At 33.8% G+C, this 72089-nt stretch overlaps 1 protein-coding gene across 1 annotated transcript; it reads left to right on the forward strand.

The window, feature by feature from the left end:
- Positions 1 to 10166: 10166 nt before the first annotated feature.
- Positions 10167 to 30292, forward strand: LOC134696241 (uncharacterized). Its single transcript, XM_063557924.1, has 11 exons — positions 10167 to 10975; positions 12735 to 12878; positions 14028 to 14210; positions 15174 to 15251; positions 19484 to 19552; positions 20034 to 20117; positions 24915 to 24998; positions 25208 to 25412; positions 26154 to 26240; positions 26861 to 26956; positions 29758 to 30292. The coding sequence occupies exons 1-11, from the start codon at positions 10206 to 10208 to the stop codon at positions 30064 to 30066; spliced, it is 2109 nt and encodes a 702-aa protein (XP_063413994.1). The 5' UTR covers positions 10167 to 10205; the 3' UTR covers positions 30067 to 30292.
- The last annotated feature ends 41797 nt before the right edge of the window (positions 30293 to 72089 follow it).

Consider the following 72089-nt stretch of genomic DNA (forward strand, 5'->3'; position numbering starts at 1 on the left):
TAAGTCAGTAAGTAAGTAATATTAAATAGTATAATAAAAGCATGTCAACTGAATAACTGTCAGAGAAAAGAAAAGAAAAGGCGGGGAGACAAATATATGGTGAGTTCCATATCTATGGCAGATGCTCTTTTTATTGTAAATATGACGTCAAACAAATCATAAATCTATCATGGAATATTTTCGTTTTTTCCACACTGATGGCAGGTTTTGATAATACGTAATTTTCTGTCACAAATGAATATCATCATGTTACGTACAAGCCGCCGATATCGATTATGTTTTTTTTTATATATATAGGAGGAAAATAAAAGGAAATATGTGGAATTTAATGCCTTTCTTTCATTTTGGTAAATGAACGTCTCCCAAGTCATGGACCCTCTTCCATTATATATTTGCATTTTTGGGAGCTGGAAGCTTCGGCCCTGGTTTGTTGCACGAGAATTTTCTTGTCATCGTGTATGATTCTCTGCAGAGGAGTCTGACAAAAAGCTAATGTCACTCTCTTTTTGTTTTCTTTGCCTTTTCAGGATCAGTCAGTGATGTCAGCTTGCTGTTGTGGCAAGTTTGTTAGAGCTCTAGGAGCTGATAATGATGTCATAATCGGAGTAATAAATGTGGGAGGAGGAGGATTTGCCATTGATTCGAGAGGATTATACTGTTAGTATGCACTTCAGTCAGCATTGGTGAAACTTGATAGATCCACTTGCAGTCAGTTGTTTCTGTAATGGTGGTCTGCTCTGAACCAAATATGATTGATTTTTAGTAGGTTGTAAGTGTGCATAAGAAGACACATAAGCCATTTGCTAGAGGTTTCTGTTCCTAAAACAAGGTTGTTGCTGGTAATTTGAATTGTCTCATCAGGGCAATGAGTCCTGACATAGGACTTCCGACTTTAGGTGAAGACCCACATTTGCATTTAATAGAGCTGGTGAGATTGATGGTTCGTGTGTACTAATAAAGGAAGAACCTAAGGCAAGGAGTTTGTTATGTACTTTTGGTATACTTGCGTTGTACTGAGGTCAGATTTTGGCTTAAATGAGGTGTTCATTGTAGGAATGTATACTTCTTTATTTCGCTTCTCAAATAATTCACTTACAACAGATGCCATGTTTAGAAAGTTCCCTGGTGTTCAAATGCAGTTTTAAATTGCACTATTTCTCCTCCCTCAGTTGCTGTCAACTCGTCTATCCGTCACACCACAGCATTGAATTTCTCATGGGTCTGACCGTGAAGCCACCAAGCGCTTATCACTAGGCTCGTGATCTATCCTCTGTTCAAACTGCTGAAGTTGCTGATATATTGCTCCCATCTGTTTATTTTTAATATCCATTTCCTCTTTCTGTTCAGCTTGCATCGTTATGAGACCAAAACATATTTTATCAATTCGCGCTTCGCTCTGTTTTATATTGCGGTCAATCTCAGCTTTGAGCATTAGAATTTCTATGTGCCAAACAATCTTGATGCAATTGTTGAAAAGTCATTTCCGAGTTGTCCTCTGTTAACGTGTATCCAGCTTTGGGTTTCTTTTATCGCCAAGTGATTTAGTTTGTGCCACTTTAATATTCTTGTCCTCAATTCCTGCAATCTCACTGATTTTTGGTTATATAATTCTCAAATCATAGTATAATATATTAAATTACAAAATATTGAAAACCAAGAAATGAGATAGACAATGAATAACATCGTGCCGCAGATAAATCTTAAATCACAGCTTTTATGTGTGACCTTAGACAAAATATATTGTAGCTTTTAGTAAAAGCTACTATTGCAACTTTTTGTGAAAGCTACTACTTTGTATATCAAATGACAAGCTAGGGAAAATCAAAAGGACAGAACTGGAACAGAATGGCACTATAATTTAAAATATTGATAAATTGCAGGTTAATTCTTAATTATGAATATTTGCATTTTTTCAAGGCGGTTATTTTGAAAATAGCCGTCATATTTAATTTCAAAGATAGATCAAAACATATTCTTGATAAGTTCACCAAGCATTCAAATATGTTGAATTTTGTGCTTTCAGCATCAAATCTACTGTGGTTTTGTGCAATACTAGAAAATATTTTAAAATGTATGGCGGCCATCTTGAAATTAACCGCTATATTGAGTTTTGAGGGTGGTTCCATAGCTAATATTGCTCATGACATCAAAATAAACCATCATGCAAAATTTGGTGCTGTCCTCATTATTTGAGCATTTTTTCACCGATCAGCCGGACTATAAAAAAGGAAGTCAATAAAGCCTCCGTCACACCTTACCGGATAGCACGAATGGACGCCTAACGGATAAAAAATAAAAGTTGTTCATTGACAAAATTGTTATCCGTTTGGAGTCCGTTGATGTACTGACCAAAAAAACGGACGTATAACGAATGCATAAGGTGTCAGACCACCAATTAAAAATCCCTCTCTGTTCAACCAAATTTTGCAAATTTTCACAGTTTTCTAAATATTTCACTTTAAGTTGAAATTCAAGGAAACCAGGTATATCCTAATTGTACATGTATCACCTTTTTATATATCAATTTTCAACCAATGTTAAATTTCTGATCTTGAAAACACAGCCTCACTGTCAGGTACTACCAAAATAACTTCCGGTTTTCTGGAAATCTTGAACTAATGAACTGTGTATGTGTATTCAAAATGTTTCTGTGTAACTGGTTTTGGTTTGTCCTTCAAAAGGCCGCCAAAGAGCAGTGTCTGACCTGAATAAGAGCTGCCTTGATTGTGAAGATGTGCCCTTACTGTTAGATCGATTTTGAATTGTAAGAAATCATGAACCTTGAGAAATCTGACATACCAATTATAATAGGCATTCTTGACGCGAATTTTTCAATTGGCATTTATCCGTTTCAGATCCGTTCATCGTCCGTTTTATCTGATATACGTCCGGTAAAAGTCTGTTTCTCGTTCGTTCAACATCCGTTTCATCCATTAAACGTCCGGTAGAAGTCCGTTTGTGAATTTATCTTCCAGACCTCCAACGGATGTATAACGGACACGTAACGGATACAAAACGGAAACGAAACGTACAAGTACCATAACAAACGGACGCCTACTGGACGTTCAGCGGACATTTCATCCGTTGGACGTCCGTTCAAAGTTTTGAACATGCTCAAATATGTCCAGCGGACAGAACGGACATCGACGGATAAAACGTACGATAAACGGCCATGCAACGGATATGGACGGACGTCTAACGGATAAGAACGGACGTCTAACGGACATGAACGGATTAAAAAAAGAGTTATCCGTTAGACATTCGTTCGTTCGAGCTATCCGTTAAGGTGTGACCGAGGCTTAATGGAACAGACATCGATCTGAATCCTACATATATATTTTTGACAACATATATTTCTTGCCAGTATGAAGTTACATGACTATAATCCAATATTTTCATTTTATAATACAATCTTGAAAGTAATACAAATTAAAAAACGAGACTACGAGCGCGCTTGTACATTTATAATGTTTACCGGTATAAAAATCTCAAGTTTGAGTATTCACAAAGATTATGGCGTATTTATCATTCCAAATGAAACTAACACATCCAGCTGCGCTGGTTGATATAACAAAAAAGATTCCATTGAGACAACTCTTCACACAAGACCAAATGAAACAGAAAATTAACAACTATAGGTCACTTTGTGGCCTTCAACAATGAGCAAAGCCCATACCTCAGTCAGCTATAAACAGCCCGGAGATGTTAGTCATGTAAAACAATCTACACGAGAAAAAACGGGGTTATCTATGTATAAAATATGAACAAAAAACATAGTAAACCCAGCAACTTAATAGAAAGATATAGAATTACATACTCCAGACCTTGGACAGGCGCAAACATACAGAATGAGGAGGAGTTTAACATGTGGGACAATGATGTACAGTACAACATTAGAACGAACTATAAAAATCAGTTAATATAAGGATTAACTCATCAGAATAATACAAACAAGAGGCTCTAAAGAGCCTGAATCGCTCACCTTAATTTTTTTGGTTAAATCTCTCATCAATGATTATTTTGGCTTTTCAATTTATTTAAATGTTCTTTGAATCGTCCTATTTTCTTCAAGAGCCAAAAAAATCATTTCTCCTATGTTCTATTTTAGCCATAGGAGCTATGTTTCTTGACCTACAAGGAAATGAAATATAAAATTTATACACGGTACTCTGAAACTCATTTAGCCGAAGTTTGGCTGAAATTGATACAGCAGTTTCAAAGGAGAAGATTTTTTAAAGTAAGTCAACATGATGAACAAATTGTGAAAAAAAGTCTTTAAAGGGCAATAACTCCTTAAGGGGTCAATTGACAATTTTGGTCAAATAGACTTATTTGTAGATCTTATTCAAGATAACAACCAAAAACTGCAAAATTTCTTTAAAATCATCAATTTAGGGGCATTATACATTGTACCTGAAAAACCAGTTACCCAATTCGGCTGAAAATTTCAAAACAGTTAGACCTTGACCTAATAAATACTTTAACTTCTTGTCTTATTTGCTCTAAATGCTGGAGATTTTGAGATATAAGCCAAAAACTGCATTTTACCCTGTGTTCTATCATTAGCCATGACGGCCATGTTTTTGACGAAATATAAAATAAAACACAAACTTTATTTTATACAACCTACTGATCATTCAGTTGAAGTTTGGTTGAATTTGGTTGAGTAGTTTTAGAGAAGAAGATTTTTTAAAGTTAGCAAATATGATTAACAAATTGTGAAAAATTGTCATTAAAGGACAATAACCTCTTAAGGGGTCAATTGAAAATTTTGGTCATGTTTAACTTATTTGTAGATCTTACTTTGTTGATCATTTTTGCTGTTTACAGTTTATCTTTATCTATATTAATATTCAAGATAATGACCAAAAACTGCAAAATTTCCTTAAAATTACCAATTAAGTGACAGCAACCCAACAATTGGTTGTTTGATTCATCTGAAAATTTCAGGGCTGAAAGATCTTGACCTAATGAACAATTTTACCCATGTCAGATTTGCTCAAATGCTTTCGTTTTTGAGATATAAGCCAAAAACTTCATTTTACCCCCATGTTCTATTTTTAGCCATGGCGGCCATGTTTTTTTTCACAAAATGGAAAATAAAACACAATCTTTATTCTAGATACCCTAAGGATCATTCAGCAAAAGTTTAGTTGTAATTGGTTCAGTATTTTCAGAGGAGAAGATCTTTGAAATAGTTTACGACGACGACGGACGGACGACGACGGACGACGACGGACGCCAAGTGATGGCAAAAGCTCACATTTCCTTTTCGGAAAGGTGAGCTAATAAAAATGCATCTAATAAAAAACATTTAACGTGTTCGTGTACTTGTAAATACCAACAACAAAACGGCAATACGTACAAATCTGATAGTTACTGTTCTTAGCTTGCAGTTACTGACAGCTAGTTCTAAGCCAATCACAACTCATTGAACATGATGTATATAAGAATCAATTTTCAATCATTACACATCCAACATCTCAAGAACTTAGTGTAAAAACGTCATTCATAGTCAGAGAAAAAAAACTAACGGTGTGCAATGACAACTTGAAGATGCAGGTATCGACAGATTGTAGATCCATTAATGTACATATTTAGATAACAAATATTCATTAGTTATCTTTTAATTTAGTGAGTATTACTGAACAAAACCATCCCTGCACAATTTGAACTACACATTTTCATTGATTCTATTTCGTAGGAAAAAAATATTTTCTCTTAACCATTGTAAGTATGAGTATGGAATATTGAGTATTTGCTTAAAGTCAGACATTGTTTGTTCCCACAACCCAGGTCTAAAATGTACTTTAAAAAGTCTACTTCAGAGAGTAATCTACTCACAACAGCTAGTCTTGAAGACAATTGGGCCTTTGCAAAGGAACTACGGATTGCTCGTGGAAGATCTTGAAAAGTTAGGATGAATTTAGATTTATTTTCTGTATTTAGAAAATCAAGTCAGCAAAAACGGAACCCTTTTGTTTTCATTTTTCTCTTTGTATTATAAAAGTTCATCTCGGCTGATGTTCATCACGAAATCAGGGCTACATAAGAAAAGCCAAGTATAGAGTAGTTACTCGTGCTAACAAAATAAATTCAGAAATTATTGGACTGGTGTGCTTAATATTGTTACACAATTTGACATAACAAATAAATTATATCTAATGAATCATGACAGTTTTTCGAAAATGAATTTCCAATCAATATATCGAGATACTTATTATTAACATTTCTTTTACGTTCGATGAACAATAGTGTGTTCCTTTCATGCGTACATTGCATACGTTAATACAATCGCATTTGTTCAGATCTTATCAGCTTTAGGAGAACGTAAGACATGGGTTTTTGTGTTAACGTATTCGACGTTTTCAAAAAAGAAGCACACCAATCATTTAGTTTGATAGTATGATTCAAAATAAGTTTTTTTCTAAATTTTTGAAGTTTAATCAGACATTCAATTTGAATATCATTATTTAAGTTTGTTGATATCATAATAATAAAAAAATAGATATATATATATATATTCTGCTGTAAGAGTTAGACACCCAGTCACATATTGAATCAGACAAATAGAAAAAGGTCTCCCTTATTATAAGTATACATAAAATAGAAAAAGGGCTCCCTTATTATAAGTATACATAAAATATAAAAAAGAAGATGTGTTGCGTACTTCTGGAAAACTTGCGTAGTACTGGCTTAGCTCAAATTTAGGCTTAGATGATTTGTCCGTTGCAGGTATTCAACTTCTTTATTTCGTTTGTACACTTGTTCATTTACAACAGATGCCAGTTGTTGGAAGGTTTCCTGTTGTTCAAATGCACTTTTAAATTGAAATGTGTCTCCTTCCTTAGTTGTCAGCTTGTCCATTCATCTAACCCCAACATTGAATATCTTATTGGTGTGACCATCAATTCTGCCAAGCAATTATTACTAGCCTTGTGGTCTATTCTGTCTTCAGACTGCTGAAGTTGCTGAGATATTGCTATCATCTGTCCGCTATGAATATTCATTGCCTCTTTCTGTTCAGCTTGAAACGAAATGAGACCAACACATATTCTATTATTTCGCGCTTCGCTCTGTTTTATATTGCGGTAAATCTCAGCTGTTCTTTGAGCATTAGATGTGTTCTGCTAAAAATTCTTGGAACAATTGTTAAATAGTAATGTCTTATCTGTCCTCTGTTAAAGCGTCTTCAGTTGTGGGTTTCTCCATATCCCTAAGTGATTTAGGTTCTACGATTTCAATGTTCTTGTTCTTGTCCTAAATTCCTGCTTTTGACTGATATGTGTTTAAATGATTCTCAATTCACAGTTTAATATCTCAAATTACAAAATATTGCGACCCTAAATAATAAGATGGGCACTGAATAATATCTTAATTCAGAAAAATCCCAAATAACAGCTTTTATGTGTGAAACAAGACAACAAATAGTGCAGCTTTTAATGAAGCTACTACTGCAGCTATTTATGAAAGCTAAAGCAAGACAAGCAAGGCAAAATCAAAAAGGACAGAACTGGGACAGAAACTAAATGACACTATGCATCAATAAAATGCTTATATTCAGGTCAATTTTCATTAATGAATATTTGCTTATTTTTCAAGGCGGCCATTTTGTATTTCAAAGATAGATCAAAACAAAATTTTGCTTTAATTAGTACACCAAGTCATTCAAATATGTTGATTTTTATGCTTCCAGCATCAAATCCACTGTGGTTTGTGCAATACTGGAAAATATTTTAGAACGTACGGCAGCCATCTTGAAAAAAGCCGCCATATTGAATTCCGAGGGTGGGTCCATAGCTTATATTGCTCAGTACACAAAAATATACCATCATGCAAAAATGGTGCTTTCCTCATTATGTCAGCAACTGTTTTACCGATCGGCCGAACTATATTGACAACACTATCCATTATTATTTTCGAAGTATTTATAGAGCATCATTACATATGTAAAATACTCCGGAAATGTCTTATTTTGATTTACAACATAAAATCGAACATAAATTGTTGTCAATGCAACAAACCGTCACGTTGTTATATGGAGCCCCTTTATAAAATAATATACATATTAAAATAATATACATATAAAATAATATACATATTAATATTACAAGTGTCTATTCATTTCACTTGGTCACCTATATGCTCTGTTTTATTTCAAAATAATTACATTAGATGCATGTTTCATTATAATACGTTATCATAATTATACTTGTATAAAATATTACTAAAACTTTACAGTTCAATAACATTTAAAAATATCAAAAGGCTATAAAAGGATTGCTTTGTTTATTAACAAGATTCCTAAGAATTTCCATAGCGGGCTGATAATATCAGATTATTACATGGCATTTTTCATATCGCATGAATTATCAGCCCTAGGTTCAATATCAGCCCAAGAGCCGCATGGCTCAAGGGCTGATATTGACCGAGGGCTGACAATACATGCGATATGAAAAATGACATGTTATGATCTTTTTATCATATGCTTCAACAATGGAGAAAAATCAGAGATACATATATTGATCCTTTTACTTGGTTCCCAAATAGAAGTTTAAAGAATGAAAAGTTCACGGATTTCGGACACCAAATTTGGTACATTCGGTATGAAATCTTTTTTATCATATGCCTGAACAGAGAAAAAAAACGTTTCAATATGGACGAAACGACAAAAAAATAATTTAAAGTATACATCATGTACATAATGGCACTTTTCGAAAAGTCAACTTTTTTAAGTAACTTTCTAAATTATGTTTGGAACTTTTAAAAAATGCATTTATTTTAATAGTTTGATTGTTTGGTGTTTTTTTTTCTTTTTTTTTTTCTCTTCATTATTTTACAAAATATACTTTCCAGTATCCAAATAATTGTTTTGTCCACTACTTTGTAATGTTTTTCAGTAAAATTGTAGCATTGAGGTGTATTTTCCGCAAATTTGCCGAGTATCACCGGAATGCCATGTGATAACGTTACGGAAAGGCATGTGATAACACTCGAAGCATGTGATCAACTTTTCATATCAGCCCGCTAAGCACCAATTCGAAAAATATGGAATTTACGTTAATCTAATGCTATTATCATACAGTAAAAATCATATGTTATTTAGTTTAAGTATATGATAAAGGTACCTTTATTGACTGCTTCCGGAATGTTATCACATGCCTTTCCGTTAATTTTCGTGACGTTTATCACATGCACCTTCGTGCATTTCCGGAAATTGGTTTGAAAACGACAACAGAACGCGGAAAACGGCAAGTAATGATCAGTGATAAGAATTTTCACAAAATGGTCGCGTTGCAAAAATGAATTAAGTTCAACATTTTTTGAAGACATAACTGAGGTGACAATATTATTGAAAAACAAGATAATTGTTGCGAGAATTCGAAGATAAAAAAACGCTTGATTTTTTTTGGTTGTCTGTAAATATTATCTTAAAGTGCAAAGGCAAACAAAATTAAATTTTAATAGTTCTTGTCTGTATTTCTTCTGCTGAAGTATATGATAAAAAGATAATTGTATGCCATTTTTCAAATCAGACCCTTTATCGGCCCTCGTTCATGATATTAGCCCTCGAGCCTGCGACTCCTGAGCTGATATCATAAGCTTGGGCCGATAAAGGGTCTGATATGAAAAATGCCATGTAATAATCTATACTTATTCTGATTGGCTAACTTCACATCACATGTTATTCCGTAAGCAATTACATCACTCAATAAAACTTAATAAATCATTAATGATGACACGAGGTCCCACAATAAAGTGCACAGGTGAATTAAACAAAAACGTGATCGAAATCGTGGTCTTATGATCTTAGCTAAAACATGAAATTATAAGTATTGGATGCTTCTTTTTGTAACTTTATAGGGTTGTAAAAGCGTTGACCGTGCGTACATTTTTAGAATACAAAATGTACTTCGGTCAACGCTTTTACACCCCAATGAATTTACAAAAAGAAGTATTCAATTCTTAATGAAATGTTATGGGAATTATATAATCTTTTTACAAATTCTGCATAAACTCCGAGTTTGGCAATCAGTATACAAGACAAAAAGTTCAATAAAAGTATTAAATGTACAGCGGCTTTAAAAACCAAAGGTGAGTTTTAAAGGTTTTAATTATTATCTCCCTTTTTTACCTGTGTAAACACCTTTGAAGTCAAACAAACAAGGAAGTCAATTGTCAACAGTTGTCAACGATAAAATAAAATGGACGAAACTTGTCGCGAGTGCTCACAACAACAATCAAGATCATATAACTTAACTTTTAAAACTTGTCTCAAATGTCATCAGTCGGTCTGTATAATGTGTCAGACCAAACACGAAAGAAGAAAGGATAATCATTCTTTTAGACATTCTCATTTTCAACGTTTACCATATTTCTGTTCGGAACACACAAGCGAATTACTGAACAAATATTGTATAAATTGCAGTAAGGCAGTATGTGGCTATTGTTACCGCAAGTATCACGAGAGTCATAAAATTAAAACATTTAATGAAGTTGCAAATGATCGTAGACGAGGCCTAAAAAAGGAAAAAGACAGTGTTTACCAAGAATTAAAAAAAGTAATTAAACAGACAGAAAAAGGACACGACATTTATAGGGATTTTGATTTGCAGTTGAAATGTATTTATTCAGAAGTTGAAAGTATCGTTGTTGGTATTAGACACAAACAAGCGGAAATACTAAATTATGCCAGTTATGGCAAACACACAGATATAGATGCATTTCTCAAAGAAATGTTTTCATTGATGGTTTGTGAAAGGATTGGTAATGAACGCTACAGAGTATTACATAAAATCGACAAAGAAAGGGATGATTATAAATTTATTTCATATTATCAGAAATATTCCTCATGGTTACAACAATGTGTTTCAATTCCAATAGAGGATTCCACAAAACTTCAGCCGTTGAAAATTCGATACAACAAACCATTTGACGAAGAAGTCAGACAACTTCTAATAAATATTGAAGTAGGGTATGTAATATTAAATTCTATTAGTTTAAAGAACACCAATATTAGATTCAATAAATTTCTAGACGTATTGAACGTGCACCCTCCCACCACCACCACCACCACCACTACTAATAACGGAAGATATGGAAACAAACAAACAAATATAGATTGCAATATCATTCGTATTGTAGGGTCTAGATGAGAACTCCTCTACATCTGTATTCTTTGATTTTCTGTGACATTTGTTTTCATCTTTCAACATAGCGTCCTGCATGAAAAACTCTCGTGAAAAGTTGTACTATTTGAGTAATATGTAGCTTCCTTGCTCTCTCCATGTATTGGGCCATTCCAGTTAATATCTGCTATAGGGGGATGGATGGTATTTTCTGAGGGGTGTAAAATTTATACATTTTAGGGGTGAAATTTTGGGATTTTCCATATGACACGTACACTTATACGCAAAAAGCTTCTGGGGGTCATTCAGCAGTAAATAATTGAAAATAATAACATCTAAGGGGTTACAAGAATGCCTATGTTAAATCTTAGTGGTGCTTTGGAATGTTAACAATTTCGTACCATGCACTATTTGGTATTGTATTTAAAATTCTGATGGGCACAATCCTTGTAGTAAAAATATCTAATAGGCCAATTTTCCCCATGAAAGCCCATCCACCCAATATGAACAGAAACTCTACTTCTGATAGGTCTTAACTTTCAGATCTGATAGGTAGTTTTTCATGTTTTTTTCCGATACGTATAAAAAAAAATCTCCCCATCCACCTACCACCTGTCAGAATTAAACTGGAATGGCCCATTGTTTATATCAGTTATCAGTGTTGTATATTGTACTACATGTACCTTTTTCACAGTTATTTCAAATTGTTTATACTTTTTTACTCTATGTTTTTCTTTATTTCTTTATAAGCTGTTACAGTAGTTATTTAACACGTTAGTTTTTTTGTTTTGTACATGGTTCATTTCTGTTAGCAGATAAATCCGTCGTCTTTACCGTTGCCCCATATTGTGTTTCATGTTAATACTTTTTAACAATATTGCAACTGTCTATTAACACTTAAATTTTCTTTGATATTTATTTTTTATTGGTATTGGTGTTGTTTATAGGTTTAGGCTTTTGTTATTATCCAAATGTTCTGTTGTCCAACTTTCGATATTTGTGTGTCTCATAATTTGAAATTTCAATCATAACGGACCGTTGGTTTTTTAAGAGATTCAGTTCTATGGTTTTGGCATTGGTTTCCAGTCAGTGAAATTGTGATAGATCTATTTTCAAGTAGTATTCGATTGATAATTCATTTTCGCCACGAATATGTACCCTTTACATTTCCTCTATATTTAACTGTATCACAAGCCAAAGCTGTATATATATATATGTGTTTACTGTGTACTTTTAATTTCTCCAAGACAATACGTTGAAATAAATAAGAATTTAGAGTACAGAAAGATAAAGTGTTGTCATCTGCAAACATGTAGTTATATAAGACATATATATAAGAATATAATATTAAAAAATAAAACTAGCATTTATGAATGATACGTTTAAACAACAATGGCCCTATTATAGAACACTGGGTTACGCCATTATGGATGTCCTTCATATAGAAATATTACGATCTCATATTTCGTAACTTGTTACCATTGTAGTTTTAAAAATATGTAAACAAGATGCAATGGCATATGCTTCGTTTGAATACAACAGGTTGGATAAAACTATATGCAAATATCTTTCTTTTTTATTATTTCAAAAATATTAATTTTGTAGACCCAAGTCTAAGTCTAAACAGAAGAATAGAACCAGTGGAAATAGCGAAGAGGAAAGAACAATGAAGTTATTAGCCGTTACTGAAAAAGACAAAATCATAGAAGATCTGCAGATAGAATTACAGATAAGAGGCCAGGAACTAAGGCACGATAATTATATATTTCGTCTTTCCGATCAAACATGGAGGACACTAGTGTTTATCGTTTTGACTTAGGTGAATTATCAAAATGTATACGTTTTCTCGGTTCAAAGGCGAATACATCATTAGGTTTTACCTCATGTCCGACTATTTGACCAAGGGTTTTCCTAAGTATTCTATTAAATAATACCAACACGTATATATTTAAGGAAAAAATATTAATAAAATTAAGTGCTTGAAACAAGAAAAAAAATCACTTTTTTTCATTTTTGTCTTAATTCGTAGCTAATGAATGTCCTTTTCACATGTTTACACATGTATATGTTCCAGACCGTATGAATATTTATTCCGGACCGTACGCGTACGGTCCGGACCGTATACGTATACTCGTATGGTGCGACCATACGCGTACGGTTGGACCGTATGAGTAAACGCGTATGGTCCAGTACGAGCTGACCATACATGTTATTGTTAATGGGTTAAATTTAAACAAATATTTATCACAATCTTTATTTTTATTTTTATAAATTGTTATTATTACAATTAGATTAATGAAATGAACAAATGAACACTTGAAATTAAATATTTGTTTAATTGTATATCTGAATCCTATTTGGTACTCTCGCCCAAGGTAACACTTGCTGCCACAAGTAATGTAATAGTTTTTACATTTACATGTTTGCAGTTCATTCATGTTCCTTTGCATTTGCAGTTACATGTATTAAAAAATAAAGTTTTTATTTCCATTGCAATTGAACTTTTCCATATTTATTTGAGAGTTAAGTTATGTAATCTGTTACATGCATTTTGAACTTATACATTTAAGCAACTTCTTAATGATATTAATCAGACCGTACGTGAAAAAGTACGCATACAGTCCAAATACTCATGCGGTCTGGAACATATATATATAGTATCTTCAGCTTACCAAACTTAATTGAAAAAAGACGTATTTTTTCTATCATGCCGTTTTATGACAATTGTATATTCTAAAAAAACAATGTACGTATGTATGTGCAATCTGATCATTTTGTTTTTAATTATTGATTGTATTATGGGAATTTTCTATAAATACTCATTCTATCTACTGTGACATATTTATAACATGTCTTCATCTAATTAAAGTATATATAATCAAAGAAACTTTTTCACAGCTGTATGAGGAAAGCAATGCAGTTTATGAATGAAAACACAAAGAGGCCAAGCATATCCAATACATCAGTGAAAATGAAACTGATTGAACATATAAGTGACTACCCGCAAGTATTAGAGACTATACAGGAGTTCCAAAGTAACATGGGAGGCATAAAACAAACTATGGATGAACAGGATTTAGCGTGAGTATAGCTCTATTTATACAACGTTTACCATCAAGTGAAAGTCCAACTATCTCCATCATATCCTTATAAAATTATATTTTGTTTTCTGTTTTTAAAACAATGAAATTCGATTTATAAAAGAAAACAGTATTTATGCCCCTCATTTAGATTTATTTGTCCTTTCTTGTGCATAGACTGTGCCTAACATAATATAGTAACAAATCCATAAATTTAAAGATTCTAGTTTTTATTCAAAAAGAGTAACCAGGGCAAACTTTTGAAAACGTTTTTTTTTTATCTTTTTTCGTAGTTTATTGACACATGATATAAACATACATGTTCGTCAATCTGCAGTGTTTAATTGCAAACAAAATGTTACCACATTAATAAAAGAAAAGAGATTCAATGTCTCCTGCGTTGCACATCTATTATATTTCTAAGCGGCATCTCTTAGGAAAAAATTTCGATCGTCCATCATTATACAACGTATCCCAGATATTGCTAATATTAATCTTTTGGTATAAGTTATGTAAAAAGTTGGCAAGCATTGTACCCGTGAGAGTGCTAATACGGTCATTTTCCTGGATAATTTTACCGTTTCCAAGGGGGTATTACTCGTTTAAAAGAAGACGATCGGGCACCATTATACATGTTATAAAGCTTGTTCGATAAATTGCTAATATTAACCTATAATAGTACATATTTTATAAACATCTGGCACAAATTGTACATTTGAGAGCGCTAATAAGACCGGACGGACGCCCATTCATTCCGTGTGCTCCGTAATGCGTTATACGAGAATAACTTAAGCGGTTAAGCTGTAAGCCTTGCAAGCTATACAAGTTTTTGTGATATTGTTTAATACAGTGATAGAGAGAAGAAATGATGCATTACTGTACCTTAGTATTATAATACCTGCCAAAACGAATAATTAAATAAATCGAAAAGGATGATGAATTATAATACATATATTTTCTGCAGAATAAGCCAGCTAGAAAAAGAAATAAAGGTACTCGAGCATGCTTCAAAAAAAGGTCCTGCTGGTGACACTAAAAGAAGGTAGGTATATTTTTCAGGCTCCAAATACTACATATTTTTTATACACAATATGCCGTTTTACATTTTGCCTTTTATAGTCGACCTAACGATATGGCCGGGTTTTCAACATTGCAACGTCCTTTCGTTCGAATTCTGGTGGATAGTTGGTCCGAGTACACAGTTATCGTCCTTTGATTTTCGTTGTCCACGAATACAGTCCTTAGTGGGGACAGTGTGTTACTTGCCAATTATTTTTATACCCCTTCCAAATTTTTTTCTCCATGTTTTATGCCTCATATAGCAAGTATGGGGGTGAAATGACACTGTAAAACAAATTGGATCATAAATATTAACATAAAGTAGTGATTATGACCAGCTGAAAAAGGTAAAAAAAAATAGCACTTCGGAAGCTGTCAAAACATTTCAAGACCACCTAAACATACGATTGTGCATATTTTGAGTTAAAGCTGATGACGTTTTCTATAATTTTGATCTAATTTGTCCCAAAAGTAGTACAACACACTGTAAAAATATTATAGGTGGGATTTTTTTAATTTTCATTTATTGTCTAAAAGAAATGCACTACGAAATAACTGTGTACTCGGACCAGTTATCTAATTGGCAATAATATCACATCTCCTCAATTGAAAACGTTTAGTGTGGTATCAGCATCATTTAAGCATGCATGAATTATTAAGAAGGGATATAGTTACGATACTGTTGTCATGTCATTAAATATTGCGTATGTTGGCCTTAGAATTGATTCACTTATAGGGTATTTGCATCGGAACTAAAAACATTTATTCAAAAAGCAGTTGTTGGCATGACACGGGTTATGTTCTTCTCGTATATGTTATGATGGTATGATACTTAACCCGGGACCTAACGGGAAGATTTGTGCCTGATGTTCATATGTTGAAATCATAATCTATTATTGTCATTGTGTTTATTCTCTTTGGTTACATCTTCTAACAACAGACTCGGACTTCTCTTGAACTGAACTTAAATGTGCGTATTGCTATGCGTTTACTTTTCTACATTGGCTAGAGGTATAGGGGGAGGGTTGAGATCTCACAAACATGTTTAACCCCACCTCATTGTTAGTCTTATTTTATTTTTAGTTTCTTGTGTACAATATGGAAATTAGTATGGCGTTCATTATCACTGAACTAGTATATATTTGTTAAGGGACCAGCTGAAGGACGCCTCCGGTGCGGGAATTGCTCGCTTCATTGAAGACTAGGCCTGTTGGTGACCTTCTGCTGTTGTGCTTTTTCTATGGTCGGGTTGTTGTATCTTTGACACATTCCCCATTTCCATTCTCAATTTTATGCAATTATAATTACATTAGATGTATGTTTCATTATAATTCTTTATCCTGACTGGCAAACTGCACATCACGTGTTATTCCTTAAGCAATTGCATAACTCAATAAAACTTATCGTTCACGATAACACGTGGTCCCACAATATAATGCACAGGTGAATTAAATAAAACAACTATAAAACTCATGTTTTCCTGATCCTAGCTAAAAAATGTAATTATAAGTATTGAATGCTTCTTTTTGTAACTTCATAGGGTTGTAATGTCACGGAATAGAAGTTCCTTCATAATGTAAATTCCAAATTGAAAAAATATTAAAAAAAAGGAATAAATGTTACAGTAGATGTTCTACTAACGGAATAAATAGTATAGAATATTTGTTCCATCAGGTACAGGTATTATGACATTGTTTATAATAAAGTTTCCACTGGAACTTAATTCTGTTAGGTGGAACAAATATACGTTGACAGTTGAAGCGTTGACCGTGCGCACATTTTTCGAATGAAGCGCTTCTGCGCTTCATACAAAATGTACTTCGGTCAACGCTTTTACACCTCAATGAAGTTACAAAAAGAAGCATTCAATTCTTAAATAATACTCTTTAATGGATTTTGAGATTCATTGCTAATCAACTACATGCAGTCAAGTTTCAAGTAGGCATGTGTTTGAAATGATAATAAAAGGTTATGATAGACATTTACAGTTTGGGAAAGTTTGAAAACATTACTACTCAAGAACGCCATAGCTGCCTTATATGTATTTATTTCGATATATACAATACTTGTCTTTTTATGCATATACTTTTTCTATATACATTGTATGCACATACTTTTTCTATATATGCTGATACTTTTTCTATATATGCTTATACTTTGTCTATATAAGCACATATTTTCCTATATATGCACATACTTGTCTATATATACACATACTTTGTTTAAATATGCACATATTTGTCTATATATAAAATTGAGAAAAGAAATGGTGAATGTGTCAAAGCGACAACAACCCGACCATAGAGCAGATTACAACTGAATGCCACCAATGGGTCTTCAATGTAGCGAGAAACTCCCGCACCCGTAAGCGTCCTTCTGGCCCCTTAAAAATATGTATACTAATACAGTGATAATGGACGTCATACTAATCTCGAATTATACCCAAAAAACTTAAATTAAAATCATACAATACCAACAAAGGCCGGAGGCTCCTGACTTGGGACAGGTACAAAATTCCGGCGGGATTCAATATGTTTATTAGATCTCACCCCTTATACCTCTAGCCAATGTAAAAAAGTAAATGCATAACAATACGCACATTTAAATTCAGTTCAAGAGAAGTCCGAGTCCGTTGTCAGAAGATGTAACAAAAGAAAATAAATAAAATGACAATAATACATAAATAACAACAGACTACTAGCAGTTAACTCACATGACAGCTCCAGACTTCAATTAAACTAACTGATTGAAAGATTATGTCTTTATCATATGAATATCAGGCACAATCCCTCCCGTTAGAGGTTTAGTATCATACTTTCATAAAATATATGTGAAGAACATAACACGTGTCATGCAAACAACGGTTTTATTTTTAAGTAAATGTGTTTAGGTCTGATGCAAAGACCCTATAAGTAACTCAATATTAAAACCAAAATGTGCAATCTTTAATGACCTGACAACAGTATCGTAAGTATATCCCTTCTAAATAATTAGTTATCAAAGGTACCATGATTATAATTTAGTACGCCAGACGCGCGTTTTGTCTACATAAGACTCATCCGTGACGCTCATATAAAAATATTTATAAAGCCAAACAAGTACAAAGTTGAAGAGCATTGAGGATCCAAAATTCCAAAAAGTTGTGCCAAATACGGCTAAGGTACTCTATGCCTGGGATAAGAAAATCCTTAGTTTTTCGAAAATTCAAGCCTGTTTAAAGGTTTTGTAAGCTTTTGAGGTGAATACTGACATGTTTGTGCTTTGTAAAGAATAATACCATAAAAGATTGGATGTGAAATACCTGAACGTATAAGATATCTGCATGTTGAGTTATATTTACGAATTATTTCCTTATATCGTAGATAAAATTTAGTAAATTTTTTGACTAGTTTGTGATATCGAAAACCCTGGTGTAATAATTTTAAGTAATACATAAATTTCTCTCGTTAAAATCTAAAACATTGTTACATACACGAGCGAATCGTACAAGTTGAGATTTATAAACACTGTATGATGGTGACAAGGGAACGTCACCATCTAAAAATGGATAATTAACAATAGGAAATGAAAAATCATCCCTTTAATCATAACTTGTATTAAGCTTCCCATTAATGATATAGATATCAAGATCAAGGAAAGGGCAGTGGTCAGTGTTAGCATTAGCTTTATTTAAAGTAAGTTCAAAAGGATAAACTTAAGTATACATACTGAAGTCGTCATTATTGAGAGCCAATCTATGATCATCCAAGTATTGTTAAATTTTTGTATCAAATGTCGTTCGATGAGTCTTTACTAATTTTAGTCATAAATTGTAACCCATAACAATACAAAAACAGGTCCGCAATAAGTGTTGCACAGTTAGTCCCCACTGGAATTCCAATAACTTGACGATATACGGAATCTCCAAAGCAAATTTTCACATAAACAAATACATTCAAAACATTATCCTTAAAACTTTAAACGATGTTTATATAATCGAATGATAAAGGTTAAATTTTCTTAATATCATAATCAGATCATAATAATTTCTAAATGTCTTTAAAATCTGTTGTTATAATAGTAGTTGCTTTTCATTTTAATCAGTCACGAATAATTAGACAACCATTACTTAATTTGCTTAGACCGATTGACCGAAACAAGCTCCCATTAATACCTTTTTTTATGTGTATATATATATCAACCGTTATGTATCTTTAAATGTTTTGTCTTCGATAGGCAACAAGACGTAAGCAATGTAGACGAGCAGTCGAAACTCATGGATAAAGTAGAAGATTTAGAAATCATGTACGTATTGAGGGATTTATACTTGTTGTTGAACATGATAAGTCTTAGATACACTTTTTTTTTATAGTTGCAATTGGCTTTAAAATAGCTGTCAGTAACTGTAAGTACCCTCAGATCAGTACCATGCGACGTTTTGTTGTTGTGATGTAGAAATACCCTGCCACATCCGTTCTGTGTTTTGGTTACGTCTTTTTCTGCATTGTATATATCTGATGAGGTACATGTTAGCTCTTTTCAACTGTTTTCGATCTCGTTGAAAAAAAGGAAAATTGAGTAAACAGTAAAGTTTCATACTTCATAAAAAGAAACTTTATTGAGTGAATAGTAAAAATAAATACATACTTCGTACACTGTCTAATCGCAATTAAAATTTTACGTTGACTATATATAAAGGGTAAACGAGTTTTCTGTAAATGCAAACACCTTTGGGGATCATTGTTGTAAACGAAATCATATCTGCTTTATTCTTTCATCTATTTAGTTTGCAATCAACAAATATAGAGAACGAACATCTTCGACACAACCTAGCAAGTGTAGAATTCAAGATTGATGAATTACAAGCAAGGTATATTTACATTGGTTTTGTTAACCCGTCTACGACTAATCATTTAAGTATTTATATATCAAATATCTTTCTACGTTTTTATCGTCATGAAAAAAGATGCATTATCAATCGAACGTTTACAAATGAATGCTGAACTTTAAGTGCCGGACGAATGTTATCAATTTGATTTATGCAATATTACATGTTTCTTGGATAATTTTCATCAAACAACTTTGTATACAAAATTGATAACTTTATTATCAATAATGATGCCTTTTTCAAATAATTAATAAATATAGTTATGCATTTTGTAGTTTAATTAATTAAGTAAGTAATTTTTATTGGTTGAAATGCAAAGTTACAGGATTGATACCAAGACAATACAAAACATACAAACATATATATAATTCAAAATTCATAAAGACGTTACGCACAGTCTTGGTGCCACTTAGCGTTACACGACGTTCCTAATAAAACGACGATTTTCACGTTGTTCCACGGAAAGTTTCAAGTTTTGACCTCATATTCTAATCATGTGAAATGCCGCTTAAAGTACAGAGATTTTCGAAGTTGCTTCTGTATATGGTTTTATTTTTTTCAAGCCGGTGCAAATACAAAATGTCATTGAATTTGAACAAAATTTTAATTACATGTCATTGAACAATTTTTGATTTTTGCGAAGAATTATATATGCAACAATTACACAAAATAACAATTTGATGTCTTGTTAAATAATTGAAATATATATATAAAAAAAGATGTGGTTCGATTGCCACTGAGACAACTCTCTACAAGAGACCAAAATGACACAGAAATTAACAATTATATAGGTCACTGTACGGTCTTCAAAAGCAAAGCCCATACCGCATAGTCTGCTATAAAAGGCCCCGAAATGACAACGTAAAACAATTAAGACGAGAAAACTAACTGTCTATTTTTTTTTAGCTGAGGAGGATAATAAAGAAGATCTCACTTTTGTTTGCATTTCCTTTTTCAATGTATCTTGCTTTTATAAAGTGGGGGTGCGGTCAATAGTAAGTTTTCTCTTTGTTATAGCTCCGGAGCATTGTCTTTTTGGAGTATCCAAGTTAAATATTTCGACATCTTATATCCTTGAAACAATGCAGATCTACATTTTAAGGCATATTAAACGAGAACTTTATTTTATAAATCATTTCATGAAATTATGTTATGCCAAATATGCAAGAAAAAGTCGTATACAGTTTAACGTTATTATAACGCGAACGTCAAATTACGGTTACGGGGACATTTCATTGGACATCTTAGATCGGTTCGGATTGTCCACCTGCAACTCAAACTAAAGTACATATCATATCATTTTAAAAGAAATTAAATGTATTTTCCATTCATATCAGTTACCAGGTGATAAAAATTTGAGATATAGTAGAATTTCGTTTGATAAAAAGCCTCTGAATTATTTTTTGTGTTATTTTGTCCATCGGGACATTTTATTGGACACGGGAAAAATTACGATGTTTTTAAAATAAGACCGCAGTTACATAATGATGTCTTCAGATAGTTTCTTCAGAACATGTATAATTTTTCTGATATTATTGAAATCCATTTTCGTTTGTTATATATTATGAAATTGAAGACAGAAAGTTTTTTTACGGGTTGAGCAGCAAATTGGGACATTTTTTCTCTTTTTTATTTAAACTTTTCTGACGATCTTCCTACTCTTAAAGTGAAAAACGTCTATTACTTCATTTAGCGTCAAATGTATACAATGTAGTTGTAAAATTTTTAACCATTCTACTTACTAATGAGACCGCACTGGGATTTCAAGGACGCACATAAAACAAAATTGTAACAGCGGGACACCCTTAAAATGACGTTATAGACATCGAAATGAGCAATTTGTTTCATCAAAAAATAGACAAAACACAAATTCATCTATGTTATTGATTTCTATGGGTTATTTCCTTTCGAATGATATGCATAACATGGCTATTTATTGTATAGGATAAGAGCTTGAATTTGAATAACCCGCCATCTAACCCATATTTTCAAAGTGACACCAATATCGTGCGCAACGTCAAACATTGTATATTTAATTATGATTTCTTTTTCAAATTATTTATTTTAGGGGCCTCAGTGGCCGATTGGTCTTCTTCTATAATCACTAGCCAGTAAACACTGACTCCTATCTTTATTAACTAGGATTGTCAGTTTTCCTATCAAAGTTGGTTGTTTTTTCTCCGGGCACTCCGACTCCCGTTACCAATTACAACTGGCCACCACAAAATGCGGTGCTTAAAAGGAGCGATTGAACAACAAAATAAAATCAAGGTTTCAAATTATTGAACAAAAAAGCAATCTATCATGTGATGGATAAACAAACTGGCATTATATGTGACAACAATATTTAATCTATACAGTATAAATAAATAAAATTGAGAATTGAAAGCTAAAATTTGTCCCAAAAAAAACAAACAACCTGACCAAAGAGCAGATAGTAGACGACGACCACCAACGGGCCTTCAACGCAGCGAGAAAATCCTGCAACTGGAGGTGGCCCTTAAATAAAAATGTGCACTACTTCAGTGAAAATGGACGTTTTGTTATATAGGATAGACCGCTGTTTTCACGTTTGAATGGTTTTACACTAGTAATTTTTGGGGCCCTTTATAGCTTTCTGTTTGTGTGAGACAAGGCTCCGTCTTGAAGGCCATAACTTGACCTATAATGGTTTATTTTTATAAGTTGTTACTTGGATGGAGAGTTACCACATTGGCACTCATACCACATATTCTTAAATCTTGTCATACTAAACCCCAAAACATATACATGAACCAAAATTTAGAATAACATACAAGCGATCAAAGGCCAGAAGTCCTGAATTTCTTTTCTAATGAACAGTTTCATAATTGTAAAATATTTGTTTCCTATGTGGAAAGACATTACTAGTATAGTTCTTCTGTATTCAAATGATTGTAAAAATCAAATAAACCATAATGGTGTTATATTTCCAATTTTGCAAATTCGTCAATGGCTCTGTGCGACATATATTTCTACCATTTAAAGTCATAAGAAACGAGTGACTGGTGAAAAATAATGTTTGTCCAATTCTTGAACCAATGCATGTATATAACATAAATGAGTCCTCTGTGCACGATTTTATAAATTTTTACGCAAATATATCGTATAATCGTCATTTTTTTTTCTCTCTGTCTGTTATGATTTAACAAATATGGCTACTCCTTTAATGCCGTGTTTAGAAGCCGAAGTTTACCGATTGTCACCTTATAGTACATGATCAACAATAAGCATGGACATTTAGCACGTGTGTAACATATACAATCAAGTAATAATTATTGTTTATTTTAATGACAGATTCATGCGTATTGCTATCACCGGATTTTTACGAGGATGGTCACGCTTAGGTCACTATATATGCATACGGAAAATATGTCGGCGAATTGCTTCCTGGCAGCAAGCAATTAAAAATAAGTAAACGTCTTCTAAATGTGGACAAATTAAAGAATTTTCCTCAGAAAAAAAGTATATTTACATAAGTATTAAATATAATGAAAACTATTCATTTAGTTAAAAAAACAACATATGCATATTTTTTTTTAATTTGAGGTTATATATGACTTTAAATACTTTAATTTTCATTTGACTTAATGGAAGGAATTATAACTAGTCTGAGCATTTAAAAGTAATATATTTAAAAATTGATTATAAATGATTTCTCGTGTTTGTATGCCCCTATCGGTAGGCGTACGGGACATTATTTGCTACCCTTGAGCGTCCTTCCGTCTGTCTTAAAAGTATTTTCACATATTAGAAGAAAGCTTACTTTTATAGCTTTTATCTTTTATAGCTGACTGTGCAGTATGGGCTTTGCTCATTGTTGATGGCCGTACGATGACCTATAGTTGTTAATTTTTTTGCCATTTGGTCTCTTGTGGAGAGATGTAGAATTGTCAATCATTATTATACCACATTTTCTTTTTTATATTGAGACACATTTTTCTTTTATTTGAACTGAACATGAGCAAATACGTATGTGTCTGCAACAATTACCTGGGAATTGTAGTGACTTCCGTTGAAAGATACTGTCACCTGAATATAAATAATATCCATGTAAATAATTTGAATCTGTAGGAAAACTTTACATTCATCAACACCCAACATTTAAAGTTCTCTAGTGTTTTCTTAATAGTACTGTGATTCAAATATATTCATGATGTCATTATTAAATTCGTTACCAGCAGAAGAAAAAAAACTACAGACACTTAACATATGAATGTTTTCTGTGTACTTGAAATGATACATTGTAAGTTTGTTGGTCTTGGAGTTCTCTTCATATTAACTAGTCTTTTTTTATCATAACTGTTCGACGTCTTTTACGATTCCCTAGACAGCCTGATATTTTATAACAAATTCAAGAATGAATTATTATAACAAATTCAAGAATGAAATAGTATTATGAATTAAAATTAACGTTTTTGGAAGAATATTTTTCTTTGTATACATGTATTTGATTTACAGGGATGTCATCGTTTTACAAGGGATTTCCAACGATGTATTGGGATATCGATTCATAAGTTAGTTTTGAATACAGTTGAGAACTCTTTTTTTCTACAATGAAACCCTAGTCCTTTATATAGCTCGTACACATAATTATTATGAGATCAGTTTCGTTATATGTATCGCATTCGGAAAAAGAAATAGATGTTTTTTTGTCCTAATATATTGTTATTTGGATGGAGAGTTGTCTCATTGGCACTCACACCACATCTTCCTATATCTATTAACATTAATACAAAGAAATCATAACTTTAATTGCAGCTATGATATACTTCATAAGAAGCATTCGATTGTTAAACAGAATCTAGACACGGCCAACAGAGAATCTGAAGATCTCAAAACGAGGTATTTGAAATTGCTAAATGTAAAGATGATCATTAAATCTTAAATATGTCGTGTGTTATATGCTAGCCCTAGTTATTGCAAATTAAAATTCATATTAATAGTTGGGTCATCCTTTATACCAAGAAAGCCATGTTTAGATTATTTACATGTATCAGTCTTTATGTCGTCTGAAATTCAGCTTTTTTAGAAAGATTGTTTTTATATTTTAGGCTCAGTCAGATTGCTGGGGCAAAACTTGTTGCAGGAAACTCATGTATAGCAGATTTGGGCGATAAATATAGACCTACAAAAATAGCAGAAATGTTTTCTGAATTGTATGACACAGAGTGGACAGATGCTGTAGATAAACTCATGTCATCAAACAAAGACTGGTCAGAAGATTTAGTTGTTCGACATCTTTTTATTGTTTTACAGGTACATGTTTTACAATGTATTAACTTTTACAGTTAGTCATCTATTGGCGAATTTAAAGTGTATTGTTACAGTACGTCAGTACTTTTTTATGCACTTTTTAATTCAATGCCTGAACAAGGTAATTACATATATGGTTTTTACCATACATCATATTAAATATCAGGTTTTAGTCGAGTATACTCTTCTCTATGACTCAGTGGGAGATAATTTTGTGAATGTCATCTTAAAACTTGCAGACCAACCGAAAATCGATAATTCCAAGACTGAAAGTTGCATTTACATTGATTAATCATATAAAAACAATGTTAAAGTTCTATGTTTTTTTCTCCATTAAATAAATATTCGAGAAAATGTCTTTTAGACTTATGAAATATCAATGAACAGGTCAAACACGTTTTGCGTTCTCAGGTTACACAGTTAGAAGTTAGTATAAATGTATTTTTAAAGGTTATGATATCTATGAACTCCTCTTCCTAAACACGACTTGAAACATCTATCAATGATGAAAATAACATAAGGATTTGTGGTGCCAATTTTGTTTTTTCTTATGTGTACAATAAAAACATTTATCATCTCCATGCTTCTATTAAACGAGTAGACGTCAGCCGATTTAAAAAAAAATCGTCTTAAACATTTTTGCAAAGATTGAAATCTTAAGTTGAAGTATATAATTCTCAATTGATATATTTTCCCGCATTTATGTTTGAAATCTTTTCATATTTCATTGTGTTTCCATTTAAGGTTTGCTATAGAACTTGTAGTGAATTGGCAAAACAACAGCTTAATTCAACTTGTAAGATACTGTTCCTTGACATCCCATCAGAGCAGGTACAATTATCATGTAGTTATAAATAAATATTCAAAATTAAATTTGGCGTATAAAGCCCTGGTCACAACGAACCAACGACACATTTATGCAGCTCCACGATATGTTATTTTTTTGTCAACTCGCAGGTCATCTGTAGTCGTCGTACGACAGACGCACAGTATTTTGAGCATCGTGGTGCTGTCGTGTGTCGTGGGACGAAAATTGGACATGCGCCTTTTTTTTTTATCTACGACTTTTTTGTCGTGTCACTGTCTTGTGGCTGTCGTGAGAATTCATTCAAAATGTACTTCGGTCAACGCTTTTATACCGGTACCCGTTGAAGTTACAAAAAAGAAGCATTCAATTCTTTATTTATAACTTTTTGCATACATACACTGTTTAAATGCTGCCCCCATTATGATTCTTTAATCATTCGTACTGTTATGATTGTTAATTTACACTACGTACGCATGTTTAGAATAAACTATTGTTTAAGAAATACACTCATTATAGTATGATTATATAAATATATACTGCACATGCTGCAAATATACACACATTCGAAAGTAGTGCGGTACCGTTATTTCTCAATCGGAATGTATACAAAGATTCAGATATTTTAAATGCATGATTTTTTTAGATGGCGGAGCAGCTTGATAGACACATCACAGAAGTAAAACAAATTCGAGATGCAAGAAAAGGATTTGCCCGAGATGTGTCACAGTTTCTTATTAGGGTACAACAATTCTTTTTAGCTCACCTGGCCCAAAGGGCCAAGTGAGCTTTTCTCATCACTTGGCGTCCGGCGTCCGTCGTCGTCGTCGTCCGTCGTCGTCGTCCGTCGTCGTTAGCTTTTACAAAAAATCTTCTCCTCTGAAACTACTGGGCCAAATTAAACCAAACTTGGCCACAATCATCATTGGGGTATCTAGTTTAAAAAATGTGTCCAACCAACCAAGATGGCCGCCATGTCTAAAAATAGAACATAGGGGTAAAATGCAGTTTTTGGCTTATAACTCAAAAACCAAAGCATTTAAAGCAAATCTGACATGGGGGTATAATTGTTTATCAGGTCAAGATCTATCTGCCCTGAAATTTTCAGATGAATCGGACAACCCGTTGTTGGGTTGCTGCCCCTGAATTGGTAATTTTAAGGAAATTTTGCTGTTTTTGGTTATTATTTTGAATATTATTATAGATAGAGATAAACTGTAAACAGCAAAAATGTTCAGCAAAGTAAGATTCACAAATAAGTCAACATGACCCAAATGGTCAGTTGACCCCTTTAGGAGTTATTGCCCTTTATAGTCAATTTTTAACCATTTTTCGTTATCTTTACAAAAATCTTCTCCTCTGATACTACTGGGCTAAATAAATCCAAACTTGGCAACAATCATCTTTGGGGTATCTAGTTTAAAATATGTGTGGCGCGACCCGCCAAACCAACCAAGATGGCCGCCATGTCTAAAAATAGAACATAGGGGTAAAATGCAGTTTTTGGCTTATAACTCAAAAACCAAAGCATTTAGAGCAAATCTGGCACAGGGTTAAATTGTTTATCAAATTAATATCTATCTGCCCTGTAATTTTCAGATGAATCTGATAACCCGTTGTTGGGTTGCTGCCCGTGAATGGGTAATTTTAAGGAAATTTTGCTGTTTTTGGTTATTATCTTGAATATTATTATAGATAAAGCTAAACTGTAAACAGCAATAATGTTCAGCAAAATAAGATTAACAAATAAGTCAACATGACCGAAATGGTCAATTGACCCCCGAAGGAGTTATTGTCCTTTATAGTAAATTTTTATCAATTTTCATAAAATTTGTAAATTTTTATTAACATTTCCACTGATACCACTGGGCCACGTTCATTATGGATAGAGATAATTGTAAGCAGCAAGACTGTTTAGTAAAGTAAGATTTACAAACACATCACCAACACCAAAACACAATTTTGTCATGAATCCATCTGCTTCCTTTGTTTAATATTCACATAGACCAAGGTGAGCGACACAGGCTCTTTAGAGCCTCTAGTTTTTATAAACGTTTCTGTTAAAGTGTAGATACATGTTGCAATTATAACTTTTAATAAATCTTTTGATTTGTTTTAAACATGTCAGTTGCTTAAAAATACTGATGATGAACTTACTTTTATTTTATGAGCCATCGTGTCCCAGGTTATAGTTGTCTTCCTGACATTGTTTTACATATTGTATAAAGGAGTAGGTTCAGTAAGACCCTTTTTTGGCCTCAAAATATAGCAGTTTTACACAATTGTGAAAATATAATCTTTAAGCTATTTACTGAAAAGATGAATGTTGCTGCTACATAAATTTCACTGTGGGCTGTTTTTGACAATGCAATGCACATATATCGGGTACTAGCATCACCATTTTAGCATTTTAGTTAAATTTAAGACGGTTTCCGTTTTAAATGAAAGTGGCTGCATTCGTGTTCATTCAAAATAGTGAAATGCAAGTCGTATTTGATGATAATACATAACATATATAAAGGTTGAGGATGAACAAGGATGAAACCACTTCATTTTTGACAAAAAAACATCTATTTAGTGACGTTCTTTGGCATATTTGATAGATTTTTCATATTTAAGCTTGAATCTGGGCTTTTTAAATGACCTTAATCAGTTAAAATCTTTCTCATAAACTAATTTAATCAATTGAAATAGACACTTAAGTGTTGTAAAAGAGTGCTAAATCTTTCTTTAGATAAACCTATAATTTAAGGCCAAATTCGGCCCTTACCGGACCTACATGTTTCTCCTTTATATTTTGTCATACACAATTTTTGTCGTCCAGTGCTTAGGCAAACGATGATGTGGTATGTTATCTTGTTTTTGTTGAAATTTCTTTTTGATTGAGTTAAGCCATTTCAAATCATATTTTATAGTGTGTCTATTGTTATACTGTTTAAATGTTGATGCCTGTTAAAACGTTTCAACCCGCTGCATTTGTATGCACATACATGTCCTATTTTGATTTAAAAGTGTTTTGCTTTAAAATTTGCGCCTTGGTGTACGCATGTATTTAAAATGTTGAATGTTTGATTTAGTTTGTTTACACGTTAAGTAAATTATATAAAAATGCCTTTTATAAAAGGATTAAACATGCAGAGGAGGTAATCAAAAACTATAAGTGTATTACTTATAGTTGATATGTTTCCCTCGGTTTTGGTTTTTGACCTGGATATATTTGCAATGAATCGAATTCTGACTATTAAGCAGATTGAAGTATACATTTGTTGCCTTTATTCTAATTTTATCTCACTCAAGAAGATCAGGTAAAAACCACATTTATGGACAAATCGTTATCACTAACACGTGCAAGCTTATAAAAGAGTGCATATTAACCTTTTGATGATGTTTGCCACCCAGTTTTGAGCCTAAATAATATATTCAGAAGGAATGGTTTATCACTCACGATTACTTATACTATTAAGTAGCTAGTAGCCTGATATTTTAACAAAATTAATGCAAATATTATCACAAAATGAAATATATTACTTGTTATCTTCTTAGGGAATATTTGAGTACGACCAGTTCAAAAAGGAGTGTAAAAAGTACAAAGAACTAGACCAAGAGCTCCTTTCTCATATACGCAAAACAGAATTTACAGAAAAATGTGTTATGGTTTGTTGGCTTATGGTCGTTCAAGATCCAGAGATGTTTATCGATGACGATATGAGTCCAAGTGAACGATTCAACAAGGATATTTACAGAGAATACACACAAAGCGGAACAAAGATTGCATTCAGCGTATGGCCAGCTTTATACCTAAAAAAAGGTGGACCTCTTCTATCAAAAGGAGTAGTCCAGGTTACAAACTGAAACGGAAATGATGATTAGTGTCAATAAACTCGCTGTTAATTGAAAGTGCGGTGGTTTGTCCATTGAGTATTTGGGATTTCTTCCATTGTATTTGGATTATCAAAATAATAATACATTAATAGCATACTTTATTGTAAAAAAATCAATAGCCTTAAGAAAGGTTTTAGAATATTGAAAAGCTCCAGCATTCTCTTTTCTTTTTCATTATTTGGATTGTACCTTGTCTCGATCAATATAGAATAAAATCATTGCAGTCAATTTTTATTGTATAAATCTAGATATAGAATAGTTATCAAAGGTACCAGGATTATAATTTAGTACGCCAGACGCGCGTTTCGTCTACATAAGACTCATCAGTGACGCTCATATCGAAATAGTTATAAACCAAACAAATACAAAGTTGAAGAGCATTGAGGATCCAAAATTCCAAAAAGTTGTGCCAAATACGGCTAAGGTAATCTATGCCTGGGATAAGAAAATCCTTAGTTTTTCGAAAAATTCAAAGTTTTGTAAACAGGAAATTTATAAAATGACCACATAATTGATATTCATGTCAACACCGAAGTGCTGACTACTGGGCTGGTGATACCCTCGGGGACGAAACGTCCACCAGCAGAGGCATCGACCCAGTGGTGTAAATAGTTATCAAAGGTACCAGGATTATAATTTAGTACGCCAGACGCGCGTTTCGTCTACATAAGACTCATCAGTGACGCTCATATCGAAATAGTTATAAACCAAACAAATACAAAGTTGAAGAGCATTGAGGATCCAAAATTCCAAAAAGTTGTGCCAAATACGGCTAAGGTAATCTATGCCTGGGATAAGAAAATCCTTAGTTTTTCGAAAAATTCAAAGTTTTGTAAACAGGAAATTTATAAAATGACCACATAATTGATATTCATGTCAACACCGAAGTGCTGACTACTGGGCTGGTGATACCCTCGAGGACGAAACGTCCACCAGCAGAGGCATCGACCCAGTGGTGTAAATAGTTATCTAAGGTACCAGGATTATAATTTAGTACGCCAGACGCGCGTTTCGTCTACATAAGACTCATCAGTGACGCTCATATCGAAATAGTTATAAACCAAACAAATACAAAGTTGAAGAGCATTGAGGATCCAAAATTCCAAAAAGAAGTCACTTAATTATTGCCTATCGAGATGAAAGGTTAAATAACATATCAAGAAATTATAGGTTGTGTCATCTTTGCGAATCAAGAGACATATAATGCTCTAAATCGAGAAAGCAATCGGTTATTACCATTCTATTGTACTCTTCGTCCAAATATTTATAAATATCAACAATTGATGAGCTCTAATACTTATATTGTTCTTGAACAATTATGTAGATTTATAAAAATAATAAATGTGAGGGTCACTCTTCCTGGTTAATTTGTAATTCAATGTTTATGTTTAAATTGTTCACATGTGCTTTGATATTTAAGGTAAATGTTTATACATATAATACATGTTCTCTATAACTATGTAGTTTGTACTAAATGAGAAATACAATTAATTCATTCATAAGTCTAAACATATTAAAATTCAATCCAACAGGGCATAAAGTATCGATATATCCCAGACAAGGATCACAAGCAAAACAGGATGAATAGTTTAAGTGATCGGTAAGATTAAAATATTAGAATGTATTTTTTTTTAGATAAGAGTGGGACTAAAGACACCAGAGGGACAGACAATGTGTCGATACTGTCGACTAACAGTTTTTTTTTATGTCCCATGTATGGGCATTATGTTTGCCGTTCTGTGACTGCGTCCGTATATCGTTCAAATTAGAGATTTCCCCCAATTTTCACTGTCAACTGAACATAGAAATGATAATGCAGATGGGGCATCCGTGTACAATGGACACTTTCTTGTTTATTATTGTTTTAAACCCTATTGCACATTCATTAAAAAGGAAACATACCATTTGTATGTATTCAATCCACGGCGCTTGGGCATGCACCGCTCTTTCCAAACAAGATGGAAACGTTAGAGGCATTTTTAAATAAACGACTAACATATAATATACAATTCGTATTTACTGTTTATTCTGTGGGTTCTCAGTTTAACGCAGGTCAGTTTGGTCAAAAATGATATCAACTGATTACTCATTGTGGTCTTAGCTGAGTATATGATATATATGTAAGTTTATCCCTAGATTTTGGTGGGGTTCGTGTTGGGTATTCTTTAGTTTTATATGTTGTGTCATGTGAACTATTGTTTGTCTGTTGGTCTTTTCATTTTTACCCATGGTGTTTTCAGTTTATTTTCGATTTATGAGTTTGATTGTCCCTCTGGTATCTTTCGTTCCTCTTTTACAAGTTCAATTACTTATTTTTAAAATAAAATGTAACCAAACAAATCAACTCATAAATAAAATCTTTTTGTACATTTGACTTTGAAATATTTGTGTTTCTTCAGCACCGAGGAGTTCATTATCTTATAATAAGGTTTGTGTATTTACATTTTTTATATAGTGTATATGGTTTGTGCCCATGTGCATGTATAGTTCTAGCCTTCAAGTGCATGTTCTTCTGAACTTTTCCTCGTAAACAGACTGTCAGAGATGATATTTGTTTTCTAAAAGGGTGTTCATTTAAGTCACTGGGATTAATCTGAAATGGGGCTTATATTATCTTGTTATATCTTCGACAAGTTTTATAATATTGAGATACAATCTTTCTATAAAGATTTGAATTATATCTGTGTGGTCATTGATGTATAACATCTTACATTAATTGCAGTGGTAGGTTGTTTCATTCAAACATCATGTATGTAAACCAACTAATTATCGCGAGTGATTTATTTTCGCTACTTTCGCGAGTAGAAATAACGCGATTTATGTCGCGAATAAGTAAAACTTGGATTTTTTTTGTACCTAACTACATTACGTTATTTTGAACATCGCGAAATTGAATCGCCGCAAAATGGACAAGAAATGGTCAAACGCGAAATATTGTATCCGCGAAAATAAGTTGGTTTACATTATATGAATTAAGGAAAGAGGTAACAGATTACTCACAGTCTGATGCCCATCTTATATAAATTTTTAATAAAAAGAATTGCATATGGATATAAGCCTACAGGAAATTATACCACATCTTCTTTGTTATTTTAGTCCTAGGTCCAGTATACTCTTTTAAATGTACTGGAATGTTGTTTTTTTTCAACTTTTTGGCAACCTTCACATTCGAATACTATTATAGTATAAGTGTTTGTAGCAATCCTCATCACCGATTGGATCTTGTCCTTTCTAGGTCAGCGATTGCAACAATAGTTATCTTCGTGTCGACTTCAAGTGGAACAGTTTGCCTGTCAATATATGTATTTTCAATAAAGACCAAACATAGTTTTTGAGAAAACGTAATTCTGAGTGGTCCTATGCGTTGTTTATTGACGTGTTCATCGTTATGCGGTCTTTTTCCAATCAACAGCTGTATTTTGCACTTACCCGCGCTTCCTCCGAGTTCTTGTAAATGAGAATGATGTTTTGTGTCTTCAGAAGTAAATGTAGGAACTTTGTCCCGATTATTGGAAATATTATCACATCTAATTAATGTAGGCAGTTCAAATTGTAGGTCACTACAGATTCCATTATAATGGATATTTTGTCTATCCTGTCCTTATGGTAAACATTCACATGTAAAACTTAGCATAAGATTTCTCACTCTTAGGATCTTTGTGGATCTCTAGATCTGTATATGCGCAGGTTGATATCACAGAGGTTAAACTGAATTCAGAGGACTTATTTGTTGCTGGTGTGTAACAGGAATCTCTTTGAAAAGCTTTGTTTTCGTATGCCAGTTACTATTCCCAGATTGGGGATCACATTATCATTTGATAACTTATCTGTAGGAAAGTAAAGACATCAGATGTTTTTTTGGTAATTTCAATGTCATGATTAAGTTCAACCTGAACAGGATTTTTCTTTTTCTTTTTCTTTTGGGAGCTTGTCACTTCTTAAAGGACAGTTTGTTCATGATGTTTATTGTCCAAATGATCTTTAACTCGTGTGAGGTGGTCTTCTGTCTTGTCAGGGACATCGTGTAATGCTTGGTTGTCGTCGTCGCTTGTACTCTAGGATACGGGCCTCGGCTTCCGCGTTTGCAGCATTCTCTGTGCTTCAAGAAGGTTTAAATTGGCTTTTAGTTAAGCGTTTTCCGGGCTTACACTTGCCACCTCTTGTTCTACATGTATGTGATCATTTCTGTGTTTGACCTCTTGTTCTAGTTGAGCTTTTCTTTGTGCAGCTTCCTGTTCCATTTGAGCTGTCAGGTACGCAGCCTCTAGTTCTAATTGAGCTTTTCATTGTACAGCCTCTTGTTCCATTTGAACCGTTTTACGCAAGGCATCTGGTTCCATTTGAAATTGTTTACGGAAGGTTTCTTGTTCTGGTTGAATGGCTTGTTGCTCCATTTCGGCTTTGATTTCAGTGTGTCTAAGCAGAGCCTGTTCCTCTAACTATAATGCCTCCTGTTATATTATCAAGAGACGATGGCGTTTCCGCTTTTCGATAGCGAGGTTTGCTTACAATTGGATGTCCTCGTTTTCAATGATTAAGCTGTTGTCAGGGCAAGGCGTTGCTTGTGTAATGTTCCCATGACCAGTTCCACTTGGGTCAAACGAATATCTGTTAAAAGGTTAAATGTACAATGTCCTTAGGACTGTCCCACATTCTGGTATTGAGCCGTCGATAATAAGTACAGCCTATCAGGCTTGTACAATTTTTCCTGTGCTGTTAACAATTGCTGCAGCCCGCTAGGAGTTCAATATTTGACCAGACGGCCTCTAGTTCCTCAGATACAACTTGTCGCGTTTTTTTCTGCGTATGTTTCTTTGCCTTTATTGGAGAGTTCATCTACTCATCTAGTCTCGGTAAATTCCTTTAATTGTTCAATGTCAGATTGAGTTTCGACATGCTTGCAGGTCTGTTTCTTTTTAATTCAACAAACGGATAGAAAGATTATTATGAACTGTTTCCAACATTTGTAGTTTGCTGTCTGGTACACACAAGTTGCTTTGCGTACTGTCGATGCAACAGTTACGAGCGATGCTACGTTGTAGTTTCTTGTCAGGATATGTATAATCAGGTTGTCGTCATTTAATTTGTAGTACGTCAAGGAATGACGCGTTCTTGTAGTGCTCAACAAGAAATTGTAACTGAAGGACTGATGTGAAGTGGCGTAATAGAGGTTTCCAGATTTGCTACCGTACCAACCGTAGTACGAAGTGGGAGCCGTCATTTAACTTTTGAAAATTATTGATCTTTACACTTTATATCAACAAATGTTTTAGGAATCATATGCAGAACTGTTTTGAGAATTTTTAGCTGTAATTTGGGACCAATTTCATGTCGTTTCTTCTTGTATCCGTAGGAAACAATAGTGTGTGCACTCGATTATGCTTTCAAGCAACCGTTGCAAGTGTCCGTTGGTACGAAAGGATTATAGTTAACAGTTATTTCCCCGTGAAACTACATAGATACAAAAAAGCTAAATTACAAAACAAATTTAAAACTTTATAAATTTTGTTTGTAATAACTTTATGTATCATTATAAAATGTTAAAGTTTTGTATTTATTTTGGTAAGTTTTAAGAAAACATGATCAAATAAAATGTATTTGAACAAAATAAATTGACCTTAATAACAAAAGAAAAATGAAAAAAATAGTATAAAACCAAATCTTAGTTCAGTCTTCACGCTAAAAGTCTATTATATATACACTTGTGAAGGATATAAAATGTCATACTTTTTGAAAATTAACACTCTGTGTTGTAAGCTAAGAAACCAAAGGTGCCAAAACGTTTCATGTCTAATTATTGTTCTAATTATGTATGTCATTATACTTAATAACATTGCCTTGTGATCATTTTGTGTAATATGTAATATATCTGTTGTATATATTATGTTGAAGAATTGAATAAAGATAAAAAAAAATTAGACGTCCGGAATGAAGTTATAAAAAATGCAAGGTCGTTTTAATACATCTTCAATTTGAACAATTTTGCATAGAGATATGGCTGATATCGTATTTACTTGGCATTCTTCCTTTTTGGACAATTATCTTTACCGTCGGGTGATACGGTGCTTTTTGTCCGCAATTTGCTTTTTGTCCGCTTTTGCTTTTTGTCCGATAATTTTGCTTTTTGTCCGAAACTTTTGCTTTTTGTCCGTTGCTTTTTGTCCGTTTTGCCTTTTGTCCGATTATTTTGCTTTTCGTCCGAAACTTTTGCTTTTTGTCCGTTGCTTTTTGTCCGTTTTGCCTTTTGTCCGATTATTTTGCTTTTTGTCCGAAACTTTTGCTTTTTGTCCGTTGCTTTTTGTCCGTTTTACTTTTTAGCTCACCTGGACCATAGGACTAACTGAGCTTTTTTCATTTTTTCATTATTCGTCGTCGTCATTAATTTTTACAAAAATCTTCTCTTCTGAAACTACTGGCAAAATTAAAGCAAACATCGCCAAAATCATCCTTAGGGTATTTAGTTTCAAAAAAGTATTCGATGACCCCGTCCAATAATTAAGATGGCCGCAATGTCTAAAAATAGAACATCGCATAAAATGTAGATTTTGGCTTATATATCTGAAACAAAACCATAGAGACAATCTAACAAGGGATAAGAACATTTCGCCTCATAAAATAATGTGGACCAGTCAGAACTTTTCATGTGGGACAATATGAGCTCTTAATTTCAAAAAAAGTGGGACAATCGGGAATAAGCCTACAGACTTGAGCAATTCTAAAATAAACACTGTTGATGTATCTCTTTTAAATTTTCTATTAAAAAGTGTTTTACATTTACGAATGCACTATATTGTATCTGTATCTAAAATATTAAACGCATTTATTTCGTGATAGAAATTAAGTAAATGCTTCAGTAACCATTTTATTACTTTTCCCCCTCTTTTTGAGTTTGTCAAACGAAAATAAACTACTTTGTTGAAAATGCTGTTGTGTTAACCAAAGTTTCCCTAATCTTATTACTTGAATAACCTCGAACTTCCTCGTCATTTGGATATAGTTGCTAAATAATTCCGAAATGTATGGATTAATACAGTTTATCTAAATAAATAGCTACACATGTATTACGTAAACTTTGTGATAGTGTTCCAAAAATGAAGTTTGTTTGTTTGTTATATTTGAAATATTTGTAATGTTTAAGAAGTATATAAGTGCAAATGGTGACTATATATTATTAGCGGGAAGAAGAAACTGTGCGTTTAAGCAATAACATGTCGTAAATGTGTGCACTTCCACATGCAGCAAACGCCGACACCATTTAATATAATGATAAAACTATTCAAACGAGAAAACCATTGATTTACAAAACACTATACGACAAACAAATACTGAAACAAACAACAACTATTGAATTACAGATTGAAACTCCGTTCCTGACTTATTCGTATGATTATCATATATAATATTTAGCGCGGTTAAACATTAATTTAGAATTTAAATAACGAAACCATCACTCAAGGATTATTTGATTTGATAAATTTCTAAACTATTGTAAAGTTTCGAGCATATAAAAAAGAAGATGTGGTATGATTGCCAAAACGACAACTATCCACAAAAGACCAAAATGACACAAACATTAACAACTATAGGTCACCGTACGACCTTCAACAATGAGCAAAGCCCATACCGCATAGTCAGCTATAAAAGGCCCCGATAAGACAATGTAAAACAATTCAAACGAGAAAACCAACGGCCTTATTTAAGTAAAAAAATGAACGAAAAACAAATATGTAACACATAAACAAACGACAACCACTGAATTACAGGCTCCTGACTTGGGACAGGCACAGATTTAAATAATGTGCCGGAGTTAAACATATTAGCGGGATCCCAACCCTCCCCCTAACCTGGGACAGTGGTATAACAGTACAACATAAGAACGAACTGTAAAAATCAGTTGAAAAGGCTTAACTCATCAGATAGACACAAATACAAGTGGACGTGGCCGGGTACTTATACATCCCGACACAAAAAGACACAATGAACAGATCTGCGAGTACTCGCAGTTATCTGAAAGCTATTTCAAAGCCACTAACAACTAATAAAAAGTCATGCCTCTGAGACTTAACGTTCGTTTAAGTCTTTGAATATCCCATGTATTCTACAAATTGGTGTACGTACACCATTGCTCACACGTTTGAGGATGACAGACTAACTTACGACCAGAATGAATAAGAATTAGTCTATATAACAAGATCTAAAATATTTCTAGTGTAAAAGACTTTAACCTCGCCACATTATTTATGTGTGTGCCTGTACCAAGTCAGGAGCCTGTATATTCAGTGGTTGTCGTTTGTTTATGTGTTACATATTTGTTTTTTCTTTTATTTTTTTGACATAAATAAGGCCGTTAGTTTTCTCGTTTGAATTGTTTTACATTGACTTATCGGGGCCTTTTATAGCTGACTATGCTGTATGGGCTTTCCTCATTGTTGAAGGCCGTACGGTGACCTAATGCTGTTAATGTCTGTGTCATTTTGGTCTTTTGTGGATAGTTGTCTCATTTGCAATAATACCACATCTTCTTTTTTATAAGAATGCCAACTCCTCACACGTACAATTATTACTTCATTTTCTTTTTTTCACTCATCTAATTATTATGTCTATTTTAATTCAATATTGTATCCATATAAATGTATATGAACGCTTACATATATATAATTATTGCGAACTCATATATAAGAGAGAGGCAAAGTGTACCAAAGGATAATCACACTAAAAAGGGTTGAAACAAACCAACAAAGCCGCAGCCGTGAATGAAAAACAATAAGATACACAACAGTCCACAAAACAAATGGTCCGAGAACACAATTAATTCGTAGTGCATTTCTTTTAGAACATAAATGAAAATTAAAAAAATCCCACCTGCGCTTTCTCAATGAAACTTTTACAGTGTGTTGTACTAATTTTGGGACCAATTATATCAAAATTATAGAAAACTTCATCGCGTCTAACTCAAAATATGGACAATTTTGTGTTTATGGTGTCTTGAAATCTTTTGACAGCTTCCGAAGTGCTAATTTTTAACCTTTTTCAGCTGGACCAAATCACTACTTTCCTGTAAAATTCTGGACCCAATTTTTTTTACAGTGTAATTTCACCCCCCCCCCCCCCCCCACCCCCCACCCCCACCCCCTACTTACAATTTGAGGCATTAAACAAGGAGAAATAAATTTGGAAGGGGTATAAAAATTATTGGCAAGTAACCCACTGTTATCACTAGGGACTAATAACGAAAATCAAGGGACGACAATTGTGGTCTCGGACGAAATCATTGAAATATAAAATCTGAGCAACAAAAACCAATGCAACTGTGATGATGTATGGTTAACTGGAAGAGTAAGATAATCCTGCTCCGTCCATTAAGTTTTAAAAAGTCATGTATTAAACTCAAACTCTCGAACACGTTGTCTTGGAAGATCTTTATTCCAAGGGGGTCCTCAATAGTTGCTTTTTGATAATCCTATAAGGAGTTTATAATTTAACTCCTTGCGAACACTTTCATAAGGAACGAAAATTCCCATCTGCATCTTTTTGAAAAGATTGCAAATATTGTTTAAACTAAATAGGGTATCCCATTTCAAACCCAGCGTCTCGGAAAATCTCATTTTAGGGCACTAGACAATGATTAAATTTGTAGTAATTCGATAATAATACATGGATTTCTCGCGAAAACATCGTTAAGGCGAAATTTAAAGTTTGTCTTGGCTGATTGAAGAAATTTCACAATAAAAACTGAAACGCAAAAACGCATAAAGATGTTTATTCAGGACAATAACTTATATAAAACAACAGCAGAAATACATATATTGTATCACCAATGGAGGTTGTAAAATACTGTAGGTGATACTTAAACGTAATGTTCTACCGGTTTTGTTTTGCTGTTCTGAGTGTTCAAGATGTTACATGCAGCTAAAATATTGGTAAAACATTTAAAAAAATACTGATCTGTATAAAATTTACACAAAAGTAAACGAATGAAAGCCACTGGAATGCAGTCCAGGACTCGGATAAATAAGCACATTTAAACAAGAGTGCACACACTGAAATGTCTCGCCTACTTTACTCATCATTAATATTATGTTGATAGCCCTAAGTATAAAGATTTATCACATAAACTTAACATTAACCAAGATAGCTAAACAAAGACCAAATGAATTATGAAAATGAGGTAATTTAAAAGGTCAGACGAACCATACCAGGCAGACATGAACAGCTAACAATTCTTCGATACAACAAATATACTTGACCTATTACTTATAGTTTAAGAAAAACAGACCAAAACACAAAAACTTAACACTGTGCAATGAACCGTGAAATTGAGGTCATGGTCAAATAAAACCTGGGAGACTTACATATAGATCATAAGATATTTTCATGCACCAAATATAGTGACCTTTGGCATATAATATTAGATAAAAATATCAAAACTCAAAAACTGAACTTTGACCACTGAACCATGAAAATGAGGTCAAGGTCAGATGATATCTTCCCGCTAGACATGTACACCTTACAATCATTCCATACAACAAATATTGTAGACTCATTGCATAAAGTATGAGAAAAACAGACAAAGACAGAAAAATTTAACTATAACCACTGAACCGTGAAAATGAGGTCAAGGTCAGATGACGCCTGCCTGTTGGACATGTACACCTTACAGTCCTTCCATACAACGAATATACTAGCCCTGTTGCTTATAGTATCTGAGATGAGGACTTGACCACCAAAACTTATTCTAACCTTTGTTCACTGATCCACGAAATGAAGTCAAGGTCAAGTGAAAACTGTCTGACGGGCATGAGTACCTTGCAAGGTACGCACATACCAAATATAGTTACATATTACTTATAATAAGAGAGAATTCAACATTACTAAAATTCTGAACTTTTTTTTCAAGTGATCACTGAACCATGAAAATGAGGTCAAGGACATTGGACATGTAGTCTAGTCAATATAGATGAAAAATGTGGCCAACCTCAAAAAATTGCAACAGACTTATTTTTGGTATTTTTCAATTCTAAAAGGCTTTCTTTGTAACATACTAAAAGTCTACCAAAATATCTGAGTGGGAAAATGGATTTTTTGGGTGAAAAATAGCAAAATTTGACAAAAATAGCGAAAAACTGGGAAAAGCTTGCTTAGCATTCATTATTGATGATAATCATTTCAAATAAAAAGTTTTAAAACAGGTTATACAGTGTTTATAAAATGAAAGATCTATTAGTGTTACTGTACTTATTCCTCGTCAATCAACAGTGCAAACAGGTCATTTTTTAAATATGAAATAATGAAAATATGGAACAAAGAACAGTCTATTAAAGGATTCTTTGGGAGGATTTTTGTGATTTGTTGCTCTTTTTGCATTTTATAACAGGTTGTTACTCATCATCTAGGCTTTTTGGAATAGGCAAAGGACTTCCATTAAAAAAACTTAATCACAAATATCAAGATCAAGGCTTCATTAAAGCAGATACCATCTAAGCAGGAGAAGAAGCGCTAACATGTTTATATGGAGGAATTGACATTTTTGTCTGGAGAAGATTAAAATCCATAGTTATTACTAGAAACACATTGGTTCAGGTGAAAAGTTTACCACCAACATCAGATACAGGGCAATTTCATAGTCTTCGAGTGTATTATCAGAAGAAGTTGACATACATCCTACAGATTATGGTTGGGAAATCAAAATTGGAAAACTTTATCCAATTTTGATGGCACTTCCACAGACATGATAAGCTTCTTACACTAGTAGATGCAACTATAAACAAAACTATGACACCAAACCATGAGTCTGTCGAGAAAATGGTTTCTGAAAAATATGAATAGAAGTTTTTTCCTGTTTTTGACGATTTTTAGACAAATTTAGCTGTTTTCACCTAAAATCAGTTATTTTTACTATTTGTTTTACAATGAATTTTGTTTGATCTAATTATAATTATATCAAGATTTTCATTTTCTATTTTGGAGTGATTCAAAAGCAGTTAAAACTCCAAATTGGTGTATTTCCAATTTTTTACGATTTTTGATTGATTTTGCTATATTTTACCCCAAATCACCATTTTCACAATAAGGAATTGCTGTAAAGTTTTGGAATGATTAAAATAATGGTGTTTGTCTTTATTGGAAAATTAAATGAACTACTTTTACCATTTTTATCTTTTTCCTGTCTGTTTTGGTAATCAATTCACGCTATGTGAATCTCAAATTCCAACAAAAATCGGATGTTTTCACCTAAAATTCCATGTTTATTAAAAAAACACCTATTTTTTATTATTTTATTTCATTAACACTGTATAAACTGTTATAAAACTTTTGATTTGAAATGATTATCGTAAAAAATGAATGTTTAACAAGCTTTTCCCTGTTTTTAGCTATTTTTGACAAATTTTGCTATTTTTCACCCAAAAAAATCCATGTTCCCACTCAGATATCTTGGTAGACTTTTAGTATGTTACAAAGAAAGCCATTTGGAATTGAAAAATACAAAAACAAATTCTGTTGCAATTTTTTTTAGGTCGAATGCTATTTTGACTAGACTAATGTGACTGACAGAAACTTCGTAACATGAGGCATCTATATACAGAGTATGAAGCATCCAATTCTTCCACCTTCTAAAATATTAAGCTTTTCAGAAGTTAAATTACGCCGCCGCCGCCGGATCACTATTCATATGTCGAGCTTTCTGCAACAAAAGTTACAGGCTCGACTAAAATGACAGGTTATATGAACTGAGTGGCAATAAAAGCACATGTTTAACACTTGCTTTTTAAAAAAAATAAAATCTTTATTTAAAATGGTAATCTTTAAACAAACAAAAAATGAATATGAAAATTTACAACTCCAACAATAGATCGATATTAAACAGAAATGTTTCATTATCATTTTTCGGCTACAATTGGTATATGAACCATCCAAATGTCAAAATATCAACATAGAGTATTTACAAAGAATGTTTCTGTTATGTTGTGCAACTAAATCTCTACAGCAAATGGTAGTGACAACACTAGATGTTAATTAGGATCCAGCGAAAAGCCAGGCTTTTGTCCACGAAGGTAGCAAATTGTCGGTGTGACTATCGCTGACGGCTTTTGGTAACACACGATATGGTTGTTGGTCATATTGTTATCACCAAGGGAAGGTCATCGTGCTCTTAATTTCCACACAAACTGATATAGCTCCAAAGGTTTAACAATGAACACCAATGGACACTCATGTCAATTGGAAGGCCACGCGGAATCAATATCGGAGATGTTAAAGACAAATGCATCGGTCATGCTGGGCTTTTGTTGCTTAATGTCTAAATGGACATGGCCTATAATTAAAAGATCCTTTTGCGGAATTTGTGGATTATTTGGTCAACTGTATACAGTCTACGAGCAATTGCATCCTGGGAAAAGCCTCATTAGATAAACCCCAATTTGTTTGTAATTGGTTGTCAGAAAGACCTGGCATATAGTCTTATATTTATTGAACTTACTTACTTACAATAAGGGATAAGCCAGCGAGTAAGTCAGCAAAGGATTAGGGAAGTACCTTGGTATATAAAAAAGTCGAAATAAACAATTGCCGGCTGGCTAAGAGATTCTCCACGTGGGGTATGATGCCAGAGGTAGAAGTAGGCATTACCTTAAAAAAGGCACAGATCACTTAGGTCCAAGACCCGTGCGAGTTTGACAAGAGTTTGACAACAATGAATTAAAAGGGTAAGGTGGTACCTCTGTTTGCAACGAAGTCGAAATACACTTTAATAATTGCCGGCTGGCCAAACTAAAAGATTCTCCACGTAGGCCATTTTACCAGAGATAGAGGAGGGCATTGCCGTACAAATTTATTATAGCACTTATGCCCCAGACCCGTACGAGTTTGACAATAATGAATAAAAAGGGGGAGATGGTACCTCTGTTTACAACAAAGTCGAAATAAAGTATTGCCGGCTGGCCAAACTAAGAGGTTCTCCACGTAGGCAATTTTACCAGTGATAGATATGGTAATTGCCTTTAAAATGGCATATAACACTAATTCCAAATACCTGTACGATTTTGCCTGCAAGGGGTTAAAAATAAAAGGTGTTACCTTTGTTTACAACGAAGTCGAAATAAACCTCTACCTCTGGTATAATGGTCCACGTAGAGAATCCCGAAGTTTGGCCTACCGGCTACAGTTATTTTGACTTTAATGTGAACAGAGGTACCACCTCCTCATTTTAGATCTTTACTGACAAACTCGTACGGGTATATGCCATATAAGTGCTATAGGCTATTTTAAAGGCAATGACCACCTATACCTCTGGTAGCATGGCCTATGTGGTGAATCTCGTAGTTTGAACAGCCGGCAATATTTCATAACGACTTTGCGATATACTAGAATACCCTCATTTCCTTTTGCTGGCATAAGTGCTATAAACCATTTTAAAGGCAAGGCCCACCTCTACCTCTGGTATCATGATAAACGTGGATCAACTTTTATTTTTGGCCATCCGGCAATAGTTTATTTCGACTTTGTTATATACCAGGGTACCCTCCTTACCCTTTGCTGACAAACTCGTACAGATCAATGGAATAAAAAGTATGGGCCATTTTAGATGCAATGTCCACCACTACCTTTGTTATAATGGCCTATGTGGAGAATTTTTTTGTTTGGCCAGCCGGCAATAATTCATTTCGACTTCGTTGTAAACATAAATACCACCTCCCCCTTTTAACACTTTGCTGAAGCACTGGTACGGGTCTACGGCATAAGTGGCCATTTTTGAGGCTATGGCCACTTCTACCTCTGGTATCATGGCCCATGTGGAGAATCTCTTCGTTTAGCCAGCCAGCAATAGTTTATTTCGACTTTGTGATATACTTAGGTACCCCCCTTACCCTTTGCTGATTAACTTACACGGGTCTGGGACATACGTGTTATGGCTATGTAAGAGGTAATGCCTACCTCATCCTCTGATATAATACTCCGCGTATAGAATCTCTTAGTTAGGCCAGTCGGCTTAATTTATATTTTCGTTGTAAAAATAGGCATCGCACCCCCCTTTAACCTTTTGCTGACAAACTCGTACAGGTCTTATCAGCCATTTAAAAGGCAATGCACACATTTAACCTAGGATTAATGGCCAACTTGGAGAATCTCGTATTTAAGCAAGCCGGCAATAATTTATTTCGACTTCTTTGTAAACAGAGGTTCCAACTCCCTTTTAAACCCTTTGATGATACCGCGTACTTCTCTCGGGAATAAGTGATTTAGGCAATTTTAGAGGCAATGACAACCTCTACCTCTGGTATCATGGCCCACGCGGAGAATCTCTTAGACATCCAGCAATAATTTAGTTCGACTTTATTATATACTAGGGTACCAACCTTACACTTTGATGACTAACTCGTACGGGTCTAGGTCAGACGTGCTCATGGTCATTTTATAGAGGCAATCCCTTCCTCTACCTCTCATATTATGGCCTGCGTGGATAATTTCTTAGTTTAGCCAGCGGGCAACAGTTTATTTCAACTTCGTTATATACCGGGGTAATTCACCCCCCTTTTAACTCATTGTTGACAAACTCGTTCGGGTCTATAGCATAAGTGCTATGAGCCATTTTTAAGAGAATGACTACTCCAACATCTAGTATAAGGGCGCACCTAAAAATGTCTTAGTTTGGGCAGCCGTCACTATTTTTGGTGGACTGTGTGATATACTAGAGTATTCCCCTTACCCTCTTCTGACCAACTCGTACGGGTCGAGGACATAAGTGCCATGGCCCATGGACCATTTAAGAGGCACTGCCTACCTATACCTCTGGTATAATTGCCAACGTGGAGAATCTCTTAGTTTGAAGAGCTGACAATAATTAGGTTTATTTTTACTTCGTGATATACCGGCGAAAATCATGCCCCTTTGAATTCGTTGCTGATAAACTCGTGTAGATCCAGGACATAAGTGCTATAAGCCATTTATAAGGGTTTAACTACCTCTACTTCTGGTATAATGGCCTACCTGGAGTATGTCTTAGTTTAGCCAGCTTTCAATAGTTGTTTTTTAGACTTAGGGATATACAAGAGTATTCCCCTTGCCCTCTGTTGACCAACACCTACGGGTCTAGGATATTAGTGCTTCGAGCCATTTTAGAGGTAATGCGATATATTGTAAAAGACATGAAATTTCATGTACAAATCATTTATAATGTGAGTATGGTCTGTATTTAACTCCTAAAAGGACATGGTATTTTGAAGTTCAAAATGAAACCTGCCAAAAATATACACATTTTATATCGGACATAAAGCAAAATTATCGGACAAAAAGCAAAACGGACAAAAAGCAACGGACAAAAAGCAAAAGTTTCGGACAAAAAGCAAAATAATCGGACAAAAGGCAAAACGGACAAAAAGCAACGGACAAAAAGCAAAAGTTTCAGACAAAAAGCAAAATAATCGGACAAAAGGCAAAACGGACAAAAAGCAACGGACAAAAAGCAAAAGTTTCGGACAAAAAGCAAAATAATCGGACAAAAAGCAAAAGCGGACAAAAAGCGAATTGCGGACAAAAAGCACCGTATCAGTCGGGCTTAAAAGTTTTTCTTTATGAAATATTCATATTGCATTAGACTAAGTGTAAATATAGCGTCAAATTATTGCTGTAATCAGTGAACAAAATACGCTGTGTTGTATGACGTTTTTTCTGGCAATGCTGTACGACAAAAGGATTAATAGATGGATATTGGTTTAACATTACCCCTCGTAGATTATATTATACTACTCGCAGGCACGTGTAATACACAATTTTACTCGCGACAATATTTACAAATATTAATGTTAATTAATAACAATATCTAGTGACATAATAATAATAAGCTAATACGATGAAGTAACATCGTAATGATTATATTTCGACTCAAAAAATGGTTTTTGTTAGTGTCATAAAATTTAAATTCACTCATGAAGTAATAAATATAATCAACAATTTTAATAAAAAGTTCAGTGACAAAATATAAGGAAAAAGATAGATCGATAGTTTTACAATGTGTGTTGCGTTTTATGAAAAAATGTTGCTCAAATGATCGAAAAGCTTAATTATAATTTATTTAATACAAATTTATTTTAAAGAGAAATCAACACAATTTTGAACTAATTTTTGCCATTTGCACGTGTACTAGTTTAGTGATGCATCCAGAACTTTTCATAACAGGGGGAGGGCTCCATCCATTCTTCAATGATTCCCTATATTTCAACCAAATTTTTGCCACGAAAAGGCGGGGGGGGGGGGGGGGGGGGGGCAAGCCCCCCTTCCCCTGGATCCGTCTATGTAGTCATTAACGACACCAGTAAGGTACAAGTAAGATATTATTAATAAGTAATTTCTAATTATTCCAATTTATATTTAAACATTAGAATACATTGTTTATTCTAATCCTTTTCTTAATATACAGAAAACAAAAACATAGCCATACAGAAACGCAAATCTATATTTAGAATATAAAGGTCGAGGCAACTCAGTTCCAGTTAGGACTGTTTGATTCATTCTCTTGTGCACGAAATAAATTTTATCGTATAAAATCACGTGTAAGGTTTTCTAGAAGCAGTGAAATCGAATTAAAATAAAAGATTAAGGTTTTTATCACTGATATGCAATTTTGTTTCTCTATTTTCATCATGATACATACAATAATATCATGCATTAAATGAAACCTCCCAAACAGCACCAACGGTTGTGTTACGTACCAACCGTACCTGATACGTAGCAAATCTGGAAACCTCTAGTAGAGGTTTCCAGATTTGCTACCGTACCAACCGTAGTACGAAGTGGGAGCCGTCATTTAAGTTTTGGAAATTATTGATGCATACACTTTATATCAACACATGTTTTAGCAATCATTTGCAGAACTGTTTGAAATGTTTTAGCTGTAATTTGGGACTAATTTCATGTGGTTTCTTCTTGTATTCGTAGGAAACAATAGTGTGTGCACTCGATTATGCTTTTAAGCAACCGTTGCAAGTAACCGTTCGTACGAAAGGTTTATAGTTAAGAGTTATTTCCCCGTGAAATTACATAGATACAAAGAAGCTAAATTACAAAACAAATTTAAAACTTTATAAATTTTGGATGTAATAACTTTATATATCATTGTAAAATGTTAAAGTTTTGTATTTATTTTGGTAAGTTTTTAGAAAACATGATCAAATAAAATGAATTTGAACAAAATAAATTGACCTTAATAACAAAAGAAAAATGACAAAACTTATAAAAAAATATAAAACAAAATCGTTGTTCAGACTATAGGTGTGAGTTCTAAAACCCTTGTCAATCATAATTAAAAAAAATGTCCTGGGAAACTTCCCATACTTTATAAATATTAATACTCTTTTACAAAAAAACGAAGGTGTCAAAACGTTTGATTTCTAACTATTGTACTGATTATGTATGTAATTATACTTTTAAATAACATTGCCTTGTGATAATTTTCTGTTATATGTAATATATCTGTTGTATATATATGTTGAAGAATTAAAAAAAGATAAAAACAAGTCAGACGTCCGGAAGAAATTATAAAAAATACAAGGTCGTTTATATCTTCATTTTGAACAATTATGCCAGAGATATGGCTGATATCGTATTTACTTGACATCCTTCCTTTTTTGACAATTATCTTTACCGTCGGGTTTAAAGTTTTTCTTTATAAAAAAAAACCCTCGTAAAATCAATATGCTCTATAAATTTTAGAAACATGTCCTTTTTTATTAACACAACTGTTCATATATCTTTTTCACAGTAAGCCGAGAGAGAGAAAACTCAGAAAAACTGGAGTTAACTATTTTAAGTAGTATCGGATTCATGATACTAGTACATATAAACCTGAACAAATTACATAGAAACATTTACCAACCGATGAAAATGATCCTTAATTTTGAGTCCATAAATCAGTTGTAAATGGTGCAACAGACATTATATAGCAACATAGTATTTTCCGTACAACATTACGAAGAGTTAGAAAGACATATTCATATTGCATTAGACTAAGTGTAAATATAGCGTCAAATTATTGCCGTTATCAGTGAACACAATACGCTGTGTTGTATGAAGTTTTTTTGGCAATGCTGTACGACAAAAGGATTAATGGATGGATATTGGTTTAACATTACCCCTCGTAGATTATATTATACTACTCCCAGGCACGTGCAATACACATTTTTACTCGCGACAGTATTTACAAATATAAATGTAATAACAATATCTAGTGACATAATAATAATAAGCGAACACGATGAAGTAACATCGTGATGATAAATATTTCGACTCAAAAAATGGTTTTCGTTTGTGTCTTAAAATTTATATGTTTTCTTCAAGTAATAAATATAATCAACAATTTTATTAAAAATTCAGTGACAAAATATAAGGAAAAAGATAGATCGATGGTTTTACAATGTGTGTTGCGTTTTATGAAAAAATGTTGCTCCAATGATCGAAAAGATAGCTTAAATCAACACAATTTTGAACTCATTTTTGCCATAAGCACGTGTTCTAGTTTAGTGACGCCTCCAGAACTTTTCATAAAAGGGGGGGCGCTCCATCCGTGCTTCAGTGATTCCCTATATAATCAACCAAATTTTTGCCACGAAAAGGGAGGCGGGCCCCAAGCCCCCTCCCCCTGGATCCGTCTATGTAGTCAATAACGACACCACTGTAAGGTACAAGTAAGATATTATTAATAAGTAATTTCTAACTATTCCAATTTATATTTGAGTATAGAAAACATTCTTTATGCTAATCCTTTTCTTAATATATACAGAAAACAAAACATAGCCATACAGAAACGCAAATCTATTTTTAGAATATAAAGGTCGAGGCAACTCAGTTCCAGTAAGGACTGTTTGATTCATTCTCTTGTGTACAAAATAAATTTTATCGTATAAAATCACGTGCAAGGTTTTCTAGAAGCAGAGAAATCGTAATAAAATAAAAGATTAAGGTTTTTATCACTGATATGCAGTTTTGTTTCTTTATTTTCATTATGATACATACAATAATCTCATGCATTGAATGAAACCTCCCAAACAACACCAACGGTTGTGTTACGTTCCAACCGTACCTGATACGTAGCAAATCTGGAAACCTCTAATATGTGAGACACAATAAGTAAGTTGTAGACTTGTTACTGTAATGAGAGGACAATTAAGTACAACCGACGATTGGGCTCAAGTAGAAAAGACTGTCAGGCCCTGATACTTAAATCAACAAATCCAACAAATGGTAAACAGTGTGTGGTAGGTAAAGTAACAAAAGAGAGACGAAAGATACCAGAGGGAGAGTCAAACTCGTAAATATATAAAACAAACCCCGACAACGTCATGGCTAAAAATAAAAAGACAAACAGACAAATAGTAGTACACATGACACAACATAGAAAACTAAAGACTACGACACGAACCCCACAAAAAATTTGGGTGATCTCAGGTGCTCCGGAAGGGTAAACAGATCCTGCTCCACAAGTGGCACTCGTCGTGTTGTTTAATATTTTATTACACATTCGGCAAATATTCTAACATGGAAGGGAAAGGGTATTGTAGTTACGAAATAAGGAACATATCCGATATCATCTGTGAAACAATTATTCAATCCGTGATGGCGTCCGTAAAATTTAGGAAGGGATGATTCAAACTTCACTATTTGGAACTCTTGCATAAATAGCTTCCTTGTGAGTAGTAATCCTTTATCAAGGAAATCATGATAGGATATACAAGCCCGGGAATATCGTATCAATTGGGGGATATAGCCAAACCTCATTGTCGATTTCTAGATGTAAGTCAATAAAATTAACGGTACCAATTTTCTTGCACCAGATGCGCATTTCGACAAAACATGTCTCTTCAGTGATGCTCGTGGCCAAAATATTTGAAACCCAAAGCTTATATAAAAGATGAAGAGCTATAATCGAAAAGGTCCAAAAAGTACAGCAAAATTTGTGAAAGGAATCAGAGCTTTGCATCATGGAGGTACAATTCTTTAATTTATAATACTTTCTAATATTTTGTAACAGCAAATTTTAATAACACAAAAAATCCGTATTTTATGCCAGTACCGACTCGGTACTGGCTACTATTCGATGGGATAGATTCGTTCAACATAGTCACCAAATGTTGCATTATTTAGTGAGAGAATATCATCTATATAATAGCGGAACGTTAACGTTAAAGGATATTGCTAACTTCTTATCTTTCTTCCTAAGAGATTCCTGTATGAAGAGTGTCCAAGATGACGTCAAATCGAGCTACATTGTACGTGTAAGAAATGGAACAGGTAACGATCATACGATGTTTTGGAGTTCTTACAATGGTTTACAGATGAATAATCCTCCTAGGCCACGAAAACATGAACAGATTAAAAATACTATTCAACGGACTATGTGATTTGACAAAAGAGTTAACAAAACAATCTTCAATCTGTTTCTTCTGACCGTATGCTTTGCTACACATCTTACGTCAACCGATTACATAGCTTGCAGCAAATCAGGAACAGATCCGGCATTAGTGTTGTGTGTAACAGTAAAAAAGAAATACTTAGCATTCAGATATTTGAAAGATACTAACCATGACTGTACTCGAGTCTGCTCCTATTGAAAAAAAGATTTGAAACGAATTGAAAATGAATCTATCATATATGTATTACAAATAAATGTTATGCACAGTCAAAATAAACTCATATCAAATTAGTACTAAAAAAGATTAAGCTATGAGGAATGCAGAACAATTTAAAATAATGTAAAAACTTGAACCATTACTACTAGTCAAACGAAATGACTAGCAAAAGACACCTATAATATCTTAAAATAAAAAAAAAACTGTTGATGAAAAATACAGTACCCATTAAACAGCTAATGTTAATTTGACTACCAGAGTGGGTAAATATGCTTTCATCGATTTCTATGGGTAGCGAAATAACAAAACAAACTACAACCACACAATGTACGAGCGTTTTAATATTTGTAAGAATTGGATAGTATTATTGTAAAGATGTGTTTCTATCAAGTTAACATACTAATCTATGAGCCGGAAATTACCAAAGGGACATTCCAATAATGTCGAAAAAATACCTCAACTTTACTTAACTTTAGTCTGTACTGTTCTACCTGTATCAGACGACCCAATTTCAGTGGGAATACATATCAAATTGTCAGTTGATCAAACGTACTATAATATTTGTTTTTTGTATACTCATTAATCACTAGTCTTCCTCTATTAACACACGAAAATAAGTACAATGTACATCAACTGATATATACACGAAACGGATTATTGATTGTTGGTGTTTTGACGCCAGTTTTAAGCGTCACTTTTGGCTATTTCTTGGCGGTCAGTGTTTATGGGTGAGGGAAGCCAGACTTCCAGGAGAAAACCACCGATCTTTGGTAGGAACACTGACAATTCTAGTCAATTAATATTGAAGTCGAGTGCACAAGCACGATCATGGTTCGAACTCACAACCTAGGTGTTGACTTGTTAGTGATTACGGTTATACCGTAGTAGAACTACTTCTAAAGATCACTCGGCCACCGAGGAACCTTATACTTCAAATAAACTGTAGCGCAATTCAATTGACCTATGATGACCATGTCAAACTTTTTTTTGTTCTTTTGACATTTTTACGGATAACAAATATTTATTCTATATACAGAAAGTACATGGTTACTCTATTCTGTTAATTATTTATTCCTATAATCAGCGTTTTTCTTTTTCCTAATTCTTTTTTTTTTACACAATTATTTGTTATATTTTACCAACGTATTAATCTCTACGTTTTATTCTATGGCATATGTTTTTCCATATTCCTTGTTTTATTAAGGAGTCCGTTAATTTCTATTCTGTTAACCCCATGAATGCCTTCATAAAGGAAAAGGGAGGAAATATTAGAACATTTGATTCCGATAGATAATTATGACGTTGGTTTGAGTTATATAAAAGAAAAACTTACTGTATTAAAACATAATTACACTGACCGCAACACTAGATTATGTTTGTGTTATTTTTTAATGAATGTGTCACCGTCAAAAGCGATCACTGCCTGTTACAAACGCCAAACTGACTGTTAGAATGGTCAACAAATTCTGTCTGACATGTTTTGGGTTTTGTTTTACACCTTCTGATTTTGCATTTGTTCAACCCATTAATTGGTTTAAGCAATCATGCGGTTGGAACTTTGAGGGCTTTAAAGGTGTCTTTCAGTCAATTCTTTGGCAATTCAGTTGATGGGAAAACATTAAAATTCTGTTGACGTTTCATTGTCACTACACGTTTATCTGTTCATTGATGGCCAGGACCAAATCTTGTTTACTTGTTTCCTTGTCGGAAGGACAATAAGACGAGTTATATTCTCAACATTATATATCTACTACAGGACGTGCTATAGAATCCCCTGTATGAATGTTGCAATATGTATGTTCAATAACCACAGGTAAGTCAGATTTTGAATTTTTGTAAGGAGAAAGAACTTGAGTATGATAAGCATGAAAAGTAGTAAGAGAACCAAACAAGATTTGGTAAAAAAAAAATCAACAAAATAAGTGTTGCGTTTCTAAAGTCGTTCAGTATATTTACATACATGTATGAATGAATAGCTGTACACTGCGATGAAACTTCGATCTGCGATTATCACGCTGAAGTGCGATGGCAGCATATTGCGACACTATCGTAATGATAGCTACGCTGAAGTCCGATGTTTTACACACAATGTTTCATTGTTTTCTTGTTCAAATGTCGATGAAGAAGTAATTTGTATGTTAAAAGCAGATTTTTAAGTGAAAAGAAAAACTTACTGTATTAAAACTTAATTATTTACATGTATGAATGAATTATAGCTGTACACACTGCGACGAAACTTCGATCAGCGATTATCACGCTGAAGTGCGATGACAGCATATTGCGACACTATATTAATGATAGTTACGCTGAAGCATTAATCAGATAAAAGCGAATTTACCCATGTTATGCGTTAAGGTACAAATGTATAAATAGAGCTTTCTTACAAATTGACGAAAGGTACGAACGAACGTAAAGGGCGCACGTATTTCATTTCCACAATAACAGTTAAAAGAGTCTTTGTTTTATCCAGTAAAACAGCATTCTTTTCTTAATCAAGTTTGTTTTTCAAAAATAATAATATCGTAAATAATACACGATTGTAAAATAATCAAACAGAGAAAAATAGTGTCAAATACACTTACGTCCGATACGTTTCTTACGTAAACCACGAGTTCACACACTTCCGCGGGAATTTTTAAGCACGAGTTTCACGATTAACATTTCAATAGCATTATTGAAGTACGTTAGTCTAAATTCAACGACAAGAATCACATTTTTTTTTTATAGTACACTTTCAGCAAATTGTCAAAGTGGAATATCAAGATTTGCTTAAAAAATATTCTACAATGTTTTTAAAAAGAAACGTGAATAAATCTAGAGAAACAAATTTTGTATATCAAGAAATTAAATCTACAGTTTTGCACCATATATATTGTGGATTTTATAATGACGATTAAACAGTACACGTGTTAGGAAGATAGACCTATCGTCCAGTGGCTAATATTTCATGAATGTCCAGGACAATAGGCAAAACGTAATTACACACTAAAACAACCCTTCTATGGCTCCGGTGTATCATATATATACATTAAGGGGGAAGGGGGCCAATGAATATTACCAGGGGAGAGGCGATGATTCAAAAGTTATTAAACGCGCACCAGCATATGGCATAGTATGAAGATCATCTTGTTTTCTTCATTTTCATTTTATTATTTTGAGCGTTGTAAATTTTGAATCAAGGAAGTCTTTGACTGTGCTTTTATTTTTCTCATTTTTCTGTAATGAAATAATAATTAACAAGAATAAAATGACTTAACCAAGTGCATTGATGTTTTGGTATCTTCCATATACATAATAAGAAAATGTACCATTAATACTGAAATTCAGCTCGAAAAAGTTCGTACGCGTTATGACCTGAGATTTGATTCTTCAATGCAGGTCATGACCTGCATTTTCATCGTCACAGGTTGACAGGTATGAAAACTTCTCATACATGAATATGTACTTTTCATTTTAAAATAAAGTATATAAATCAGTCATGTGAGTGTTGGATGATGCCGTTAAATGGTTTTGTTTAAAAAAAAAAAACATCATGAACTAGTAACTGACTTAAAAAGTCACTTTTGTGACAATTCATTTATTTAATAATTTAATTTTGGATGTAAAGGGTCTTCTGATTGGCTGACGTTATTTTGTTATCAGCCCTTAGAAAATAGTTAGTCATGTGATCGTAACGTCATCAACGTTTTTTCCTGGTTTGCCAAGGTTTAAAATGGAATTTAGAATTAAATTATAAGAAATGACTTATATTTTTTTTCTGTCTATTCAAAATAATATTAAAAATGTGGCGCATGCACACTGTTAAGGTTCATCATAAGGAATTGAAAAATATGGCCGTGTTTACACCTCAAAATTTACTATGAGTACACACAAACTGGTACGTCTAGGAAAGTTTTAAGGCATGGCAGGAACTAGATATATACAAGTTATATAAAGTCTACTTTTCAGAATATTAAAAACTTGCCTTGATTTTGATGTCCAGTTTTTTCCAGTCTGCAGAAGATAGCAAAATAAACAAACACACGAGTTTCATTTGATACGGTCCACTCAGTTACACAGTTTAAATCGCCTATTATCTGCAGATGTCTTTTGTCCATCTATTGTCCGTTTGAATTAATACTACTCACAACATGTATTATATGAGGGGAGATTCTCAAACCTCTTTCCCAACTTATTTAATTTTGACACCTTCTGCAGGAACGAAAAAAACTGGATAGCAAAATCTAGTAAAGTTTATAATTTTCTAAAATATGAAATGCATTTAAAATTTATATATCTAGTTCCTGCCATCCCTTAAAACTTTTGCAGGTGCATAGGTTTGTCTGTACTCAGAGTAAAATTTGTGGTGTAAATACGGCCATATTAGCCAAAAGGCTATGATGAACCTTAAAAAACCCGCTACTCGCGCTATTCAGTGTGCACCACATTTGTTATGTTATTTCTTCATAGACAGAAAAAATATTATAGTCATTCCTTAAATAATACATGTAATAATATTAACGATACAGAGAGGAAATAATGGCGCGCTTAATCGATGTGGACAAAATTTGGTGTCATCTTCATCATGCAATACATGTATCTGTCCTGACATAGAAATATTATTGGTTTACCATGAGGCCATATATATTTACTTGATATTAAAGTATATAAATTATGTTCAGTTTTGGTTGATTCGGACAAATAATGTTTGTTATTAAAACAACTCAGTGTGATATACCGAAGCTACTGAAATTTGTTAACAGTTCAATTTTTTGAATATAAAGAGGACATGCTGTCATTTGAATTATACAATCCATCGTGATTGGTTGTTGTCTGCTCTATGGTCGGGTTGTTGTCGCTTTGACACATTCGCCATGTCCTTTCTCAATTTTATAAGTGATTTACTATGCAGCTATATAATTATCTATATATTAAGATTTACACAATAAAGTGTAAATATGGTCAGTTTTGGTTGATGCAGACAAATAATTTTGTTATACCAGTCAGTCTTAGGTATGAAAACTACTGATATTTGTTTATGATGCATATTTTGATTAAAAAGAGGACACGCTGACATTCTAAATTGATGCAAAAGAAATTAGTAGCATTGTGTTCGAATACTTCTATCATATGTATTATACAATCCATTTTTACATAACAATCTTACAGATTTACTATGCGACTATAAGAGTTACATAAAAAAGAGCAAATATGGTCAGTTTTGGCTGATGCAGTCATATATAGTCAGTTTTGGTTGATGCTGTCAAATAATTTTGTTACATGAGTCAGTCTGAGGTATGAAAACTACTGATGTTTGTTTCTGATGCGATATTTTGAATAAAAGAAGGAAATGCTGGCCATATATATTTACTTGATATTAAAGTATATAAATTATGTTCAGTTTTTTTTGTGGTCGTTAATTTCCAATATTGCAGTTATTTATATACTACAGTCCCTCTTGACCTAAAATTATAACTGAAGTACTGTGCAAAAGATTTTATTACACGACTCAGTCTGAAGTATGAAAACTACTGCTATTTGTTTATTATTCAAAGATTTTTGTATAACAGGTCCGTCCGAGGTATGAAAACTACTCACAGATATCACATTTGTTAACGATTTAATATTTTAAATAAAACGAGAACATGCAAATACAATTTTGAAATCCTTAATGTTTTCCAATATAATTGGTATCCTTGCCTAAAAATAAACCGGATTCCTGCAGTGTGCAGCTTAATGTATATAGATTTATATGATGAAATCAAATATGGTCAGTTTAAGTTTATAGTGGATCAATGGCAGATCCAGAGGGGGCGGGGGTTTGGGGTTGCCCCTTCTTTTTTGGACGATCAATGCATTTGAATGAGGATATATAGTTGGACCACCCCCCTTTTTCATGGATTTGGAACCCTCCTTTTTAAAACTGCTGGATCCGCCCCTGGTGGTTAGGGAAACAACGTTAAGGTCAGATAATTTTGAAATGTAAAACAAACCATCCTGACTCCCGGAATGACAAATGTTAAACAATTGAAATAATAATGCCCCCCCTTTCCCCCAATATCAACGGCCTAATTTATGTTAAAAAAAAACGAAAGAAAACCAAATAATTTATGTAACACATCAACAATAGAAAATCATAGAATAACAGGCTCCTGACTTGGAACAGTCACATACATGTAGAATATGGCAGGGTGAAACATGTTATCTTGCCGACGAAAAATTTGAAATAAAACCGGCAACATAGCAAAACTCTTTATAATATTAATCGCTATTTTGCCGAAGCCTTTATATTTAGACAAAGAGTTTTTAAAACTTATAAATCAATTCTAGCCGTAGAATTTATAAATCAATTTTAGCCGTAGAATTTATCAATCAATTTTAGCCGTAGGATTTATAAATCAAATCTAGCCGTAGAATTTATATATCAATTCTAGCCGTAGAATTTGAATGTAATCAATTCTAACCGCAGAACTGTTCTAGAAGTAGAACTGACCAAAACGTTGGTCACTTCTAGGTAGAACTGTCTGAAACTGTTCTAGGGTAGGTCTGTCTAAAACTGTTCTACGGTAGAATTGTCAGGATCACTTCAAGGTAGAACTGTCCAAATCAGTTCTAGCTAGAACAGTTCTAGCCTAGAACTGACTAAAAGGTGTCAGGCTGTCAGTTCTACGTACTGTCCTAGAACAGTTCTCCTGACAGATTCTGACAGATGTAATGAGAGGTTAGAAGTGATCTCCACTGTATATACTATAGGGCGTTCTACAGGATCCTCTGTTTCTCAACATTATATATTTAGTAAATAGCGTTAGATAGGTTCTCCTGTTGTTTGTTTTTCGTTTATATATTATATGGCGTTCTATAGGATACCCTGGGCGGTCTACACGATCCCATGTTGATCGAAATAATGCAGCTAAGATGGGACTTTCTTAAGGATCTGGTGTTGTTTGTTTTTCGTGTGTGTACTATAGAGCGTTCTACAGGATCCCTGGGCGGTCTACAGGATCCCTGTTTTTTTCAACAATATATATCTACTATGGGTCGTTCTATAGGTCCACCTGTTGTTTGTTGCTCGTTTATATACTATAGGGCGTTCTAAGGATCACCTGTAGTTCGAAAATTATGCAGCTAAGATATGACCTTCTATAGGATCCCCTGTTGTTTGTTTTTCATGTATATACTATAGGGCGTTCTACAGGATACCTTGAGCGGTCTTCGTGATTCCTTGCAGAACAATGCAGCTAAGATAGGACCTTCTATAGGATCCGGTGTTGTTTGTTTTCGTGTGTATACTACATTTAAATAGCGTTCTACAGGATCTTTTGGGCGGTCTACAGGATCTCCCGTTTTTTCAACATTATATAATATATATCTACTATAGGTCGTTCTATAGGATACCCTGTTGTTAGTTGTTCATGTATATACTATAGGGCGTTCTATAGGATCCCCTGTTGTTATTTGTTCATGTATATACTATATGGCGTTCTATAGGATCCTCTGTTGTTTGTTGTTCATGTATATACTATAGGGCGTTCTACAGGATCCCCTGTTGTTCGAAAATTATGCAGCTTAGATAGGACCTTCTGTAGAATCCCCTGTTGTTCGTTTTTCATGTATATACTATAGGGCGTGCTATAGGATTCTCTGTTGTTCGTTTTTCATGTATATACTATAGAGAGTTCTGCAGGATCCCCTGTTGGTCGAAAATTTTGCAGCTAAGATAGGACCTTCTGTAGGATCCCCTGTTGTTCGTTTTTCATGTATATACTGTAGGGCGTTCTACATGATCCACTGTTTTTTCAACATCATATATATAGTCAAGGGCGTTCGATATGTTTTTCATGAATATACTATAGGCAGGATTCCCTGAGCGGTATTCAGGATCCCCTGTTGATAGAAAATAATGCAGCTAAGATAGGACCTTCTATATGATCCGGTGTTGTTTGTTTTTCGTGTGTATACTAAAGGGCGTTCTACAGGATCACTGGGCGGTCTGCAGGATCCCCTGTTTTTTCAACATTATATTATATATATCAACTATAGGTCGTTCTATAGGATACCTTGTTGTTTGTTGTTCATGTATATATTATAGAGCGTTCTATAGGATCCCCTGGGTGGTCTACAGGATTTCCTGTTTATCAAAAATAATGCAGCTAAGATAGGGCATTCTACCGGATTCCCTTGGCGGTATACATGATTTCCTGTTGTTTGGAATTTATGCATCTGAGATAGGATCGGCTTTAGGCTCCCTTGTTGTTTTTTTTATCATGTTTATACTACAGGGCTTTCTATATGATCCCTTGGGCGGTCTGCAGGACCTCCTGTTTTCTTAACATTATATATCTACTACAGGACGTTCTATGTAATCCCCTGTTATTTGTTTTTCCTCTGTATACTCCAAGGCGTTCTTCAGGATCCCCTGTAGTTCGAAAATTATGCAGCTAAGATAGGACCTTCTATAGGATCCCCTGTTGTTTGTTGTTTGTTGTTCATGTATATACTATAGGGCGTTCTATAGGATCCACAGGGCGGTCTACATGATTTCATGTTGTTTAGAAATTATACATCTGAGATAGGACCTTTTGTTAGGTTCTCCTGTTGTTTGTTTATCACGTATATACTATAGGGTTTTCTATATGATCCCTTAGGTGGTCTGCAGGATCTCCTCTTTTCTCAACATTATATATCTACTACAGGACGTGCTATAGAATCCCCTATTGTTTGTTGTTCGTGTGTATACTATAGGGCGTCCTACGGGATCCTCTGTAGTTCAAAAATTATGCAGCTAAGATATAACCTTCTATAGCATCCCCTGTTGTTTGTTGTTCATGTATATACTATAGGGCGTTCTACAGGATACCCTGGACGGTCTACATGATCCCCTGTAGGTAGAAAATTATGCAGCTAAGATATTAGCTTCTAAAGGATTTCCTGTTATTTGTTTTTTATGTATATACTATAGGGCGTTCTACAGGATCCCCTGAGCGGTCTACAGGATCTCCTGTTGATCGAAAATAATGCAGCTAAGATAGGACCTTCTATAGGATCCGGTGTTGTTTGTTTTTCGTGTGTATACTTCATGACGTTCCACAGGATCTCCTGGGCGGTCTACAGGATCCCTTGTTTTTTCAACATTATAAAATATATATCTTCTATAGGTCGTTCTATAGGATATCCTGTTGTTTGTTGTTAATGTATTTACTATAAGGCGACATGATCCAGTGGGCGGTTTACAGGATCCTCTGGTGTCTGAAAATTATATATCTACTAAAGAACGTTCTATAAGACCCCATGTTGATTGTTTTAAATGTTTATACTATAGGGCATTCTATAGAATCCACTAGTACTGAGCGGTATGCAGGATCACTTGGGCGGCCTGCTTGATACTTGTTTCCCAACATTCTATATCTACTTTATTACGTTGTGTAGGATTCCCTTTTGTTTGTTTTTCATGTATATACTATTCGGCGTTCTACAGGATCCCCTAGCCTGTTGTTAAAAAATTATGCAGCTAAGATACATATAGGACCTTCTATAGGATCCCTTGTTGTTCGTTTTTCATGTATATAGTATAGTACGTTCTACAGGATCCCCTGTTGTTCGAAAATTATGCAGCAAAGGTAGGACCTTCTATAGGATCCCCTGTTGTTCTTTTTCCAAGTATATACTGTAGGGCGTCCTACAGGATCCCTTGTTTTCTCAACATTATATATCTAGAATAGGGCGTTCGATAGGTTCCCCTGTTGTTTGTTGTTCATATATACTATTGAGCGTTCTACAGGATCCCCTGGGCGGTCTACAGGATCTCCTGTTGATCGAAAATAATGCAGCTAAGATAGGGCATTCTATAGGATCCGGTGTTGTTTGATTTTTGTGTGTATACTATAGGGCATTCTACTGGATCGCCTGGGCGGTCTACATGTTCCCCTTTAGTAAGAAAATTATGCAGCTAAGATATGACTATCTATATGATTCCCTGCTATTTGCTTTTCATTTATATACTATAAGGATCCCCTGTTGTTCGAAAATAATGCAGCTACGATAAGACCTTCTATAGGATCCCCTGTTGTTTGTTTTTCGTGTGTATACTATAGGGCGTTCTACAGGATCCCTTATTTTCTCAACATTATATATCTACTGGGCGGTCTACATGATCCCCTGTTTTTCAACATTCAAAACAAGTATCTACTATAATAGGTCGTTCTATGGGATCCCTTGTTGTTTGTTGTTCATGTATATACTATAGAGCGTTCTACAGGATCCCCTGTTGTTCATTTGTAATGTATATACTATACGGCGTTCTACAGGATTCCCTGACCGGTCTATTATAGGATCCCCTTTTTTCTCAACATTCTACTAAAGGACGATCGATAGGTTCCCGTGTTGTTTATTGATCTAGTATATACTACAGGGCGTTCTACAGGATCCCCTGGACGGTCTATAGGATCCCCTGTTGATCGAAAGTAATGAAGCGAAGATAGGAACTTCTATAGGATCTTTTGTTGTTTGTTTTTGTGTTTATACTATAGGACGTTCTACATGATCCCCATGGCAGTTTACAGGATACCCTGTTATTCGACAATTATGCAACTAAGATTTGACCTTCTATAGGATCCCCTGTTGTTTGTTTTTCGTGTGTATACTATAGGGCGTTCTACAGGATCCCTTATTTTCTCAACATTATATATCTACTATAGGATCCCCTGTTATTCTTACAGAACTTCCTATAATAGATATATAATGTGGAGAAAATACAGGATCCCCTGTTGTCTGAACATTATATATCTACTGAAGGACGTTATATAAGCCCCCTGTTTATTTTGTTCCTGTTTATACTATAGCGCCTTCTATAGGTTCAACTAGACGGTTTACAAGATTTCCGTTTAAAAAAATGCATCTGAGATAGGAACTTCCATTGGATCCCCTGTTGTTCACATATATATATACTAAAGGGTGTTATACGGGATCCCCTGGGCGGTCTACATGTTCCCCTGTAGTTAGAAAATTATGCAGCTAAGATAGGACATTCTATAGGATCCCCTGTTATTTGTTTTTAATGTCTATACTATAAGGCGTTCTACAGGATCCCCTGAGCAGTCTACTGGATCCCCTGTTGACCGACAATAATGCAGCTACGATAGGACCTTCTACAGTATCCGTTGTTGTATGTTTTTTGTGTGTATACTATAGGACGTTCTACAGGATTCCTGGGCGGTCTACGAGATCCCCTGTTTTTTCAACATTATATTATATACATGTTTATCAGCTATAGGGCGTTCTACATGATCCTAGGGACGTTTATAGGACCTCCTGTTGTCTAAACATTATACAATTACTATAGGACGTTCTATAGGATCATGATGAACAAACAACAGGGGATCAGATAGATCACCCGAGGGATCCTATAAAACGCAAATACACGATAATGAAACAACAGGTGGCCATATAGACCCCAAAGGACATCTCATAGAACGCCTTCCAGTAGACACATCTAGTAGATACATTATTACCAAACAACGGGATCATATAGAAAGCCCCAAGGATTCTATAGGACGCATTTTAGCATATTCACAATTATGAAACCACAGGCGTTCATATAGACCGTCCAGAGGATCATATAGAACGCCCCTGTTTTAGATATATGATGAAATACCAACAGGGGGGATATCCTATAGACCGTCCTGGGGATCCTATAACACGCTCTATAGCCGATACACGATTATTACACAACAGGTGACCCAGGAGATCCCATAGAACGCACTCTAGTAGATACATCCAGTAAATACATGATTACCAAACAACGGGATCATATAGAACGCCTTATAGCAGATACACAATTATTAAACCACAACTCCCTTACCGAAAAATAAGCCCTGCGGCAAACATTTGCCGCAAATTTGAAGCAAACATTGCCCCAACCATTTTACCATCCAAATGAAGGATGCAGCAAGCTTCACCTGCAAACATAATTATGCAAATTAGTTTTGCCTCAAGCTTGCGCCGATTGTTTGCTGCAAGCTTGCTGCAATTGTTTGTTGCAAGCTTGAGGCAAATTTGCAGGAACACCACATATACATGTACCAATGCCATGTATGTAGACACATTCAATTAATACTTTTCAAATTACACAGCAACATTTAAAAAAAGTCAATTCCTGCCTGTATACAAACAGTCAATGAAAAAGAATAAATCTCAGATGTGTACTGAGTATAAATCTAGGTAATTCCAGTAATTGGATTACAGAATTTTATACTAAATTTTATTAAACATGGTACAGTACATACAAAATTCTAAATCATAATAACTAACGTTTTTTAAACACACATACATGTATAATTGCTTACTTAGTTATGTATGATGATGACATTAAGCATTTTATTAAACCATGCAGTTCTATAAATTATTTGTACTTACAAAATACTGAAGATCCTATATCATTGAACCAAATTGCTTCCGTAATCTCTTATACTTGAATATAATTACATTAGATAAAATTGAGAATGGAAATGGGGAATGTGTCAAATAGACAACAACCCGACCAAATAAAAAAACAACAGCAGAAGGTCACCAACAGGTCTTCAATGTAGCGAGAAATTCCCGCACCCCGAGGCGTCCTTCAGCTGGCCCCTAAACAAATATATACTAGTTCAGTGATAATGAACGCCATACTAATTTCCAAATTGTACACACGAAACTAAAATTTAAATAATACAAGACTAACAAAGGCCATAGGCTCCTGACTTGGGACAGGCGCAAAAATGCGGCGGGGTTAAACATGTTTGTGAGATCTCAACCCTCCCCCTATACCTCTAACCAATGTAGAAAAGTAAAAGCATAACAATACGCACATTAAAATTCAGTTCAAGAGAAGTCCGAGTCTGATGTCAGAAGATGTAACCAAAGAAAATAAACAAAATGACAATAATACATGAATAACAACAGACTACTAGCAGTTAACTGACATGCCAGCTCCAGACTTCAATTAAACTGACTGAAAGATTATGATTTCATCATATGAAGATTACATGTATTAATGTTTCATTATAATACGTTATTCTGATTGGCTAACTAGCAATCTCGTGATATTCCTTAATCAATTGCATTACACAATGCAACTTTTTATTCATGATGACACGAGGTCCCACAATAAAGTACACAGGTAAATGAAATAAAAACTTGATAAAAGGCGTGTTTTCATAATCCTATAGGCAAAAATGTAATTATAAGTATTGAATGCTTTTTTTTGTAACTTTATAGGGTTGTAATAACGTTGACCGTGTGCACATTTTTAGTATGAAGCGCTTCCGCGCTTCATACAAAATGTACTTCGGTCAACGCTTTTACACCTCAATAAATTTACAAAAAAGAGCATTCAATTCTTAAGTGTAACTGTTACAATATAATTTTCTATAAAATCAATATATCAAAAACATGAAAGAGGCATGACTGTTTTTTATTATCGGGAATGATTTCCGGACTTTATATAACCTTTGATAATCATTTCATAACTATTTAACTGATTCTCAGATACTATCAGTATAGGTCAACTATATTTGGTATTTGAAATGATCCGTTAAACACATGTAATTTAAACAAAAAAACAGAAATCGATACTGTAGTTCAGTGTATCTATAAATCTGATTTTGATTAGACGTATTTATATAGCTCTCCAAATTCATCTTCTATCGTTTTTCCTAGGGGGTGGGGTATAACTGTACAAATCCTTGGGTGGGAGGACTTTCATTTGGAAAAATCAGCATATTATCAATCATATTGTATTTGTCCTTGTTCTACTAAGACCTTCAGTTTATTGTCACTTATAGTATAGATACAACCGTTTACTTTACAATGAAAGGTTATTTCCCTTGGACTATTTTAATACAACAAGGAAGTTTAAAGAAAAAGAAATAACAAAATGAATATTAAGTGCGAGGAATGTACTAACAAGATTTTCATTCCTTATTACTGCTTGCAATGTCACAAGCCTCATTGTTTCCATTGTCAACGTGTTCATAGTCAGAGGTACAGTAATCATGTTTTCAAATTCCCAACGTTATACTACAACAGGGCACGATGTGAAATTCATAACGAAGGATTCAAATCTTACTGTAGTGATTGCAGGGCAATGTTATGTATAGACTGTATACAATATAGTCATGGTTCTCACAAAATTATCGAATACTGTGAGCTAAAGAACGAACAAGAAGAACAAGTTGAGAGACAAAAAAATGACATTGGTGAAATTCTTAAAACAATTCGTTATGAAATCGACAAAAGGGAGGGGAAAATTAGACTTGTTAAAAATCAATTAACAGATATAGTTAACAGTTTTCCTGACGGTAGCATGTACAGTTTAGGAAAGCAAGCACCCTACACAGAAAAACTAAGATGGCGTTGGAGTGACATTGAAACCGAACCACCACTGGAACTTGATATCATATTTACGCAAACGAAACAGTTGAAGGCATCTAAATATTTCTATGAAGAAATACAAAATGCACTTACCAAAATATTGTCAGCTTTTGGGGATGAACAGTTTATATCACGATTTAGGCAATATCAGAATTTGATAGAAATATGTACAAAAACTCCAGCAAAATGCGAAGAAGATCCGGAGCTGGAAATATTGTTCGAGCAAACATCGAATGGGGATTCTAAACATCCTCACTTTACCATTCAAATAAGGTAAGGGTGTTGGGTTTTTTTTACGTAACTGCATTTAAAGAATCAAAAACAGAGAAAAGCATGGGAAGGTCAATGCTTTCAAATTAAAAAGTTAAAATTGCGAATGGAAATAGAGAATGTGTCATAGATACAACAACCTGACCGAAGTGCAGTAAACAGCAAAATGCCGCCAGCATGATTGTGTTCAAAACAGCGAGAAAATTTCGCACCCGAAGGCGGGCTTCATGTAGCCCCTAAAAATGTGTACTAGTTCATTGAAAATTGGACGTCATACTAAATTCCGAAACATATAAATGAACCGTAAAATTAAATAACATACAAAATTAAGACATACAAAAGCCAAGGTGCTATCAGATGTATAGAGCATGTCTCTATATTCGATCCGATATTGCTTTTAAAGTACGAATATGCAATTGAGGCAATAAAAAGATGAAGAAAGACAGTTATTCAAGTTACTAGCAGGAATCAAAGTACTGAATTACTGGACATCGGATGACCACAAGTTCTTGTGGATGGTCAAATGCACTTGTCTCAGAAAAAAATCACATTATTATCTCTTTACCTGAAATTGAGGTTAATGTACAGAGAAATATTTTTTTGTGAGACAAGGTCGTGCATGGATAATGAATAAATGACAGGAAATTCAACTTTACTGTAATTCATCAAATTTTTTATGGAAATATTCTTTGTAAGCACAAAAATGTCAGTATTCATCGCAGAAACTAACAAAACCTTTAAATAGACTTATTAAGAAGGGATACAGTTACGATACTGTTGTCAGATCATTAAAGATTACATATTTTGGCGTTAATATTGATTCACTAATAGGGTCTTTGCATCGGAACTAAACAAATTTATTCAAAAACCAGTTGTTGGCATGACACGGGTTATGTTCTTCTCATATATGTTATGATGGTATGATACTAAACCCCTAACGAGAATGATTGTGCCTGATATTCATACGATGAAATCATAATCTTTCAATCAGTTTAATTGAAGTCTGGAGCTGGCATGTCAGTTGTCTGCTAGTAGTTTGTTGTTATCTTCTCTGGTTACATCTTCTGACGTCAGACTGGGACTTCTCGTGAATTGAATTTTAAATGTACGTATTGTTATGTGTTTACTTTTCTACATTGTCTAGAGGTATTAGGGGGGGTTGAGATATATCATAAACATGTTTAACCCCACCGCAATTTTGCGCCTGTCCTAAGTCAGGAGCCTCTGGTCTTTGTTAGTCTTGTATTACTTTAATTTTAGTTTCTTGTGTACAATTTGGAAATTAATATGGCGTTCATTATCACTGAACTAGTATACATATAAAAAAGAAGATGTGGTATGATTGTCAATGAGACAACTATCCACAAAAGACCAAAATTACACAAACATTAACAACAATGAGCAAAGCCCTTACCGCATAGTCAGCTATAAAAGGCCCCGATAAGACAATGTATTTTAACAATTCAAACGAGAAAACTAACGGCCTTATTTATGTAAAAAAAAAATGAACGAAAAACAAATATGTAACACATAAACAAACGACAACCACTGAATTACAGGCTCCTGACTTGGGACAGGCACATACATAAATAATGTGGCGAGGTTAAACATGTAAGCGGGATCCCAACCCTCCCCCTAACCTGGGACAGTGGTATATTTGTTTTTTTCTATGGTCGTGTTGTTGTCTCTTTGATACATTCCCCATTTCCATTCTCAATTTTATTAACTATTATCTTGTAAATTAAATGTAGTGTATACACTGATTTGTTGGTATATATTATATTATAAAAATAAAAGTTACATGTACATGTATATGATTTCCATCAATTTGTATAGCATTCCATTCTGCTACTCTAATAATAGTGCAATGCAAGTGAATGGTGGACACTTTTCTATAAAAATTAGATTTTTCTAAAAGATTGGATACGAGAAGGCATTCATATTTTCCCGCAAAAACAATCACAGAGTTACCGGTCCTTTTGGGCATTGTCGCAAAACGTGTGCGATATTCTTCCGCACTCATGCTTTAACGTAATATATCGGTACGTGTATTATTAAGGTTATTGTTTTTGTTCAGTTCTTATTATTAGGTCTTTCCACTTTTCTGTGGAAAGACCTATTGTTTTTCTTCTGATTATTTTTTTTTTTCTTCCGCCTAATTTTGTTCTTGCGATAAACATTTGTTTCACAATATGTCGCTTAGATATTTTGTATATGATATCGATCAGTTTATGCGCTTTTGAAATTTACCCTGCGTAAACAAATACTTTTCTTTGTAGGAGTTATCTCCCCAAACACTGTTTTCCTTGTTATCGCATCTCCTTCGCAACCGTTAAAGATTATGACAAATTTATTTTACAAAATTGCTCGTTATATCCTTCGCATGATTTGTCCTATTTTGACCGAAGCGATATGACCGCTCCATATGAGAGTTATTTCCCCTTATGCATCTGATATAAGTGATATGAATTTCTATCTTATAAACCATAAGTGATAGAGACCTAGGATCTTTTGATTTGAGGTCTTTGGTCCCAAAAAATGAAAATTAGGTCAAGGTCAAAGGTCAAGGTCATATTCTAATATTTGAATTTGGCTTATTTTCACTTATATCCAAAGACTGTATAAGATATCAACAAATTATTTTTACTAAATTGTTAGTTGCGACATGTCGTGAGATGTAAATTTTGATTGCAAGCGTACGTTGAATGTAAAAGGGAGTTTTCTCCCCTCTTGTATTTAAAAATACGCGTTTGGTGATATAACTCATTAACTAAATATAATTAAGACCTATGGTCTTTTGATTTGAGGTCCTTGGTTTATGACCTTGAAATTGATCTCAAGGTCATAGCTTAATTTGACGTTCTAGATTTTGACCTTTGCTTTTATTCTATATGTATACATGATAAAGATATACAACTTTTAGAAAAAGGTATCAAACCATTTAACCTTGAAAAAAACAACCGGAAGTGACTTTTTGTAAACCGGAAGTAGCTATTTTTTGTACTTTATTAATATAAAAGTATATAGAACCAGATATTTTTGGAATCAGTGTCAAGTAAATATTCAAATATAATCGGAAGTAACATTTTTCAAACCGGAAGTAACAAACTATCTCCCTCATTTAAAAAAAATGTATGGAAACAATATATTTTTGGAATCAGCTTACTAGAAGCTATCATTTGGCGATTGAAATGACATTTTAAACTTAGTTTCACAACTTTTCATATCAAAATACATTGTTTTGATGGAAAGACCTTCAATTGTTCTCTGAACAATTGGTTTTTAATTTTTATTATTATGTCACCCGATCGACAATGTCGGGTGACATATTGCTTTTCCTCTGTTTCTTTTTCTGTATTATTATTATTATTATACTTCCACCTATTTTGTCCGGTAGGTTTTTTGGAGTGAAATGGAACCAATCTTAATGATAGTTCACTATAAGGTGGAACACAAAATTTCGGATTGCAGTAGGGTCTAAGACCATAAAAAATGGCTGCCGTTACCATGGAAACGGAACAATTGTGAAAAATTCCAGTTTTTGTTTTTGGTGAATAATTTGGAGATGCTTAAACTCAGAATCATTATATTTTAATACAATGGAGGTGCCAGCCATATCCTGGTTTTGGATGATTTTGGCAATCATTGGAACTACTATGTTGCCATGGAAACTACACCAAAAATTTCAAAAATATGAAAATGCTCCAATTGTTTTGAAACTTTAACATAACGATGAGCAACTTTGATAGACAAGGAATTTGGCGTTGGAATTTCCAAAATGGCTGCCGTAACCATGGAAACAATGCAAAAAGGTCAAAATGCTCCAAAAATGTCTGGGTTTGGGGAATAACTTTGATATGCTTGAACTTAAAATCATAAAATTTCTATACAATGTAGTTGTCCACTATATACAGGTTTTGAATGATTTTGACAATCATTGGAACTACTATGTTACCATGGATACAGGATCAAATATTTCAAAAATTTCAAAATGCTTCAAAATTGATGAAACTTAATATGATTGTTGACTGTCAGGTCTGCATGAGATTTTTGAAGTTGGAATTTCCAAAATGGCCACCGTTGCCATGGAAACTGCAAAAATGTCAAAAAATTTCAAAATGCTCCAAACTTAATGAAACTTAATAGTATTGTTAACTAACATGTACAAATGAGACTTTCGACTTTGGAATTTTCAAAATGGCTGCCGTTGCCATGGAAACAGTAGAAATATGAAACTTATAACAATGCTCTAAATGTACTGAAAATTTACAGAAAGATATATTGCAATTTATAGATCTGCTTAATTTACTGTTAAATTGTTTTGAGATGGCTGCCGCTTAGGGGCAATAAGGGAAGGGTGACATCCGCTATTGCTTGCAATGGCAATTCTAGTTATGTCACCCGATCGACAATGTCGGGTGACATATTGCTTTTCCTCTGTTTCTTTTTCCCTATTATTATTATTATTTTTCTTCCACCTAATTTTGTCCTCCCGATTTCTCGGAGCTAAAGGAACCAATCTGAATGATGGTGCACTATAACAAGGAACCCTGAATTTCCTTTTGACTTTAAGACTTTGGAACTAAAAAATGGCTGCCGTTACCATGGAAACAGAACAATTGTGAAAAATTCCAGTTTTTGTTTTTGGTGAATTATTTTGAGATGCTTAAACTCAGAATCCTTATATTTTAATACAGTGGAGGTGCCAGCCATATACTGGTTTTAGATGATTTTGGCAATCATTGGAACTACAATGTTGCCATGGAAACTAAACCAAAAATTTCAAAAATATGAAAATGCTCCAATTATTTTGAAACTTAAGCATAATGATGAGCAAGTTTGATAGATAAGGAATTTGGCGTTGGAATTTCCAAAATGTCTGCCGTTACCATGGAAACAATGCAAAAAAGGTGAAAATGCTCCAAAAACGTCTTGGTTTGGTGAATAACTTTGATATGCTTGAACTTAAAATCATAAAATTTGTATTCAAGGTAGTTGTCCACTATATACAGGTTTTGAAGGATTTTGACAATCATTGGAACTACTATGTTACCATGGATACAGGATCAAATATTTCAAAAATTTCAAAATGCTTCAAAATTGATGACACTTAATATGATTGTTGACTGGCAAGTCTGGATGAGACTTTTGAAGTTGGAATTTCCAAAATGGCCACCGTTGCCATGGAAACTGCAAAAATATCAAATATTTTCAAAATGCTCCAAACTTAAAGAAACTTAATATGATTGTAAACAGGCATGTACAGATGAGACTTTTGACTTTCAAATTTTCAAAATGGCTGCCGTTGCCATGGAAACAGCAAAAATATGAAATTTTCTAAAATGCTCTGAATGTACTGAAAATTTACAAAAAGATGTATTGCCATGCATATATGTGCATTCACTGTTTAACAATTTTATAATGGCTGCCGCTTAGTGGCAATAGGGGGAAGGGTGACATCCGCTATTGCTTGCAATAGCACTTAATATGATTGTTGACTGGCAAGTCTGGATGAGACTTTTGAAGTTGGAATTTCCAAAATGGCCACCGTTGCCATGGAAACTGCAAAAATATCAAATATTTTCAAAATGCTCCAAACTTACTTAAACGAATTTCCAAAATGGCCACCATCGCCATGTAAACTAAAATAGGAAGAAATGAAATGTTCTTGTTCAGCATTGATCACAGTTATTTTACTTACCTTCATTATATCTCTCT

The sequence above is a fragment of the Mytilus trossulus genome, chromosome 14 (genome assembly GCF_036588685.1).
Source record: "Mytilus trossulus isolate FHL-02 chromosome 14, PNRI_Mtr1.1.1.hap1, whole genome shotgun sequence".
NCBI lineage: Eukaryota > Metazoa > Mollusca > Bivalvia > Mytilida > Mytilidae > Mytilus > Mytilus trossulus.

What these genes read in the sequence shown, in the direction of transcription:
- LOC134696241 (XM_063557924.1), top strand. Translation starts at nt 10,206, where the DNA reads ATGGACGAAACTTGTCGCGAGTGCTCACAACAACAATCAAGATCATAT. An exon ending in ATGGATGAACAGGATTTAGC is followed by an intron (nt 14,211 to 15,173) that starts GTGAGTATAGCT and finishes TATTTTCTGCAG; the next exon opens with AATAAGCCAGCTAGAAAAAG. An exon ending in TCTGAAGATCTCAAAACGAG is followed by an intron (nt 24,999 to 25,207) that starts GTATTTGAAATT and finishes TTTATATTTTAG; the next exon opens with GCTCAGTCAGATTGCTGGGG.